General features: G+C 50.6%; 2 protein-coding genes across 3 annotated transcripts; one reads left to right on the top strand and one right to left on the bottom strand.

The window, feature by feature from the left end:
- Positions 1 to 993: 993 nt before the first annotated feature.
- On the top strand, positions 994 to 37650 carry Uvssa (UV stimulated scaffold protein A). 2 transcript variants are annotated; one of them, XM_032916688.1, is made up of 13 exons: positions 994 to 1583; positions 9269 to 9599; positions 10327 to 10447; positions 11276 to 11680; positions 12924 to 13036; positions 13168 to 13296; positions 23201 to 23306; positions 31268 to 31439; positions 31874 to 31996; positions 33394 to 33577; positions 34088 to 34199; positions 36441 to 36615; positions 37356 to 37650. In XM_032916688.1, exons 1-13 carry the CDS (start codon positions 1486 to 1488, stop codon positions 37426 to 37428), a joined length of 2142 nt encoding a protein of 713 aa, XP_032772579.1. In that variant the 5' UTR covers positions 994 to 1485; the 3' UTR covers positions 37429 to 37650. The 2 variants fall into 2 exon arrangements, with proteins under 2 accessions (XP_032772579.1, XP_032772578.1); XM_032916687.1 differs by having other exon boundaries at positions 37351 to 37650.
- Positions 37651 to 53165: 15515 nt separating this feature from the next.
- Positions 53166 to 56516, bottom strand: Nkx1-1 (NK1 homeobox 1). The gene is made up of 2 exons (XM_032917143.1): positions 56045 to 56516; positions 53166 to 54025 (listed from the first exon to the last, which is right to left on the bottom strand). Exons 1-2 carry the CDS (start codon positions 56514 to 56516, stop codon positions 53166 to 53168), a joined length of 1332 nt encoding a protein of 443 aa, XP_032773034.1.
- Positions 56517 to 60948: the final 4432 nt, after the last annotated feature.

Here is a 60948-nt window from a genome sequence, read left to right as displayed (position 1 = left end):
AACAAATTCAAAAGTTGGGCTGTCAGATCCTCACATATTGAACACAAATGAGGAGGGGAAAAGTTCAGTTGACTTTGTTCTCTGGCCCGGATTCAAGGAAGGGTGGGTAAGTGGGTAGGGCAGCTTTTAACAACTGGTCCAGAAAATCAAGACCATACTGCAGGACACACAAACCGGCTGAATGCCCGCTCTGTGGGTGGAGAACTGCGGCCCAAGACGTGGTACACTGGGAGACCAGTGTGTGCCTCTCCTTTGCAAAGCGAAGCAGGAGCTGATAGTGGAAAGGCGGAGCAAGTTGTGAGATGGCTAAGGTGGCAGTGCCCGGGTCTGTGCGTCCAAGAGTTGACCGCTGGGTTGAAGCAGTGTGAGGTCGGCAAGGCCAGAATCCTGAACACTGTGAAACTGTAGGGAAGGGAGCAAGCAGCTCTAGCCGTGGGCCGCCAAATCTTTTACAATCATCCTACGTTGAGACTGACTGAACTGCTTCCCACGATGGTCTGTCCTCGGGGTGGACAGCTGACCGGGTCAGGGAGGCAGGCCGACTCCTCCCAACCGGACTTGCGCCCAGACTCCCTTCTGAGCTTTCTTAGAGATAGACAGGGTTTGTACATAGGCCGCGAGCCTCCTGGTGGCCAAGGAACTGATCCCCAGATCAAAACTTCTTTCTGCACCTCAGTTTCAAATTCCTGACCCCAAAGCCACCTCCCCTTTAAGAACTTGCTGGGCCCTCCCGCCTCCTTTTTCTCGCGCTTAGTTCTTCTTGAACTGCCCCGCCCCCTGATAGCGCGCTGCGTCACCGCGTTGCCGCGTCCTCGCGCCTGCGCCGTGGAGCCACCCGGGCAAATGCGGGAGACTGGTGGTGGCCTAATCTGAAAGGACCAGAGCGGGCGCGCCGCGGTAACTTCCGCTCCTGCGCCGCGGGTCTTCTGGAGTTTGTGCCCGCCGCTCCCTGGGGCCTGTGACAGAGCGCAGCCTACACCGGAAGGGGTGGGTGAGACAAGAGGCTGCATCCGGTGGTCCGTGTCACCGGAACAGCAGAACGCTGGTACTGTCTTCTGAAGCGGAGGGTCAGGCAGCGATTGCGGCGGGCTGAAGGGTCGTGGCCAGTCAGATTCTCGGCCCGCAGGGTCGGATCGGTCGCCTCCGCAGTTATCTAGAGACTGTCGCTTGCAGAGAGCGAGTATCCTGTGCGGCTAGTTGGAGTAAAATTTTGTGACATTTCCCCTTAACCGCGGCAACGTCACCCACACAGCTGACCTAAGACTGCTGGAGTTAGTCTCATCTTTAAAACCTTAGCTAATTATCATCAGAGGGCTTGATGGCCTTCAGTGATGGGAATGTGGTAGCTAGCCTTCTTCGCCTGGGAGACACCCCACAGAGACACCCTAGGAACTTTGCCATTTTACCCCATAAACTTCGTTGCTAAAACCAAGACTATGAAGTATTGATGTTAATCCGGCATCTCCGCGTCCCTTGTTTCTAGATATGGATCAGAAACTTTCACAGTTGATAGAGGAGCTCACAACTTCAGGAGAATCCCAACTGAATGCTCAGAAAATGAAGGAACTGAAGAAAATTTGCAAGTATGTATTTAGGCTAAATGTGCCATAATAACTGATCCACCGAGCACCCACACCGAGGAGATTGTGGGGTTCCCGGGAGGGCCCTTTGTCCTCTTGTACATCTCTGCCACCTCCTGCTTTCGCCCAGAAAGGAATTATCTGATAACCAGTGTGTGGTGGCACTTGCCTGTTGTGAGGTAGAGTCAGGAGGACCATGAGTTCCAGGCAGGGTGGGCTATGTAGTAAGGTCTTGTCTCAGAAGTTCTATAAGGAAGCACTAAAGGAGTTCTGGGGCTGTAACTCTAGTGTACCTGGATCCAGAATGTAGTACAGACTCTGAACTTGATACCTCTGACCATTTCTGTATGTTAGAAAGCAATCACATGTCAGTAAAAGTATATCATCTTCTTTCCTGTTGGAGTAAAGAGTTCAGGATTGTGTCAGTGACTTTGGCCTCCCCACCCCCACCTCTAGGGATGAGCTCAGGAGCCTCAAGCGTGCTAGGTAAACTGTGGCACTGAGCTACCTCTATTTTTACTCACCCTTCTTCCCTCCCTCCCTCCCTTCCTTTGAGACAGATTCTCATGTAGCCCAGGTTGACCTCTCACTATGTAGCTATGGCTGGCTGTGCAGTTCTGATCTTCCTGCTTCCACTTACCAAGTGTTCCTTTGGGGTCATAGGCATGTGCCATCGTAGAACCTTATCTTTTTTTTTTTTTTTTTTTTTTTTTTTTTTTTTTTGGAGCTGGGGACCGAACCCAGGGCCTTGCATTTGCTAGGCAAGCGCTCTACCACTGAGCTAAATCCCCAGCCCCGTAGAACCTTATCTTTAAGTTAGTCATTCTCACCCCTATTCATCCTTCTGGAGAAAGCACGGCGATTCATTACCTTAGCCACTAATGATCCTTTGTTTACAAGATGAGAGAACTTAAGTGATTCTTTCTGGAGTGGTAGAATATTTACATTGCAATAAAAACTCTACTCCAGACATGGTTTAACTGTGCACCCCAGAAAACCCCCCAAGTATAATTTACACAGGTATTGTAATGGGGGTAGAGAACTTTGAGAACCTTTTGCTCCATTTCCTGTAGAGAAGGCTGGTCTGTACACCCAGGCCTGTTCTGGGGTTCAGAGGGCACCTCAGAAGGGGTTCTAGACTTTTTATGTGGATAGTAGCAGACAAAGCAAGAAAATTTATTAAGAGTAAGTATCCTTCCAAGAGAGAAAGCTGGCTCAAGCAGGGAAAAAGTTTAACATCTCAAATGTCTCTGCTATACCAAGAGCTGGGCTTATTGTATATTACTGTGAGCTTTTGCTGTTCTCCCTGTTGTATTTCTACATTACTACCACCTGCTTTCCATGTCTGATGGTTTGAATGAGAATGGCTCATGTGTTTGAGTGCCTGACTCCCAGATGGTGGAATGGTTTGGGAAGGATTAGAAGGTATGACACACCTTGTTGGAGGAGGTATGTCATTCATGGTGGGCTTTGAGGGTTTAAAAGCCTACTCTGTTCCTAGTTAGCTTTCTGCTTCCTGTTGTCCCAGGATTTGAGCTCTCAGCTATTGCTCCAGCACTGTGCCCATCTGTCTGCTGCCATGTATCCCACCATGATGTTCATGGACTCACCCTCTGAAACCGTAAGCCCCAATAAACTCTTTCTTCTGTAAGTCGCTTGGCTGTCGTGTCTTATCACAGAAACAGAAAAGTATCTAAGGAAGTGCCTCATTAGCATCTTAAATCCCCCCAGGGATGTACATTTTTTAGTATCCTATTGAGCTATAAATTATTCTATAGATAATTTATTATTATTCTATAGATTACCCGAGTGCCTGTGTTAGTGATTCCAGGTCTTAGCTGGGAGGATTCCAGTCTTCCTCTTTGCCAACTTTTATTTTTGTTCTAATTATGTAGGCTTTGTACAAGGCCTTTGGACCTAACTTTCCACTTGAGATCTATGGTTCTAGGAATCTTTTAGGGAAGCTGAAGGACAGTATGGTGGCTGCCGAGGTGGTAAAGCTGCTTCCTATGTAAGCCTGGCAACTGAGTTTAATCCTAGGAGCCCATGCAAGGGTGGAAGGAAAGGACTGTTCCATAGTCGTCCTATGTTCTCCACACATGTGCTGTGGAGTGCACCCCCACACAGAGTCAAACACAAAAGTTAAAACATTCCCATCTGGCTTCTAGAAGTACTTCTTCTCAGGCCACATAAGAGGGACCACAAACCTGCTATCCAGTGATGGAGAGAAGAGTTCGGATTCTCCAGCTGAAAGTGTTATATCTTAGACCCACAGTGAGTCGGGTCTTCTCACATGACTTGCCTATGGGTCAGTCTACTGGAGGCATCTTCTTAATTGAGGTTCCCTTTTCCCAGATTAACTTAGCTTGTGTCAAGTTGACAAAAAAACTGACCCACACAGGCCTCCAAAGGACAATAATCAGGAAAACCATGGCTGTGTTTGCCCAGGAGAGCCATCTTTGTGAAGCTTGCTCCCAGTATATTGTACATACTGTTTTGACTTGTCTTAACCTGTTGACCCCAAACCAGCATTTATTTCTCTCTGGACATTAGGTAGGCTTACCTCTGGGCCTGTGTTAGCATATCAAGAGCCATCAAGCCTTGTAGGACAGCTGACCTCACCCTAACTTTTGAGTTTAGGAGTAAGATATATCTCTTAGGCTTGGAAAAGAAAAAAACTAATGATTATATGTTGAGAATTTGCAAGATACAAAAGAATAATTTCAAGGAGGAATCTACCATTGGAATAGAGTAAAGGGAAAATAGTGTGAGGTTAGAATCGTTGAGTTTATATTGTACCAACAGTATAAAAAGCATAATGAAGGGCAAGAGAGATGCCTTAGGTGGTGAGGCTGAATAAACATGAGAACCTGAGTTTGATCTCGGTCATGCATGCAGAAAGCTGGGGGTGTGGGGGCATACATTGTAACGGCAGTGCTGGGAAGACAGAGACATGAGGATCCGTGGCATTCGCTGGCCACCCAGCCTAGCTTAATCATTGAACTCCAGATCCCAGTGAGAGACTGTGTCAAAAAACAACATATACAGCATCTGAGGCACCTGATGTTGATCTCTGGCCTTCACATGCACACACATTCATGCATACACACACATATGTGTACACATGTGCATGCACCTACACACACATGAACAAGGATACCCACCTGCATATATCCCCACCAGTAATTAAGAAAAGCATAAGGTTGGGGTTGGGGATTTAGCTCAGTGGTAGAGCGCTTGCCTAGGAAGCGCAAGGCCCTGGGTTAGGTCCCCAGCTCGAAAAAAAAGAACAAAAAAAAAAAAAAAAAAAGAAAAGCATAAGGTTACAATTATTGATAGATTTGTAAATAGGACTTACCTGTATATTTAGGAAGTTAAGACACTTTATTTGAAGAGAATTTTTAAATTAAAAAAAAGTTTGCCTATGTAAACAAAATTGTCTTTAAGGCATTCTTAATTATTTAAAGATTGATTTATTTACTTTGTATGAATACTTTGCTCACATGCATGTATGTGCACCATGTGTGTGCCTGTTGGATTCCCTAGAATTGGGGTTACAGATGGTTGTAAGCCATTTCGTAGGTTCTGAGAATTGAACTCAGGTCCTTTGCAAGTGCTCTTAACACTGAGCCATCTCTCCGGTCCTTCTTTAAGGTATTCAGGAGACCGTGAAGACTCAAAACAGGTTTTATTCTAGAGACTAACTTCTTTCATTAGTTGTTAGACATCAAGAATAAATTCTTAAGTTCTTTTAGTCTGGATGGAGAAGGCCTCCGTCTACCCTGAGAAGTTATCGCAAACAATGAAAGGGATTTACATCTCTAACAGGCTCATGGCTGTGGCTGGTATAGCTTGCAAGTACCCGGGATAGCCACATGCAGTAGCCGTAGAAGTGGTCTGTGAATGAGAGAAGGCTCCTAACCTTTAGGTGAGGATCCCTAGAGGTCCAGTGCGTGCTCTTGGACCATGTTTTGGGCGACTACAAGGGTTGTAGTTGAAAACAGTACCTCCTGTGGCTTTTGAGCATTCCTCTCAACGCCGGCTATGCCCAAGTTTATTTAGTAAGGGATCCCAGATTATTGCCTAAGGATGTGTTTGAGTTTTCTTTTGCTGTCATAAAAACACCGTGACCAAAAGCACCTTGCAGGGGAAAGGGTTCATTTCATCTTAAAGCTCTCGGGTCACATTTCCCACGGAGGAAAGCAGGGCAGGAACTGGAAGGAGGAAGGAACTGAAGCAGAAGCCAAGTAGGGGTGCTGCTTACCGGCTTGCTCCCCATGGCTTCCTCAGACTGCTTGCTTATACAACTCAGGACTACCTGCCTAGGGGTGGGACACCAGCATCGGGCTGGGCTCTTCCACAGCAGTATTAATAAGAAAATACCCCACAGACTTAACTACAGGGAATTGGATGGAGACCTTGTCTCAACCTAGGCTTTTCCTAGGTAACTCTAGCTTGTGTCTACTGACCAGAAAACAAACAAACAGACACACACAACAATCAGGACAGAAAGAAAACAAAGCAATACTGGGAATAAAATTAACATTTCCCATCCACCTTAGTAATTTCCTGAGGCACCTCAGCAGATGCTTACTGTTCGATGAGGTCACCACCCAGCAGGCTTTGAGGCTGCAGTGTCTCCTGGCACCCAGTGCTCTCGGCCTCCTGCTTGAGGTTTACAATGTGCGTGCTCAGCAAACACTACCATTGTGGACTCGCCCTAACTCTGACTCTGACCTTAAGTCACCTTTGTCGTGGTGTCTTATCACCACCAGAACACTGACTAAAACATGGAGCAACTTCTCTGGTCTGTCATAGTTAACGGGTTTCCTAAGTTTTCATCCCTACGAGGAGGCTTTCTGTCACCAGCCTACATCCCACCAGCCAGCCTATATTGAGACCAGAAGATGTTATAGTAAAATATTAGCCTCTTTAGGTTCTCAGAATCAAATATATGTCTTATTACATTTTTAACATTTATGATTTGTATATGTATGCACGTGTACACACAAAAGCGTGTGTCTATGCATACAGGTGCATGCAGATATCAGTGCGCACTTGTGGAGGTCAGAGGACAACTTTGTGGAGTTGGTTCTCTCTTTCCACCTTTATGTGGATTCCAGGGATCAAACTCAGACCTCCAGACATACCCAGCAAGCATACCTGCTAAGCCATTCAACAGCGTATGATCAAACGTAATTTCAGTTCTTGACGATGTACTGTAGCTATGCATTCAAAGTAACATAGGGTGCATCCTAAGAGGAGAGACAAGAAGCAGTCTCTGGGGGTAGGAAGTACCTCCCTCTTTATTGTGAGGAATCCTCTCAGAGGCTTGCCAGAGTGGGATGTGCCCAGTCTATCACACTCTCGGGGTTCCGGTGAATTGAGTGTTGCTTACCCAAGGGTTAGAAACACTGCTTTGAACCCCTAGCTTTCTGTGTTTCTCATTCTCAGCTAGAGTCGGAGCCAGCTTGTACTGTCTCTTCAGGGACCTTGTCCTGCTTTACCTTTGCTGGGAATGGAATGCAAGTCACCATTACAGGCACATTTTTTTGTACCTCAGTGGAAAAGGGCATCTCGTGAGAGCTTCTAAAACGCCCCAGGCAGCGAGGTTTTTCAGAGAAGAGGTTTGCCTGCATGGGTAGCTCTGTGTTTTTCCAGATTGTCATCCAGGTTAAAAGTAGAAACAGGCAATTTTTTTCTTTGTCTTTGGGCCTCATGTGTAAGGGAGTAAAGATATCTCAGAAGCTCGATCAGTGGCCTTAGAGATGGATTATCTACTAGAAATGATCAGGGAGGACAAAACCAAAGGGGGTAGAATATGGGCGGCACAGGAAGCGATACAGAAGCCCAGAGCCGTGGGACATTCTGTAACGAAGGCTGAGACTGGAGGGAAGCAAACAGAGCTTCCATGCTGCAGGGACTCACCAGGAGATAGCAGAATGCACCAGAGCTGGTGACCAGAAGTGCTCCAGACGGGAGCCACGGCACCATTGCCACTGCCCGGAGCCCACTGCACAGAGGCTGCAGAATTGAGTCTGAGCATCCCGCCAGCACCCGCTCTACCCTACGCCTGTCATCACCTAAGCCTCAGGGCAAGTGAAAAAGGGAGACACAGGAAAGTGGTTGCTAGATATGTGTGGGTGTGGCTTGATGGGCTCCTGTGAATTTGTCCTTTCCAGGGAGTTACCACAGGACAAGGTTGTATGTGACTTTTTATTTTTATTTTTAGGGGTGTGTGTGTGTGTGTGTGTGTGTGTGTGTGTGTGTGTGTGTGTGTGTGTGTGTATTCAGAGTCTCACTATGTAGCTTTGGTTGGCTTGGAACTCACTGTATAGACCAGGCTAGCCTCAAACTCTTAGAGTGCTGAGATTAAAGGTATGTACCACCAGACCCACCCCCTGAAGTGTGACTTTTACAGCACACCTTGATTCATGAAGGGCTGTCTTCTACCCTCTGCCCATGACCAACCAGATCATCTTGTAATAGGCATCATCAAGTGTCTGCGTCTGACATGCGAGTGGTGCAGTGGGTAAGAGAGCTTACCTTACAAGCTTGACAGCCTAAGACGGCCTGGGAGTGAGAGAACTGACTCCTGAAAGTTGCCTTCTAGCTGCCACATGCATGCCATGGCATGTGTGTTCTGTGCATGTGTCCTGCTACATATAGTTCTGCATACATCCTCACGTATTACATGACTCACTAGCATCTTAAACTTCTACCCAGGGGTGTGTATTTCAGTGTATTAATGAACCTTTGGTTACTCTCAGGCATTGGGGAGTGCTTCTTAGCATCAGCATGTTCCCGTTGATCTTAGCTGAACTTGTGTTTTCATAGGCTAATCTTGTGAGGCCCTGTACAAGGCCTTATGCACCTTACTCTGCCCTATTCTCCTGGCTTACTGCTATCCTGTGAAGGATCTGTGCATACTGTGGGTGTCAGCTGACAAAAGTAGCTGGGGACCATCCAGGGATAGATGTGTTTCAACAAAAGTCACTGGCGTTTGCTTTTGTAAATTTATGTGTACAAGTGTTTTGCCTATATGTATGTTTGTGTACCATATTCATGCCAGCTGCCCTGGGAAGCCTGAAGAGTATGTCAGAGCCATCCCTCCAGCCCCTGACATTTGGTTTGGTTTTGTTAAGATTTATTTATTTATTTAATATATATATAAGTACACTGTAGCTGTCTTCAGACACACCAGAAGAGGGCATCAGATCTCATTACAGATGGTTGTGAGCCACCATGTGATGGCTGGGAATTGAACTCAGGACCTCTGGAAGAGCAGTCAGTTCACTTAACCACTGAGCCATTTCCAGCCCCTACATTTGATTATTAATGTAGCATTTGAATTCTTTTGTGTGTTTTAACCATGTTTATCTTTGCAGTGCTGGAGGTTCAGCCGAGGACTTCACACAAGCTAGTCAGGTGCTTTACCACTGTGCCATGTCAACATCTGCTTTAGCCATTTCAAAATGTAGAAACGCTCTTGGCCCATGGGCAATATAGAAACAGGCCAGGAGTGGGCCACACTTGGTGCTTAGACACTGGGAAGGGAAGAATGAAGATTGGATACTGAGCATAGCCCCACCCCCACCCCCCACGCACTTGTAAATGTAGTGTTCCCACACAAAATGTGACACTGATTTGTCTTTGCTGAGTAAGCTCTTAGGCTGGCTTGTCCCCAGGTCTTCAGAGGAGCAGCTGAGCCATTCCTACCGCCTGCTGATGACACAGCTGACCCAGGACCATGCTGAGATCCGCCTCTCAGCCTTCCAGATCGTGGATGAGCTCTTCACCCGGTCCCATCAGTTCAGAGTGCTGCTTGTTTCTGACTTCCAGGAATTCCTGGAGCTCACACTGGGCACAGACAGTGACCATCCCTTACCACCCCCTCGGGAGGCAGCTCAGAGGCTAAGGCAGGCAGCCATGCAAGCTGTGGAAGGTTGGAATGAGAAGTTTGGGGAGGCCTATAAGAAGCTAGCCTTGGGCTACCACTTCCTAAAACACACCAAAAAGGTAGGTGGGTCTCGGACAGTAAAGTTCACTTCCCTGGGGTGGTTGAGACAGGCCAGCCAGTGAGTGAGAGAGCTCTTTTCATTGAGAATTTGACCATTGCACAGGCTGGGTAGGCAAGGCAGCTGGATCAGCGTGTGGTAGAATGGAGGATGTTCCTCAAGGTCAGAGCAAACTTGGGGAAGAGAACCATACCTGCCACCCGCCTGAGGGTGGAGCTGAGCCTGTAGTCATAATCCTAGATGGCCTCTGCTTTCCTGACAGGAAGCAATGTTCAGTTCTCGCTGTGGGCTCGAACTGGTGCTGCGCTTAGTAAGACACCAAGCTCTGCTATTTCTTTCAGCCCTCCTGTCACTGTCCATATGTGGCCCTGCCCCTGTCAGCAGCACAGGCAAATGGCTGGACCATTCTGATGGTTGTGGTCCCTATATGGTGTCCCCTATTCTCTGGGGTTCACTTCTGGGTGGCCCCTGGGTCTAGCTGGTAACCCCTGACCTGCAGTGGGAGGAGCATGTTGTTTCCTAACACGATACCCTTGGCACTGGATCTTTCGTCTTCTGTCTGGTGGAAGATGTGGCAAGATGAGGCAGCCTTGTTTGAAGTGCTGTAGACACCAACCATTGCGATCCTGGCCTTGCGTTGATGGCGATGTGTCTTTTTTTTTTTTTTTTCTTAACTTTGGGTTTGTGTTCGTTGTAGGCAATTCTAAACTTCCTTCTCAATTTCTCAGGTGGATTTTCGGGATATAAATGTTAGGACTCTGGCAGAAAGGAAGCGAGAAGAGGAGAAGCAGAAGCACTTGGATAAGATCCACAGAGAAAGTGCTGACCGGGCTAAGAGGGAGATGGAAGGTTAGTTCCCAGACTAAGCCCTGAACTGCCCCATGGCCCTCATGTTTGTTTCCTACTTCTTCTCTACTCTAGTCTGAGACCCATGCAGGCAGGTTTGCAAGGCAACAATGGTTCAGGGTGGGGTTGAGCCTTCACAGGCTGCCCATAGCCCTTGTGTCTCCTGGTGATTTGGTCCATCTGTAACTATTTGGCCTAAGACTCCCTGAGGAGAGAGTCTGAATCTAGGTGTGAATCTAGAAGAAGTCTGCCCTAGCTGGAGGCCATCTTGCTATTCTTCTCATGTCCAGCATCCGTTCTTGCTAGTTCTCTTCCCCAGATCCTCATCCTTCCTGGGAGCTAATCCTTGTGAGATGGGCCAGCTGCTCTCTGTTCTCAGATACAGGTCTTGGGTTCTTTCTGTGTCCAGAGCCTCCGTCACACATCTGCCCTGGTTGTCAGCCTTGAAAGCCTAGGCCTTGGAGAAGGCTGCAAGCAGACAGCTGTGCTGCGGATGACTTAAAGGACTCTAGAAGGGGGAACCCTGTAAAGTGTGTGGTGCTGATGGTGGAAATGGGGCCTCTCTGGGACTACCATGATGAGTGGAAGGCTGGCCTTTGGTAGTGGTCACACAGGCTTCCGTAACACCACCATAACGAGAGGCCTACTTCAAAGGCTGAGTTTCTGTGCTAGACAGTTTATTAAAGAGTTAAAAGTATTGTGATGTATGTGCCAGGCCGTTGGCTGTTTTTGGAAATATCATGACCCTTTGGTGTCCTGGGGAGCAGTCTTGGCCATCTGTTGCTCTTTGGCTCAAGATGACAGAGTAAGTAGATCTCTCAATGTCTGCAGAAATGTCTGATGAAATTGGATGCTGCCTGACAGAAGTGGAGAACTGCTTTAGGCTGCTGGTGCCCTTGGATTTGGGCCCGTACCGAGAGGATAAGTTCTTTGGTGAGGCATCTGGCATAGCAGAGGACCATGCTCCTTGCACCTGGAGCCCAGACCTGGCAACTCCCCGAGGGTCTGGTCTCTCTGGACCCCAGGATGAAGAGCAGCCATGCTGTAGCAAGGACCTGGTTGCCTCTGCACACCATGCAGGATCTGCAGTTGGTCTGAAGGCACCAGCCCCAGCAGCCACGGAAGACCCCTGCAGGGATGAAGACGAACACAGCGACCACGGCGACCCAGAGGATTTCCTGCGGAGCCATGGGCTGGGCTCCCACAAGTACACGCTGGATGTGGAACTCCCCTCAGGTAACTGGCTGCTGGGGCCGTGCAGTGCCTCCACACTCTGCTCTAGCCCGGTGTGTAGCTCCCTCACTGGCAGTAGGTTATCCTGTGGTAGAATTGAGATTAGGGACAGCAGTTCCTTGGGTTGGACCATGAGGGAGGGGTAGAGGGACTTCCCTCTGGTTAGTCTTCCTGCTCTGGGTTTCTGCCACCGTGAATCAGCTTTGGGGATTCTCTGCCATTGTAGCCCTGTCCCTGGGAGGCTAGGATCAGGGCAGAGTCCCTGGCAGGCTGTATGGGTGTCCACCTGGAGGTCCACCAGGGCCACCTTCTTAGGAGGAAAATGTGGGCAAAGCATGATTTCATGCTGTGTTTAGAATGACGGGGGTGTGACAGCATTGTGTGTGGCCCTGGCAGTCCAGCCTTAGGGTACAGAGGGGCTTTCTTGCTCATCCATCCCTCGTAGCTGGGCCCGGCGTCCTCACAGTGCACGTGTTCACCATGTGGATCTGGGTGGAGAGCCTGGGCTCTGCGGGACCCACGGCTTCAGGTTGATATCTCAGAAGCACCGCACCTCGCCTTACTCATCCAGGTGCCCGAGAGATCCTTTCCGGAGGCCCTGCCTAGCAGGGGTTGTCAAGGAAATGAAGGGCCTGTCGAGGACAGGCAGAATCGCAGGGTCACTGAGACCCTGGCACTAAAGGGGAGGACAGTCCTAGGTGAAGAGGCAAATGAGGATGGCTCTGAGAGATCTAGCCCTCGGGTGGGAAGCCATGTCTGCATGGAGCCAGGATGAATGATGTTGTCCTAGATTTTTCCAAGACTGCTTTTCTCTCAGGGTTGACAAGTGTCTGAGACCAGCTGGGAGTCACGTTTCCAGTGGGTTTAATGGCCTCTGCTACATGGCCAGCCTCAGCACCCCTCTGTGACCTACTGTCTTGGTTTGGGTTTTACTGCTGTGAACAGACACCATGACCGAGGCAACGCTTACAAAGGACCACATTTAGTTAGGGCGGCTTACAGGGTCAGAGGTTCAGTCCAGTACCATTGAGGCAGCATCCAGGCAGGCATGGCAGTAGAGGAGCTTAGAGTTCTACATCTTCATACAAAGGCAAACAGGAGAAGCCTGGCTTCCAGGCAGCTGGGAGGAGGGTCTTCAAGCCCCTCCCACAGTAACACACTTCCTCCAACAAGGCCGCTCCTCCTGATTGTGCCACTCCCTGGGCCAAGCATATGCAAACCAGCACACTGACTTTGCCTGTTTTAGACGGTCTGAAGGTACAGGAGAATGAAGACAACCTGGCCGTGCTCCACGCTGCTCGAGATGCGCTCAAACTCATCCAGAATAAGTTTTTGCCAGCGGTGTGCTCCTGGGTCCAGGTGAGCGGCGTTTCCAGCCTTCAGCAGTGAACGTGGGCTGTGGGGCCAGAGCCCTGACCTGGGTGGGGATGAGCATTCTCCCTCTCGGGGACTGTGGAACCTTCGTGAGTGAGCCACCCTTTGTTTTACAGCGGTTTACCCGTGCAGGGATCTACAGTGGACATTTAAAGCAGGCCATCGACCTGAAAATGGAACTGGAACTTGCTCTGAAGAAATACGAAGAACTGAACATTGAGCCTGGGAGAGGACAGAGGAGCAGGGTGAGTTCATGGAGCTGAGGCTAAAAGGTCCCAGGAGCCTCCACTCGGCCATCTGAACAGGCAGGCACCATCAGATTCAGAGGGTTCTGGCCTTCCCTTATTACGTTCTTGTGGTGGGAGTCTCAGATCAGCCTCTCCCAAGAGAGGACCCATCTGCTCTTCTTGGCATGGGGTTCGGTCCTGTCCCTCAGCAAGTCTTCCCATGAAGTCACTCGCGCCACTCATGCCATGGTGGCTACATTCCTGCTGTTGGTGTCTGTTCATCCTGTGTTATAGCCAAGGATACTTTCAAAGTACTGAAAACCCCCATGTCAAGGGCTCCTCCCGAGAGCCCAAAGAAACAGGCTGTGTTAAGTAGGTGGGACTTGTGGAGAGAGGCTAGCAAACAAGGAGTCGTGTCTTGGGCAGGTCAGACAAGATGCAGCCTACAGAGCACTCAGGCGCCGTCAGAGGTGAGCACTGTGCCCTTTGGGGTGGAGACCTGAACACCGCCTGTCTGTTAGGGGGATGACAAGGCACTGTATCTCCCTGAGTGGGGATCTGGTGTTAAGATAGAGCAGGGATACATGGGTCCCCTAGATGAGGCTAGAGAAATGGGAGTCCAGGCAAGGCCAGAGAGAAGTGTAGGCATGTGTTCTGGGTGCCCGGTAGTGAGCGAAGATGCAGGCCCGTGGTGACCTGGGAGCCATAGAGGCCATCCATGCCAGGTACCCTGGAGCTGGCTGGAAGGCAGAGTACGTTGCTGTGCCTGGAGGAGGTGCTGCCCTTGGGGTAGGAATGGAGCGCCTGTGCCTGGGCTACATGGAACTAGAATTCTGCATAGATGACCACAGAGCTGAGGGGATGGCTGGTCTTAGGGGAGATGGGCCTTGGGAGTTTTGACTGAAAGACACAAAACTGCCACAGTCCAGGCTCTCTATGTCACCCAATTCTTTTCACATCTCTCAGCTGACAGTCATCACCATCCCATTTCTCTCAGCTAGTTTTAATTTTAAAAATTTTGCATTTGTGCCTGTGTGTGTGTTTGTATGTATGTATGTATGTATGTATGTATGTATGTATGTATGTGTCTCTGTGTGTGTCTGTGTCTGTGTTCTCTCCTTCTATCACGTAGGTCCAGGGACAAGACTCAGGTCCTTGGCAAGTGCCTTTTCCTGCTAGACATCTCAATGGCTTCTCTCAGCTAGTTTATAGAGGAAACAGACATCAGAGCTGCCACCTCCCCATGGAGGCCTGTTCTTAACCCAAATCCTAAACCTGGACCGTGAGCTCAGTCCCTGCACTAGCCTTAGTGCAGAGATTTTCAACAAGTGGGTCATGGCCATTTTGGGGGTCAAATAGTCCTTTCACAGGGGTCACATATCAGATATCCTACATACCAGATATTTACATTACTGTTCACAACACTAGCAAAATTACAGATATGAAGTAGTAACAAAATAATTTTATGGTTGGGGGTCACCACAACATAACGGACTTATTAAAGGGTCATACCATTAGGAAGGTTGAGAAGTATTGCCTTAGAGGTTAGTAGGTCAGCTGACCTGGGCAGTCTGACTTATAAATTCTATTTTGGAAGGTAGCTTTAAGGTGGACTTAGCCTTTTCCTTATTAAAGGAGAGCTCAGATTTGAAACCACCCACTATTCCAGCCTAAAACCAAGAGCACTCCATGTCTAGCACTTGGAGACCCTGCTGACCAGTCTGTGGCAGCGGGTAGGTACACTGAAGACACAGGTCAGGTGCTGGAGCCAGAGGACATAGGAGGGAGCTCCCGACTGTTTCTGCAGCTGCTTGATGGTCCCAGCTTTGCAGAGCGCGTGTGTGATGTGGGCCAGCAGAGGGCGACCTCGCTTCTCTTTCAGTCAGCCTAGGCTTGAGCTTAAGGCAGTCATGGGAATAGAGTGCTGTAGTTGAGGTTTGGCTGTGTGGTATGTGTCGTTAACGTCTGATGAGAGTTGCATTTTGTTGTGTCGCATAGCTAAGTCAGCTTTATGAATTTTGAACACTATATTTACAGTGGAGAACATTTCTGTAGCCATGAGGAAAGTGACAGCTCCCGCCCTCATTGCAGCTGTCAGGAAGAGTTTGTTTTAACTCTACACTCAGTGTCCACAGTCATCAGTGATCAGTTGGCCAAGACTGTGCCACATGAGGCTACCTTTCAGCGTGACCTATCAACCAGCCTGTGAAGTGAGGGCACCTCACTATTATGCTGTGTACCCCAATTCCTTTCTGAAGAACTCAGTCAAACCAGTCCTACATTCTGTGGGACAGTCACCTTGCTAGTGGGCCTTGGCAGTGTAGGGACATCCTTAGATAGCTAGTACTCCATGGAATGGCCACAGAGCCTTGAATGCTCTCGGGTAGCACAGAGGGTTTTGCGAGGCCTAGGTATTGCTAGCCTGCATTTCCTTACTGGGACCAACAGCAGTCTTGGGGCTGGCAGGACTCCAAGCCTAAAGCTCTAGCAGCCTGCCGTTCTCCTTGTCTTGCAGCTTTGTCAGGTGGATAATAGTGGGGGTTGCTGTGTGCTGTTGGCTTACTCCCATCTCTTATCTCCATATTTCCTGACTGCTGAGTGGTTGACTGCGGAGGAGGCCCGGGCAGTCTTCTTCTGGCCTACAGGACACGCACGAGCCTTTATGGGTGATGGTGAAGACAGGCAGCCTCCTGGGTCAAGGTTCAGCATTTAGTTCAGCCAGCTTCATGGGCAGCGACTTGCATCCCCAGAGCCCAGGTGAAGAGGCTCCGTTTTTCTATATTGTGGCTTGTACCTGTATGGTAACAGCCATGCATTCAAGGCAGCTGAGTGGAAGCTGGACCTGGAGGTAAAAGCTTGCCTTTCTAATTATTTGAAAGGCTGAGGAGAAGGACCATTACTTCAAGACCAGCCTTAGTTATAGTGATTTCAAGGGCTGCCTAAGCAATTTAGTGAGCCCTTGTTTCAAAATACAAAGGGGCCTGGGAATTTAGCTCAGTGGTGGAGTGCAGCTTAGCATCTTTGAGCCCGTAGGTTTAACCCCTAGAATTACACCAAACAGACTAAGGAGCTCGCCCGGACTCCTGCTCGCTGTCCTAACCCAGCTGCAGTCCTAGATTTCTCTTGTGGTGTAAGGGTATTAGGCTCATGGTAAGCCATCACTGTCGTAGCATGACTATGTCAGTACTTTGGCTGCCCTTTCCTAACTCCTGTGAGACACAGACATGGGAGTTGAGGCCCAGCACTCTGTAACACTGTAAACACCGTCTTTCTGTGGTATACAGTGGGCAGTCGGGTTGATGTGATGCCCAGGGTCTGCCCTGTTTCCGCTGCTCCTTGTTGCACCCAGTGGCTACTAGCCAGATTAGCACATGCACCCCTCATGCATCTCAGCAGACACATGGCAGCCCTCACGGCTGAACCCTGGATCACCCACTCCCTCTGTGCCTGCAGGACCTGCTGATAAGACAGGCCCTCATGGTGGTCACATAGGTCAGCACACTAGCCAGGCCATCCTTGGGTATGTAGGGCTGCCCAGGCCTAACAAGGTGGTAGCCCTGGACTGATGATGCCTACCTTCAGTAGGAAGGCAGGTATTTCTCAGCTCTGCTGTCAGCAGAATGGACACTTCCTAGACCTGTCTCTACAAACTGATTTTTAACGAAAGGCACTGCTCTGAAGTCCTTGGAGATTTTGCTTGCCGCAGCTGGAGAACGAGTGAGTCGCTGTCTGTAGATGAAGTGATTGGCGGCTCCGGGACTGTGAGTGGCAGCGCCCAGGCTCAGGTGAGCAGTGCTTCCCAGAATAGATACAGCAACTGCCTATCTGCACATCGCCCGCCCTTCCTGCAGCTGGTGGGCAGCTCCTTGCAAGGCTGCTGCACCACGGTGTCTTGTGGGGGAAGGGCAGGGAGAGGGCTAATGAATGTCTATGTTAATTAGAGCTGTTTTAATTAGAAATCATGATGAGGTGTTCACTAATTTCCAAATAAAATTTACGGGGGGTTTAAATCATTTCCTAGTGTTTCCCCATTTAGCACCGGATGGGCATCGTTAACTCCTCATGTAGAACAGGCTGAGCAAGGAACACTAATTCAATAATGCATGATTTAAACATTTCAGAACTTCTAGCAAACGTGTGAGATTGAAACAAATACAACGCTACCAGCCATAAACAGCCGCTAGGACTGGGTGGGTGCAGGCTGTCTGTGGAGGGTTGGGCTGTGCAGGCCGTGCTGGTCGGACATCTGAGTCCAGCCCCGGTTCTCTTTGAATGTTGCTATTTGTTTCTGTACAGTATTGCTTTCCTTTTGACACAGACGGTCTGTCTTCAGAAATACTTAAACCAGTTTAAACATGTCTAAGCATTTGCTTTACAGAGTGTGCGCACTTCAGCTCAGTCTGGAGCAGGCTGGGGATAAATCTTGACCCGATCAATGTGCAGGGCCATTTGGTAGAGTTAGTTTCCACCTGCTCTGTTACAGAAGAGCTGTAATAATCCGTGGCGGCCTCATTATTTAAACTGATAAAAATCCTTTGAAAACTTTTAAATTGCCTGCCTTTTCATTATGTGGCTCTGGTCCTGGTTGGTTTGTATTGTGTAATTAACAAAATACGAATTCCCACCAAGTGGTGGTCAGAGCAGTGATTTCAGACATCGGCATGTCTGACTTGTCAGCAGCTATTCTTTCCTTCCTGGACTGTGGGCCTACTTGTTCATGTGGTTATAAATGCATCTTGGTGCAAGCCAGGCTCATGGGCCGTGTGGCAGCCACCCTGATGGCACCATGGGCTCATCCTCACCCTTGCACAGCAGTGGAAATCAATCTGTTTGGTGCAGCTTTGCTTGTGTTCTGTGTTGGGTGCTCCCAGCCTGCCTTTCAGTCTCACTACCAGGCCCGTGGGTGCTCTACTGGGAGCTCGCCTGGGCCCAGCTCCTCTCCTGCAGGATGTTAGGAAAGCTCCCTGGGCCCTGCAGGCTTTGCTTCTTGTAGGTGAAAAGGACAGAAGCAGAAAACCCAGGAATGAAATGTTGAACCGTCAGGCACAGCCGGGGAAGGCAGGGAAACTAAATCAGCCTGCGGACCTTGTGCAGCAGCAGGGCCCGTAAACAGCCTCCTCAGGGCTGTGCTCCCTCCATCACACTGAAGGCCAAGCACGCACCCACCAGCAGAGTTGGGAGGGGGTTGAGCACAAGTTCTTATGAGGTCAGCTTACAAGGAGGCAGAAAACAGCTCAGCAGCCTCTGCACCAGCCCATACCCTCCTACCCCCACTGTGTGGATCTAGTCTTGGTTTCCCCTGGCTCCTGGGTCCAGCCCAATCACTTGTCTTCCAGAATGAGCTAGCTCTCAACACCTTCTCACGTGTTACCTCTTTACTCTCGGGGTGCCCCATCTGATGACTTCCTCCATTTTGCAGTTGAGAAAGCGGGCCAGAGGAACTTACGTGGGTCCTGGCCCCTCCTGAAGCCCCAGACGCCCAGTGGGAAGGCTGCAAGAGGAACCGGCCACACAGCATAGCATGGCCTCAGAGGCTGCCCACCTGCTCTCGCCTGAGATGGCAACAAGGCCCAGGGACGGACCTGTTCTAATCCCTAGGAGGAAACTGTTAGTTGTAGGCCCGAGCAAGTGAGAACACACTTCTCTCCTATGTGGTTGGCTTTCTCTGCACACTCTTGGGAGTAATGATTAGTGGTTCCACATTTCATCGGATGTTCATGTGTGGAGTGCACATAACCTCATCCATGATAACTCCCTGCCTCTGACCACTCACACAGCCTTGTCATTAGAGCGTGTAGATATGGTTCCCAGAACAGGCTGGTTTGAGTGTGTACGTTATAAGCACCAGAAACCCAGAGGACCTGGCTTGTGGCCACCTAGGCTACCAGCCCTCAATTTGATTGACAGCAGGCGACTCCCTTGGCCAACTTGCTAGCTGCTTGTTTGGATCTAGCCTCGAATTTAGCCTTAACCTTGCCCTGGAAATGGACTTCTAGGCACATGTCACCAGGTTTCTTGCCTCATACTTGGTAGTAGGCTAGCCTCAGCTCTCGGGCCCCACTTCGAGGAAGTTCTCTGACATTGGGGTTCGTGGTCAGACCGAATTCCCAAGGGCAGATTTTTGTGGGCTGTTTTAGGAGGAGGTTCGGAGAGAGGGAGGAGGAGAAATGCCTGCCCCTGAGTGTCCTGCAGTGCTGTTTGTTGTGAGATCTCTCTGTGAATGTGGTCTCTATAGAGATGGCCACTCCTGAAAATGGTATTTTGCTCCAGCATAGCTTTTTGGACTTAAGTGTATGCTCTGGTGCCCTGCTTGCATCTGGGCAGGTTTGACGCGGTGCTGGCCCTTCTGGCCACCAGGTGCCTGTCCTGTGTTATCACGTGGTCAGCACCACAACGCCCTCTGTCCTCTGAAGGTGCGTCCCTGGCAGCCGAGATGCACATGAGATATTGGCCTGGCCGGGCAATTTGCACGGCCTTCCAGGGAGGGCATTAGCATATAAATAGCAGCTGCAATGACGGCCATCACAGCTGAGCACGTTTAATTTTTAGTTTATAAGATAGAATGGGTTTTTAAATGCATAGCCATCAAGCCGCTGAAAGACAAATGCAGTTTGGAACTCACTTGTCTGACGAGGCCTTACATCATTTTTTTTTAAAAGGGAAATAGACACACATAAAACTGAACAAAAGTGATTTCTTGGGTGAAAAGTAATTGAGATTGCGCACCAAGTTAATTAGATCGCACAAAATTTATTTAATGGTTCCAGCTGTATCTCTAGGCTGTGGGCTTGGCGGCCATGGGTTTTCTGGATGTCGAGATGCTCTTCCCATTCCTTCGCAAATAATTAGCACTCACCACCCCACTTCTGTAAGCTGATTGCGTTGTATATTTTAGCCGTTTTATTGCTTGTTTAATTATGATCATGACGACTCATTTTTCTAAATCCTTTTAACTGTGGGTGAGAATCAATTTGTATAAAACCAGCAGTACCCCTACCACACAACAGCAGTGGGCGAAAGCTTGCTTCTGTCTTGTGAGTGGACGAGTTGGCCCTCCGTAGGGGTCTGTAGCTCCCACTTGGGGGCCAGCTTAGGAGAAGTCTTCTGATTGGCTGGAAGGGTTTCTGACCACCTGCCATAGCCCTGGAAGGCACCCAAGGATTTCACCCATCAGAGAAGGTCTGGGTGAGGAAGGCGGCCTGCGCTGGTGTGTGGTCCCTGTGCAGGGTTCATTAGGGCTGCCCTTCCTGCCGGGTTCCTCACAGCTCATTCTGTGCGGTTTCACCACAGTAGGAAACCTGGCCCTCACCCGAGGTAAAAGTAAGTCATTCTTGAGAACATTTCAAAAGTCTGGCCTCATTTTGAAGACATCACTAATCCTGATGCCTTTTAGCCAGATGTGAGCGCTTTCCCAGGACTCGGCATCTAGGTACTTCATGGGGACCCCTCTGGATGCTGGCGTCTGTCCGACCTTCCCTGTGACCTTAAAGACAAGTTCTTCCACAGTGGGCACAACCTCTTAGTTATTTAGATTCCAAAGTAAGTGAGTGGAGGCTAGCTAACTGTGATTCAAGACCATTCCACGAAAGCCTTCTCTCTAGGCCGTGTTACCTTCCCAGGGACTGCCCCTTGTGACCACAATATTCCTGGTCAGGCTCCTGAGCAGGCCACAGCTAGTCCCAACAGCTAGGGCTCAGAACTTCTCCACAGCAGAGTAATTTCCCGGCCCTCAGGTGTAGCTCATCTGTCGGCTGTCCTTGGTAACTTCGGCACCAGGGATTTGCAATCTCAGTATTTACCAAATGTGAATTAAAACTTGAGTGTAGTTTCACTTGAGTTCTAACAGTGGCATCTCTACATTGTAGCTGCTGCAGCTTGAACAGTTGCTAAGCGAGGGATAGGAGTGTCTGGCGGCTCCCTCTGTGGCCCCAGAGAGCCTGGGTCTTTTTCGAAGCTAACACATGTGATAGAAGAGCAGACTCCAGAGGCCTTTATCAGTGCTAATTTAAGAACAAGGAAGAACCTGGAGCCTCAAATTTAGTCTAAAAAGAAATGATTATAGCTGGGGAGGAAGAAGATAAAATTATAATAGTTACCTAAGCAGTTGAGTACTTTTAGGGAATGAAATTTTGATAAAAAGTCCGCAGCAAAACTCAAGGGTGTGGGCAATAAGCATAATATTTTATGAAAATGACCCCCATATTTAAAACCTGGCACTATATGTTATGCATTGTAGCACCCAGCCCACATCTACCTTTTAGAAAATTAAAACACATAAATTCTGTTTAGTGTTTGATACGCACTGCACTAGCTGAGCCTGTAATGCCCTAAAACCTTGGGCTGCTTTCCACCTTTCATAAATTCCTGGGTAGATTCTATACAAAAATAATTTTCAGGTCCGTGGCTCATTGTTATTCAAACGTGATTGATCGTCGTCATTTGCTCAGCTCGGGAGTTAAGTGCCCCTGTCATTTCCAAAGAGTATAATTGGGACGTTTCACAGGTCAGCGGTGGAGACAGGCTTCCCTTTTGATCAGTGTTAGACTGATAACAAAAATTACAGTTTCCGATGATTAATGTCTCCTGTGCTTCCCAGATGCACGACTGTGGGCTGCACCAAAACAGAGTGCATTTGCATCTGATTATGCTCACTCCGGGCAGCAGACTCCCAGGCTGGGGCACGGGGCCAGCAGGCACAGCCAGATGTGGCTGCTGATGCTTCCAGCAGCCCATAAGGGAGCCCGGCTCTCCCTGGGCGGGCAGCATGCTGAGCGAGGGCATAGGTAGGTGATGCACTGTGGTCCCTCCTCGTGACGACTTCCATTTGCTTGGCCTGGCTCCCGATGCGCTCGAGCGCCTGTCCTGAGACTAGAAGCTGCCCCTTAGATGTCCTTTCCCCCTTCAGGGAGGTCAGGACAATGCGGAACATCTGTAAATTCAAGTTGCTGTTGGGAATGGTTTTAAAATTTAATGCTTAAGTTTTTCAAAGTTTTTCTTATAATCCTATGAAGGTTCCATAAGTTAGTACTCACTTGACAGGGTCCTTCCTTGTCTCAATTCTACCCTGAAGCCACATCTGTCTGTCTGTCTGTCTGTCTATTCTATCTATCTATTCTGTCTGTCTGCCTGTCTATTGGCTTTTTGAAACAGGGTCTCTCTATTATCTCTAATACGAAACTGTCAGGAACTTGCTACATACACCAAGCTGGCCTCCTCGAACTCACAGAGATCCACCTGCCTCTGCCTCCCAACAGCCGAGCGCACTGTCAGACATTGATGGATACTCAGTACAGAGCTCCTGCTGGTTAACCAGGGCTATGTGGATTGTTATTGTGACAGAATCTTCCCTTTATCTCTTCCCTTTATTTCATATTTGGACATGCACTGAGATTAAAGGTGTATACCACCATGCCCAGCTTTGGAAGCTGCAAGAATATTGAAACCTGCAGAGGGCACCAAAATTCAAGGGATGTTACAACTCAAAGGGCCACCACAATCTAAGGGGCACCACATACCTACTTCCTTACCTGGGTTGAGCTGAGGCAAACGTTAGGACCTATGAACTTGGCCTACTTGGGCATGGAAGAGCTGTGGGTAAGATGGCAGCACCATTAATTCAAGCTCTGCTGCCTGCTTAGTGGGGCTGAGCCAGCTCTGCAGGTCCTTGGTGGTGCCCACTGCAGCAGGCACAGGAGGGTCGGTGGTAGTCAGGGAATGGCTCCAGGTGGGAGCTAAGCAAAGGAACCGTGACTTAAGAGTAAGAACAGCCTTAGAGACCCTGTAATTAAAGACTATCAACGTGTGTTGCTGAAGTCCTAAACTGGAGACAGCCCTGTAGGAAGTGACACCAGTGCACAGTTCATGGACAGCTGCCGTTGGAGAGAGCTGGTGACCTTATATGTACCTGGGAATGTTTCCACAGACAGAAGCACTGGAGGACAGTGAGGAGGAGGACCAGGACTTCGTGGAGGTCCCAGAGAAGGAGGGTTACGAGCCTCGAATCCCCGACCATCTACGAGCTGAGTATGGTGAGTTGTGGGCCCACAAAGGCGGGACTGGGCATCAAGGGTCCTGGAAGGACAGGCTCCACTCTGGCAATGCCTCTAGGTGGTGACATTGACCCAGGGAGGTTAGCCGCCATCTTCCCTTGTACAGCTGTTGTGTCAGTATTTGTTGCTTGTATTTAACTTGCACAGTTTCTCTTTGTGCCCTGAGTCACCCTGTGGCCAGGACATGGCAGGACATCACACAGGGCCTTCTGGGCCATTTGATGCTCTGGCTGGGGGTCGGGGATGCATGCAGTCTGCTGGGGATGCCTTTGCCCACACGGAGCCCACACCAGGGTGGAGAAGAGGCAGATAGCGTGACAAAGGAATCCCGGCTTCGTGTCTGCGAGGTGGCAGACATGGCCTCTGACACAGGATTGTCTGGGCCCCAAGCAAGAGGCAGTTGTCACACATAGAGCACTACTGTGACAGACAGGCGCTTCCCATCGAGGAGCCTCCTCTTTGCCAAGAAGGCTCTAAGAGCCACACTCTGTACCCTAGGCTTGTGCCCTCCAGAGAAAAAGTGTAGACTTAGAGGGGATCCAGGACCCAGGTCACAGCCTCAGGTGACCTGAGGCACCACTTACGCCACGAAGATGCAAGGAAAAACAAGTCATCTAGCGTCTGTGGGGAGTACACAGTGGATTTGCACTGGCATTATGGGGTGTAATTTGAATCTGTTAAGAGCATTTAGATGATAAGATGACTTGTGTGTAAAGCTATGACCCATTAGGGAGAGGTGTCAAGCCAAATTAGCCTAGGCAGACCCACCCTTAGTCCTCAGTCCTTTGCCTAGTGCTGCCTCCTGGGGAACCAATGAGTGTGTGATTGTCAGGAGGAATCTCCCACACTCAAGGGCTACTGGTGGCCCCTTGTCTGAGCACAGTGGCCTGGTCTGGCCTACTCTTCAGAAGCACCAATATTCTGATGCCCCAGGGACGAGCTCCCTGCCTAGTAGAGCTGGCCTCTTATGCCCGATCACCTCACCTGCTGCTTGTGGGCAAGCCTGCCGTGCTGCGTTGCCTGCCGTGCTGCGTTTTGAAACTGGTAGAGTTTCTCTAGGCCCCCGCCTCATGATGCTCTCTTCAGCCTGCAAACCCCACGACCTTCCAAACCTCTACTCACATGCTTCTCACCCCACGACCCTCCAAACCTCTACTCACATGCTTCTCACCCCACGACCCTCCAAACCTCTACTCACATGCTTCTCACCCCACGACCTTCCAGACCTCTACTCACATGCTTCTCACCCCACGACCCTCCAAACCTCTACTCACATGCTTCTCCAAGCACCAGTCTCCACCCGAGGTGGATTTTATTGTCGCCCAGCTTACCTTTCTACCTGGTAGGAGATACGTCATGGCCAACACCAGCAAGTGCTTCAGGTATACATGGGGTGACATGGCCGTCCTCCTGTGCCCAGGATGGTCTTTGCCTCCTATGTCTTTACCCTTGCCTGGATGAGGTCCTTGTCTAGCAAGGTGCTGGTGTGGCTGTGGTGGTATCTGAGGCCACCATACTGAAATAAGGGCAGTGAGGGCAGGTGAGGCAGGGATACTTCTCAGGGTCCAGGCAGTGTGGCTAGCACCTACCTGTGTACCTGGGTTCTTCCTTTTGCCCTCCTTGGAAGCCACACTTTTGGTTTTAAGCTGGGGACTGACTTTGGCTCTTGGAGTCTCCAGGGCATCCTGGGAGCCAGCACTGATTCAGGGATCATGATTGCACCAGAATTTTCTAGCTTGGGCCTTTGCACCCTGTTCTGATGTTCCATTTCCTTCCAGAAGACATGGTAAGTCTGACTCTGCACAGGTTTTGAGCAGCTACAAGTTCTATCAGGCAGCGACAAGCCAACACCAGGGATTATCCTCAAAGAACAAAGCAGATTCCTTTCATCCTAGGATGCCTTTGGCCCATGGCTTGGGAATGGCTAGTGACAGTGCCAGTGAGGACAGTGTTCACAGATGCTTGCTTAATGTCACCTGGAAGATAGGAACACACAGTGAAACCCTTTCCAGCCACCAGTGGAAATAGAGATGGCTAGAGCAAATCCCTCCTCTCCTCATCAGAGATAGCCCTATGTCTGCCCGTGTCTAGACGGCTTCTGCCTGTTGGCCTTTTGAGTCCAGCAAAAGAAACTGAGCCATAAAAGCACTGTGAAGCGTCTCCCTCCACACTTGCTGGGACACTCTCTGGGACACCCCATGAGCAACCTGCTGTAAGGCTACACAGGGAAGTCACAAGTGGCTCTGGTTTGGCAGTTACAACTCACATCTACTTGTGGTCATCCCAGCCTGCGTCAGGCCCCACCACAGAGCCGTGCTGCCCTGCTACCTGTTCCTCATGTAGACTAGTCCATGCTTTTCAATAGAAGGCTGCAGGTCCCACTACTGCATGTCGGGCCGTTTATTACACAGGAGCAATAACTACGTAGTCCATAACTCCTGCACCAGTGCCCATCATCCTGTGTCACTGTCTTCAGAGCCTTCCACATACACTAAGCTGCTAAGGGGCCTCATCTCAGCCTAACAGAGAGCGGAGACATTGCTGGCTTGCTCCATTGTCTGGAGTGTAGCCCTCTCTTGGAGGGCTCTAGGCATCTGTTTTAAACCTAGAAGGCAGTGGGGGCCGGTATGGACTGAACCAGCTGCTCTTTGGTATTTTCCAAATGGCATCAAATAGAGAACCTAGCAGTCTGGGAGGGTTGGCAGGGCGTACAGGGAGACCCCACATTAAGTACATACAATCTGGCTGTTGGTGCCACCACTGGGCTGAGGGCCACAGGAACCAAGGAGGGTTTGGTGAGCCCTTGAGGCCAGCAACATATCAACACCTAGAATTCCTGGAGTGTTCACAGGAGGGGCTGGGGCAGGAGGGACACTGGCCCATGGGCAGGACCTGTGGCGCGGATAGAAAGAAGGTGGGAATCCTTCATCATTATACCAAATGGAGACTCCCTTGAGAGCAGCAGTCGAGGCTGGAGGCTCCGGGCGGGCAGGCAGACAGACAGACGACAGACAGACAGACAGACAGACAGACAGACAGACAGACAGCGTGCAGTGAGTTCAGTTCATAATGCTAGTTTATAGTCCATCACTGTTTTTCCAATTAAACACAGGCGAATCTGAAGTGTTAGACTCAGTCTAAATCCACACGGCTGAGGAAATCAGGCTCTTTTTTCTTTCTCATTTCTTTCTCTGAATTTTCACTGAGGGACTTTTATCTTCCCCTTAATCCTACCATTTCTGTCAGGACATAATCTCTTTCTCAAATTTACATTTTAATTACAAGGCCAGCTGAACTAGGTAAAATCAATAGTGTCAGCGCGCGGCCGCCTAACTTTGTGCGGAGCCCCAGCCTCTCCATTTCCTCCTATCGATCCATCTCTCCCGCACTGTCTGCTTTAGTGCTTCAGGCAAATAGGTGCCACTTGGCCAATTTAAACAAAAAAAGGAGCTTTGGACATTTTTATGACTCTTTCTAAAAGCAACCGTGGGAGTAAATTTTGGCCAGGGGACTACTAGAGTCAGGCCCTGCAAGGCAGCAGGGCCATGGTGGTCATCAGGGTAATGTCTCATTCTTTCAGGGTCATGCACCCTCCGGCCTGAGGAGTGTGCTCTGCTTTTTGGGTTTTAACTTTGAAAATATGTCAGTGAGATTGATTTTCTATGACGGTGTGAAAACAGTGGTGTGTTCAGTGCCCTGAGTGTTTACCCTGCTCTAACACGCTTACCCATCTTCTTAATGGTTTAAAACAACAAATCAATGAAAAATATATTTCATTCTTGTAACTCTTAGGAATTCTCATATTGATCTTTTGGCTGCGATTGTATCTATCTAAATGTCACATTGTTCACTTACCAGCCTTGCCTCCCTGCTGTGTATGCATGTATGCAGGGCTCGGCTAACCTGCTGGCTTCCATATTGCCAGTAACATAGACACTGGGGGTCATATGTTTGCCACCGAAACCTGGGACACTGGTTTTTGTTGTTGATTGTTGTTTGTTTGTTTGTTTGTTTGTTGTTGTCTTTGTTTCTTCAAGGCAGGGTTTCTCTGTGTATCTATCCGTGGCTGTCCTGGAACTAACTCTGTAGCCCAGGCTAGCCTAGAACTCAGAGATCCACCTGCCTCTGCTGCCAAGTACTAGGACTAAAGTTATGAGCCACCACTGCCTAACATGGGACACTGTTTTTACACTTAGACCAGAGGAGGGGCAGCCTGGTATCTTCTGATACACAGTGTGGCCAAACCTTAGGACTACAGAACTCCAGAGCCTGGAGGTAGCTGTCTGTGACTCCACTACCCTCTCAAAGTGGCCCTGCTATCATCCTCTGTTCCCCACCCATGAGGATCCAAAAGTCAGGGGCCGTTACTTATGCTCAGGGTGATTGAAAGCAGAGACAAGTGTTCCATATAGACTACAGAACAATAAATATTTTGGCTTTCTGGGCTGCATCAGGTGTCTCATAGCCACCCTGAAAGTAACACCAGTAAAGCACAGATAAATGGCTATGTCTAGGACCAGTAAGACTTGTAGAAAAGCAAGCAGCCAAGCAGATTTGTCCCATTGCCTTCAGGGCCCCGGAAGCCTCAAAGAGCAGCTGGTCCTTTCTGTGCCATGTCAGGCTGACCTTGGCTACAGCGAGTCCATGATGAGCCTAGAACTCCTAATGACTTAGGCTGTGGCCTTTCAGAGCTGTAGGCTTTGCCATCCCAAGGCCTCAGGTAGAGTGCATTGGCCTTCCTTGATGGGTGTCTCTTTGTTGCACAGACTTCAACTTGAAATCCTCCTTCCTCAGGCCTTCTGGGTACTAGACTCACGTAACTATATCACATGCCTAAAACACTCATTGATCTTGAGTCTAAATAGTAATGCACAAACTTAGCTTAGCATTTTAAAGCTTGATTTAGGATCTTACTTTGTAACCCAGACTGGCCTTGGCCTCGAGAATCTCCTGCCTGAGTGCCCCAAGTGTCCTCCTGGACGACAAGTGAGGTCCACCTTGTACTTTGACTATTAGGCGAGGTTCCGTCCACATTTGTCACACCCTCCTGTATTCTTTATACTATTTTTAAACTTACCTACTTTCCTGGTATTAACCTGTTTCTTCAGATGTCTTTTGATTGTTTCTTAACTTTTTTATTTTAGCCTCTCAATAGATGTTTATTTGCTAAACATATCTGACTTTCTCAGTCCATCTGCTCATAGATTTATTAGTTTGTTTGACAAAAGACAGGTGATCAGGACTCTCTTATCCTACCTCCATGGCAGTGGACCACCCTCACACCCACTGAGTTAATGTTCTAATGTCAAACGTCATTTACTCGTTGTTGTCCTGTGCACTGTGGTTTAGATTTTCTTTTTCTTGATGGATCACCTGTGCTAAGGATAGAACTGCAAGGGGTGGTTCTTGTGAGGTCTCTTGTCCATAAGACTCCCTCTGTACCTGTGGTGGGCACGACAGCTCAGCTGGGTGTTCAGCTGTGAGCTCGGTGCATCTTCCTATCGCTCTCTTTTTTTTTTTTTTTTTTTTTTTTTTGGAGCTGGGACCGAACCCAGGGCCTTGCGCTTCCCTAGGCAAGCGCTCTACCACTGAGCTAAATCCCCAACCCTTCTCTTTTTCCTTTTCTCCTTTGTGGTACTGAGGCGAGGACACACAGCCTTACACACACTAGGTACATCCCCAGCCCTTCCCTGTGCCTTTCTAGATGGCTTTGCCTCTAGGCCCTGAACCTGCTTCTTGGTTAGAAGTGCGGCTGCCACTGGGATGCTCACCTCTGCGCCTTCCTCTTTGTTATTGTTATTGTTAATGTTATCTGACCTCCTCTTTCCAACATATCTGCCCCTTCTTCACCTCCTCTGGCAGGCAGGAGCACTGAAGAGTTTTTTCAACTGTCTCCTATGTTCCGTTTGCATTTTCTTTTCTCTGGAATTCCAGACAGAAGAACCCCAGGACCTGTGTCTGCCCTGCACATCGCTGCGCTGTGCAGTCTCGCTCGTATGCCCTACACTGGTCCCTCTGCCCTGCAGGCACCCAGCAAGTAACTGTTCCTCTGCAGCGTTTCCTGATCTCACCTTTTCTTTAATTTTTATTTTATGTGACGGGTGTTTTGCCAGCTTGTATGTTTGTCCACCATGTGTGTGCCTAGTGCCTGAGGAGGCCAGAAGAAGGGCCTGGAATCAGGCAGTTGTAAGCTACCAGGAAGTACTGGGAACTGAACCTGGGTCCTCTGAAAGAGCAGCTATCGCTCTTAAGTGCTGGACCATCTCTCCAGCACCCCTGCTCCTCAACTCTGATAGAAGATGTCTTTCACAGCCTTTTCCCTTCTGACTGCCAGAATGGTGCTGTGCAGTGTATTCACAGCACTGCTGTGCTCTCCTCCCCGCTGGTTTCCCCTCTTGCCCTATCTCAGCTGTGGAGTCTACCCAGTCTCAGAGAAGCCGGGTAACAAGTGGACGGTGCCTCTGGAGTCCCAGTTCTGACAGTGGCCCTGTATACAACAAGCCAGACCCAGAAGTGGGCAGGAGCAAAGTGGCAGGATTCTGCCTTTGGAATGTGAGAGTGAACGCTGGGCTAAGATTGGTGTCATCTGCCATGTCCCATAGAAATCCTGGTGTCAGCATCATAACCTCCTCTAGCTGGTAGGAAGAGGGGTAGATATTTCAGGATGGCATCCTATGGTCAGGGGCCTGACGTCTGCCCCACAGTCACAGAAAACATACTGCAGCCACATGACCCAGGCCTAGCTGTAGCCACCCTTGTGGCTTTTGAAGTTTTGGGCAGCAGTTGGGGACTGTCATGGTGGGTGTTTCTTCTGAGGACAGCACAGGGGAGAAGAACCACTCAACTTGAATTGTCACCTTCATATAAAGGCTGGGTTGCTTTGTTCCCTGCTCAGTGAGGAAAGGGCCCCTGTCAAGGGGAAGATAGCCTCTCTTTGGCATGGCAGGTATTACACAGACATCCAGCCTCTCACTGTGGGAAACTATGGGCAGAGATGATAGTGTCATCAGCCTGTACTGTGAACAACTTTGGGTAGGCTCTTGGTAACAGTCCCTGTAGACTAGGGCCACCGCAGTCCTTGCCCTGTGCCTTACTTAAGAATGTTCCCTCTATCTGACAAGCTGCAATGACAGGCGTCTCTTGTGCTATTGCAGGAGTAAGTGCTTTCATGCATGGATGCCTCTGAGACCTGACCACATGCTGCTCCCCCAGTCTTCCCTGGGTTACAGAGCGATGTTAGAGCTGAGACCTGACCACATGGTGCTCCCCCAGCCTTCCCTGGGTTAACAGAGCGATGTTAGAGCTGAGACCTGACCACATGGTGCTCCCCCAGCCTTCCCTGGGTTACAGAGCGATGTTAGAGCTGAGACCTGACCACATGGTGCTCCCCCAGGCTTCCCTGGGTTAACCCCCAGCGATGTTAGAGCCCTGACCACATGGTGCTCCCCCAGCCTTCCCTGGGTTAACAGAGCGATGTTAGAGCTGAGACCTGACCACATGGTGCTCCCCCAGCCTTCCCTGGGTTACAGAGCGATGTTAGAGCTGAGACCTGACCACATGCTGCTCCCCCAGTCTTCCCTGGGTTACAGAGCGATGTTAGAGCTGAGGCCTGACCAGAGCGATGTTAGAGCTGAGACCTGACCACATGGTGCTCCCCCAGCCTTCCCTGGGTTACAGAGCGATGTTAGAGCTGAGACCTGACCACATGCTGCTCCCCCAGTCTTCCCTGGGTTACAGAGCGATGTTAGAGCTGAGGCCTGACCACATGGTGCTCCCCCAGCCTTCCCTGGGTTACAGAGCGATGTTAGAGCTGAGACCTGACCACATGGTGCTCCCCCAGCCTTCCCTGGGTTACAGAGCGATGTTAGAGCTGAGGCCTGACCACATGGTGCTCACCAAGTCCTGATTTACAGAATGATGTTAGACATGTGTTGTTTCAGGGCTGGAGCCAAAGGCCCCCCTGAAGACTCTGGAGAAACGTACAGCTGTATGTAGCGTACAGGAGAGGACCAGGAGGAGAAGGGAAGAGGAGGCCTCAGACCCCACCTCTGCAGCTGCCCAGATGTTGCGGCTCCAGGACTGCTTGTCATCTCCCTCCTCCTCCCCTACCAGGTGATTCTAGATGTCCCATGTTACTGGGCCCACAGCCTATACTGCCACCACCTGTCTGAAGCACTGGCTGGGCTGAACAGGTTGCCCAGGAACGCTCCTTTGAGAGGTATCCTGGAATGTGTGTGGCCTAGCCAGCTAGCACCTGCCAATGTGGGGCATGGTGCTCAGCTGGACCTGTAGCAGTCCTCTGGAGGCCCTGCGGCCATGCCATATTCTCACAGGAAATTCCAGGTGACTTCAAGCAGGTTCACATCACAGATCAGAGCCAGTGCTCGCAGGGCCAGCTCGTTTGCTGGACAGCAGCAGCCAGCCCGTCAGCTCAGGCCCAACAGGACATTAATGCTGACCCAGGCTTCTGGCCTGCACTGGGATGTGGGAGGGAAAGGCAAATAGCCACAGGGGTGGGCGGCCCACATGTGCTGCTCTGTTTTCAGGGGACCTCTGGGGCCAGAGGAAGCCCAGAAGCAAGCGGAGCGAGCCCGAGCACCCATGGTGCCCTTCGGAGTGGACCTGTGCTACTGGGGCCAGGAGCAGCTAACAGCTGGGAAGATTCTTAAGTGAGTCTCAGGTATCTGGTCCTAGGGCTCAAAGCACAGCCTGGCCTTATTCTGTGGCCTGTAGGACGCTGGGACTTGAGCCTTACTATCGCTTCTTCAGGAATACCCACGGAGGTTATCTGTGACTCAGGTGAGGGAGTAGCTGTAGGAGCAAGCTCAGTTCCGAGACCCTCCTGACAAGTGTGGCTCCTCAAGATGCTGGAGGCAGATGGGCTCAGGGTGAACTGGGTCAGAAGCTGGATTCTTGTTCCCCAAGAGCCTTCTGAGTGGGACTACCCCAGCACAGATAGCCAGGCTGCAGATAGCTAGCGGAAGGTAGAGGGAGAAAGACACATCTAGGCGTACAGGTGAGAACTTACCTACAAGGAGGAGGGAGGTGGGTGGCTGGAAGAGCCCAGGCTGCATTTGCTGGCACTGCACTTAGGAGCCAGCATTGGAGTCTGAGAGCAGTGGAGCTAATGACGTGTGACCCTCGGGCTAAGCTTATAAGGCAGGGATTGGGACCTCGAGAAGCCTAAGGACGGGAGCCAGGCCTCCATGTGAGAGTCCTGGTTCAGGGCTTTGCCCTGAGGCTCCGTGCTGTTAACTCTTGGTGCAGCTAGGCTGGTTCTGAGAGACTTCCCTGAGTTCACGCCATAGCCAGCCTGTATTGTTGATGCCGTTTCAGTTCCCTGGCCTGTGCTGTTTCACCCAGCTACAGCCAAGACTAGTCAGGATCCTCGCAGCCCTGCCAGCTCGTGAGGCAGCGGCACCATGCGCAGAGCCCAAAGAACCTGCTGTGTGCTGTTGGGTCAGAAGGTCGAGCCTTTGCCACAGAGTGGCATTCAGGGAAAAGTGGCCCTCATAAGGTCTGGTGATGGACTGACTGGCTGGAGCTCACTGGTATAGGGCATACACGAGGGCCTAAGTTCAGTCCCGAGCACTGTCAGGAAAAAAAGAGGAAACAAGGTTTGGTGGTGGCCAAAACTCCATCCTTTGGTGCCCTTAACACTGAGTGAAGACTGGGTTTGAATTTACACATGCTTCTTCCTCTGCTGCATTGGTACCTTGTCCACGTCAGAGCCTGTATTCACCCACTCAGGGGCAAAGAGACCCTTGACATGGACTCACATTACTTCAAAGCCATGGCCTCCAGACCCTGGAGCTGCTGCCCTGCTTTGTGACAGGAATCTAGCCTTAGGCTAGCAGTTATACCCACTATCTTTGGCTGGTTCGTGAGCATCAGGATTTGAACCCAGTTGTAGTGGTCATGTTCTCTAGTCTAGGAAGGCCTCAAGGCCACCAGGGGCAAGTACTCTCCCTAGGATTGAGAGTTAATTGGGGTGCACTGGGATTGGGTCAGCCCCCTTCTTCTGGTCTGGAGTAGCTGCCTTGAGGATCTCTGGTGCTCCTTGCAGATCCGACTCTCAACACCGCTTCTGGAAACCCCATGAGGTAGAGGAAGAGGTGGACAGTGCCCATGTTTCTGAGATGCTCCATAGCCGACACATTACCTTTTCTGGGAAATTCGAGCCTGTGCAGCACAAGTGCCGGGCCCTCAGGCCTAATGGCAGGCTCTGCGAGCGCCAGGATCGGCTGAAGGTAAGGCCGGTAGGCAAGGGCATGGACATAAAGCTGTGCCTACCCGGGGAGAGGCTGGACCACAACTAGTGGCCTGGGAAATGCTGGCCCTCTTTGCCTCCATTCTAGCCCAGGGACGTTTGTGTTCTGAAGAGCCCTGTAGAGGAAGGTTTATAAGCAGTGTCATAAGTGCTTAGCCAGTGACCATCAGGGGACTGTGTGGAGTTGTTTGTCCTGAGCCCTGACACTGACTGAGAGACCATCTACAGTAGCCAGACCACTCTTCTGCAGCTAGAGCAGAAGGGCTGACACACAAGGTTGGGGAAGTACATGCGTGCATACCAAAGGTAGCAGAACAGAGAGAGACTGCTTTGGATACACAGACCAGTTCTTAGACTCCTGATGCTGTCTCTCCCCAGATCTCCCCCTCTGTGGGGAGGGCACATGATTAGGGGACTTGGCTGTACCACCCTCCCCTAGAGCTATTTGTGCGATCTCCTGGCCATCAGCTGCTCTGTGCTTTTTGTATAGTGCCCGTTCCATGGGAAGGTCATCCCCAGAGATGACAAGGGGCAGCCTCTCAACCCAGAAGACAGAGCCCGTGAACAGAGGCAGCAGCTTCAGCAGCAACGGGCTCATCCAGGTAGGTGTGTGGGAGCAGGAGAGGGACTGCAGGCATCGCCCTGGTCACCGAGTTGCCAGTTCTGTTTGTAACTGAGAAGCAAGTTGGAGGCTCCGTGGGCAAGGTTGGGTACACGTGGCTCGTGAGGTATTTGAGGCTCACCACAGGAATGTGGATACTCCTGACTCCATACACTACCATGTCAACATCCGCACTAAGGGACTAACCCAGAGCCTTCCCTATGGTAGGTAGCACTCAGCCGCTGAGGTTCTGGTCTTACCCCTGCTTCCCGAGCAGATGATGGGATTGCAGCAGGCTGTCTCTCCTGACCCAGCTCTCGTGCTTAGCGCCTAGGTGGTCTCGCCTGCCGACTCGACTCACCCTGCCCCCGCTCCCCCCAACACCTCCATGGGGGCTCAGACTCAGTCTGGTTTTACACCCATCCTGGGGGCTGTTGTCAGCCCGTAGAGGGCCCTTCTGTGAAGGGGACACGTCTGCAGGCCCCTTCACAGCTTCTTGCCCTGTGGTTATACGGCACAAATACCTGATTCAGCTGTGTCCAGATACTTGTCTGGGTCGTAGAGCGGTGGGGAGGGCCTGACCTGTTCATCTGCGGGAGAAGCCTTCCCTGGTGGCTCACACTCATGAGCAAATTAAGTGCCTATTTTTGTGTCAACCCTGCAGAGTATCTAGTTTTCCAGCCCTCGGTGGCTTGTTAACAAACAGGTATCAGGCCACGGGCCAAGCCCGGTGCTGGCCAGTCAGATGTGAAATAGCATCTCTTTACTAACTGCAGTATTGATCCCGCCTCCCTCGCACACAGGGCAATTTTCTTTTCCCTGGTGCTAACCTCGGTGACAATGCACACGGTGCTCCAGGGCCCTTCAGCGCCCAGGAAGGCCGCACAGCCCCAGCATCTATTGATTTTCTTCAAAGGCTTTTAAATTGCTCCTTCATTTTCCTGAGGTGCTCATTCCATCTCCACTGGATGCCAGCATTTTTTCGTTGTGTTTAAACAATTGCTCCATTCACCAGGTTCCTAAACTGTGACGCCTTCTTATTACTGGGAGATAAACTGTTTAGACAGTTTTCCTTAATCTTGGATTAATCGTCCCTGTATCTGAATCGTGCAGTCCTGAGTTCCTTCACTTCAAAAAAAATCAGCTTGGAGAGGCCATGCCATCTGTCTGTCTGGTGTGCTTGCTTCTCCCTCAGTGGACATGCCCCTCTCACAGTCTGGCTTTGCTGCCACCCCGTTTCCAGGCACCATTCCCTGTCCACTCTGCCCCAGCCCATGGGACCTCTTTGGCATGTGGATGCCCTTGTAGTAAGGAATGCCAGGCTAGGCCTGCTAGGCTCACCCATAGGCCTGAAGAGTTAGGTTTACTTTGCCTTTATCTGATTCACTAGACTGACTTTCCCAAGCCAGGCTGGACCAGTGTCACGCCTAATGGAGCTTAGGGGAGCCTGTGGAGGTGAGCCAGCAGAGACTAAGGAGGGAACTCAGGAGTCCTGGACGCTGACTCCCAGAAGGGCCTGGTGCTTATTTACAATCCCAGCAGCCCTACACGTGAGCAGTGATCACGCCCTGATCAGATGAGGCTGCTCAGTGGGTCAGGTACTGTTCAGGTCCCCTCTTTCCACAGACCCTTGTGGCTACAACAGGCAGTGACCAGCTTACAGGTGCACTAGGAGGCCCATAATCACACTTCCTATGAACCAGAGAACCCATCTGTAGCCTGCCATGCATCTCACCTCTGGATACCCTTGCTTCACATGCCAGTTAGCTTCCAGTTATGTCTGAAGGCAGCACAGTTGGCCTGACTGATAGGGAAGTGGCCTGTAGACACTGACTCCATGGCCAAAGGCCTGAGTACTGCCTACCTGAATGGTCAGGAATGTAGGAGTAGTGGCTGTGGGGTAGGCCTGCCCGGATCCTTCCAGCCTGTTCAAGTGGAGGGCACCCTTGGGATACTGGGGGAGTCAGTGACAGAAGGATTCCTCCTGGCTCACCCATAGGCCTGGGAGAGGGGCATGTCCACTGAGGGAGAAGCAAGCACACCAGACAGAACAGGGAATAAGGGAAGAGATGTCTCTGGGGGGATCGCGTCCCAAGGTGGCCATGGCACTCAGCACAGACCCTCTCAGACAATGGCGCCAGGGCCTGCAGCAGCAGGCTCCAGCCCTACATCCAGAAGAAACCCACAAGGGGCACCCCTGGCTCATGCCAGACATATTTTGAAATTCTGAAGTTGTGCTCAGATTGGCAGGACCCTGAGTTTATGAAGGACGTGGAGGCAGCCACAGGGGTGGACCTCGGTTCATCCAAGTATAGCAAGAAGGGCAAAGGTAAAAAGAAGAAGCACCCCAACCTCACCGACCTTCGAGAACGTGCCAACACTGCCCGGGCCCGCCTTGAGAAGAAGGTCTTTGCCAAGTAAGAGCTACTCACTGGCCCAAGGCCTCAGGCTTTGGTCTAGGATGTGTTGGGGAAGAGCCGTTGAGTTGCTGGGAGCTTCTGGTGACTGTATTAGTCAAAGTAATAACCAAGATCAGCTGTCGCAAGTGACCCCAAGCCCTGAGCAGTGACAGGCCATGCCAAGAGCTGAATGGGAACAGAGCTGCAGCTGAGTCGGAGTCCACAGCCACCTCTCTGTACGTAGAGCTGGTTACAGTAAAGTGGCCCTCAGAGGCCAAGTGCTGGCTTTGCTGTGCCATGCTGGGTTAGTGCTATGCCGTCTGTAGGAGTGACTCAGAAAAGGCAGGCGTGGTGTTGGGCACGGCTGGGGCCAGATACTTTATCGTAGCACTGGTTAGTAAGCTCCTTGGTGGTCAGCCTTGGGTTGGGGTGGAGGCTAGTCCACATGGGCCTCCTGCGATTTCCTACAGCCCTTTCTGGAGGCCTTTACCTCTGTACCTGCAACCCATGTTCAATTGTGCCTTCGCCCTAGCGTGCAGCCTGGGATTAGCAAGCATGGGTTCTTGGAACTGCCTTCAGCTGCAAGGAGACGTAGCCAAGACTTGTGGTGGGTAGCAGACTGGTGACCCCTGCTGTCTGAACACTACCTTACAGAAGTCCCACCAAGCTTTATGAGGTCCAGAGGCAGCAAGCCAGCCTAGGACCCCAGAGTCCTGTCAGGTCCTTAGTCACATCACTGTGCTCTCTCCACAGGGGAGCCGTGCAGAGAGTAGTTGCTGCCATGAACCAGATGGACCAGAAGAAGCACGAGAAGTTTGCAAACCAATTTAATTATGCACTGAAGTAAAAGGGTGTGGGTGTGCCGAATGCGCATGGTCCCCTCTGGCCATCAGCTCCTTCCTTCCCTTTCAGAGCTCACTGGGATAGGAAGAAGGGCAGGCTTAAGTCTGAGTAGAATTAGAGCTTTTTTATCTGTGTGTAACAAGGGAAGGATGCATTAAATACTCTGCAGGAGGCCAGGGGAGGCCAGGGTTTGAGTCCCAACTATTTTAACCACACATGTGGTACCGCACCTATAATTCCAGCACTTGGAAGACATAAACAGGACTGAGTCCTAGGCCAGTATGAATTACAGAGCAAGACTGCTTGAAAAACAAGAACAAAAAGCCAGATGAGGAGATGCACACCTGTAATCCTCACTCCTAGGAGGCAGCACAGGAAGAGCAACACGAGCTGAAAGCTAACCTAGTTGCCAGGCATGGCGGTGGCTTCTTAATGCCAGCACTCAGAAGGCAAGGCAGGCGGGTCTCTGTGAGTTTGAGGCCAGCCTGGTCTACAGAGTGAGTTCCAGGACAGCCAGGGCTACACAGAGAAACCCTGTCTCAAACAAACAAACAAACAAACAAACAAACAAACAGCTAACCTAGTCCAAGTTGTAAGTTCTTTCTGGGGGTGGGAGGAACCCCTTCGGGATGGTGAACCCGCATTGGAGTCAGATAGGGGCGGCCACTCATCTGGTTGCAGGTCAGCGCTCGAGCAGTGTGTGTGTCCCTAGTGGTGCTATGTACTTTGTAATGCCTTCAGGAATCTGCTCTTTCATGCATACGCTATTTAATACAAATGTCCACCTCCTGATAAAACTCTGGACTGGCTCTGTTGGACCCTAACTCACATGTTATGCAGTCCCCCTACTTTATGCACAGAGCTTGACCAATGACACCATCTGCTTCCAGGGCTTTATTATCCTCAGACAAACTGCCCAGCCACCTCTAAGTCCACTTTCTATCTCCATGTTTGTGTTTTTTGGAATAATTGGGTCTGTGGTTTTTGTTTTTGTTTTGTTTTGTTGAGATGTGGCAATGCCAGCTGGTCTCCAACTCACAGAGATCCTCTTGCCTCTGCCTCTTCAGTACTGAGATTAAGGCCATGTGCCACCACTCCTGGCTGAATGTGGCCTTTTGTTGCTGGCTTCTTTGCCTCTGTTTTAAGATTCTTCCGTATTGTAATACCAATGCTTCATTCCTGTGTATTGCACATAAAAATCACAGCAGAGGACGAGGGGACCCGCTCCGCAGATAAAGCACTTGCCATGCAGTTATGAGGACTGATTGGCTCCACACCACCCATAAAAAACCAAGTGGTTGGTTGGGGATTTAGCTCAGTGGTAGAGCGCTTGCCTACCAAGCGCAAGGCCCTGAGTTCGGTCCCCAGCTCCGAAAAAAAAGAAAAAAAAAAAAAAAAAAACAAAAAACAAAAAACGAAAAACCAAGTGATTGTGCACAGGTTGCCTCTGCCTCCCGAGTCCTGGGACTAAAGGCGCCACCAAGGCCTGTGTCCATGGGTCCATTATTGATGTTTGGTCTGTTCCTACCTTAGGGCTGCTGTGAATACCTGTGCTTGAGTTTTTGTGCCGATTACTGGTTTTGCTAATCACTGATGCATATAGTAACTTCTCTCTATGAACTAAACTGTCGAATGGTGGCACCATTTACACTCACCAGTGGTTCCTGAGGGCTCTGTGCCGTCACTGGCTGTCTTCGTTTCTTTTGCTTTTTTGAGACGTCTGCATGAGAGTACTGTGTTCACATCATTCCTACCCCCCCTGCCCTCTCCAGAGGTCACTTCCTCATCATCATATGAAGATAGCTGTTGTCATCTTCAGCAGGAAGGTCTTACCTTCAGGTTCTGTTAAGCAGCTAAGGGCAGCAGCATTAGCCTGTATTATTTTGGTGGTCTCTTAACGCCCTGGCCTCAACCTCGGAGGTTTCTGTTCATGCACATGAAGTTTTGTTAGTGTCTACTTAAAGACAAAAAAAATCACATGATTATCTCAATAGATGCAGAAAACACCTTTGACAAAATCCAATATGGCTTCATAATAAAACTCTTAGAGAGACTAGGAGTGGAAGGAACATGTAAAGGGGAAAAAAAACTATCAAAACGACAACTAATTTCTCAATGGAAATTGTAAAGGCAGAAGAGTCCGGACCAGGGTACTTCAAGGTCTAAAAGACCATGGATACTCAGCAAATTTTTCTGCCATAGTTGAAGGAGAAAGAAAAATGTTCCGTATTATAAACAAGCCAGAAGAATTCACGTCCACCAAATTGCCCTACAGAGAATACCTAAAGCAATCAATACTTGAGACTGGAGAAGGCCGAGGATAATGGGAAGCAAGTGAAACTGTGATTACGGAAGCACAAAAGGCTGAATGCAGAGAACCAACCACTGGAGCCAGCGCTCACCTTTGACCTCAGCTCCCATGCTTGACAGTGGGTAGCTGGATGGACTGAGAACTCCGCTTTATAGACTGGGGCCACCTTAAAGCTTAAGGATGGAGAAAAGGATCCCAGCAAATGCAAACAGGAAGGGAGGGGCGCCACTGCCTTTTCATGTTGTCTTATTTTTGAGACTGTCTTCTGTGCAGTCCTAGCCTGCTATGTGAACCAGGTGGGCCTTGAACTCAGAGATCTGCCTGCTTCTGCCTTCCAAGTGGTGGAATTAAAGACAAAGGCTCTTCATCCTAATCAAGAGAACAGTCGGCCACCAATACATTACAGTTCTGCACGCGCCAAACTCTAATACACCCAATTTCATAAGAAACAGCCATTAACTTAAAGACACAGATTCACCAGTTCCTTATTAGTGGGGGATTTCTGTACCCTGCTTTCTCCAGAAGACGGGTCATCTTCACTAAAGAATATACATTCTACACAGCAGGCCAAATACCTAAAATAGATCTTATTGGCCAGGAGGTGGTAGTCCACACTTTTACTCCAACCCTGTCTCAAAAATAAAAAATAAAAATAATAAAATAGATCATAATTTGACACAAAATATATCTTAACAAGTTCAGAAAAATTGAAAAAAGTTAATGTAATCTAACCACAGTGCAATAAGGCTTCAGCTCAATAACAAACATATCCCAGGAGATCACACAAATTGGTGAAGGGTAAACAGCACATTACTAAGTAATACATGTGCCTAAAGGATCAGCAAAAGGTTTTAATCCTGAAGTCAAAACTGAAAATGAGGTCTCTGGATACATTGAATGGAGTCCTATGAGGGACTAACTCTACCTATTAAAAATCTGAAGAAAAAAGACCCACAAATAAATGACTTAATGATGTAATTCCATGATTTGTAAAAACAAGGACAAACCAAAATTGAGTAGAGAGAAATACATAGGAAAAAAAACAACATAAATTAATGAAATTGAAAGAAAAAAAATCAATGAATCTAAGAGCTGGTTCTTTGACAAGCCATTGGCAGATCCAGCTAACCAATTAACCAAAACCAAAACTAACAAAAATAAAGATGTGATTCAAATTAATAGAGTTGAATGGAACCATCACAACACCAATGAAATTTAGAGTACTGTAAAGGAATATTTAAAAACCTCTTCCCCATTAAGTTAGAAACTCTAAAGAAGTGCACAGGGCACACGTGTGGTGCACATACGTGCAAGCAAAATGCTCATATGAATAGTTTTTAATTTAAAAAAGGAATGGAGGGGGTTGGGGATTTAGCTCAGAGGTAGAGCGCTTGCCTAGCAAGCACAAGGCCCTGGGTTCGGTCCTCAGCTCCGAAAAAAAAAAAAAAATTACAAAAAAAAAAAAAAAAAAGGAATGAATGGATTTCTACATTAGCCCAAACTACCAAAGGTAAACTGAGAGCGACAACTTGAACAGACCTGTAACATTGTGCTACCAAACCCTCCCAAAAAGACACATAGCAAATAAGGAGATTGGAACAGTGGGAAAAAGAAATCTTAAACAAAGGAAAAGGGCCTAGGCCCAGATGGATTCACAAGAAAATTCCACTAGACTTTCACAGACCTACAGCCAATACTTAAATTTAAAAAATAAAAACAGCTTCTTTCTATGAAGCCAGTATTACTTTAATACCAAAAACCATGTCAGCAACAACAATATCTCTTATATAGGCAAATATCTTTGATGGGTGTAGATGAAAAAAATCCAATAAAATACTGCAAACTGAATGCAGGACTGAATGTAGGTAATGAACCCTTGAGTCATGAAAGAGGATATAAAGTTAATTCTTTTTCTAGTTCATTCTCTCTCTCTCTCTCTCTCTCTCTCTCTCTCTCTCTCTCTCTCTCTCTCTCTCTCTCTCTCGGTAGTTAAGTGCATAAAAACATGGTAAGGAAAGTGTAAGATCTACCGTGAAGCTTCACAGCTGTTCACTGAGATGGGTAAGCTTTGGGTCTGGTTAACTTCACTGTGTGATTTTTTTTATAAGTTTTTCGTAATAAACTTTTTCCTTTTGTTGTTGCTGTTGTTGGTTTGGTTTTTTTGAAGATTTCTCTGTGTAGCCCCGGCTGGCCTGGAACTCACTCTGTAGACCAGCCTGGTCTTAAACTCAGACATTTGCTTGCCTGTCTCCCAGGTGCTCAGATTAAGGCACGCGCCACCACCCACCTGGCTTTGTAATAAAGTTTTAATAATAATAAAAAGATCTGTTATGATCATAATAAAAGTATATGATAAGCCCACAGCTAACATCATCCTAGATGAAAAATATGAAGAAATCCCGCATTCCAAGCTGTCTTACAGAGATATAGCAATGGAAATAGTCTTGTACTGGTAGAGAAACAGATGTGCCTCCACGGAACTAAACAGACTCAAACGTGAGTGCACAGAGCTACAGCCAGCTATATCTGACAGAGATCCCAGACATACACACTGGAGAAAAGACAGCATCCTCAACAGACGGGGCTCGGAGAACCAGATGCCCACGTGGACAAGAGTAAAATTAGACGCATATCTATCACGCGCTCATGTAGGGAAGTCAGAAGATAAGCCTTCAAGAATCCATTCGCTCCCTCCACTGTCCAGGTCCTGGGATTGAACTCAGATGGGAAGTTTTAGCAGCAGATGCCTTTGCCCACTGAACCATCTCACCAGCCCCAAAGTTTTTCATCTTAATAAAGTCCAGTTACATGTTTATTTTGTTTCTTGTGCTGTTGGTATCATTCCTAATATACTACTTATATATGTGTATATATGCATATAAACACACACATACTGCTTAATTTAAGGCACAGATATTTACTCAAAGATTTCTGAGAATTTTTTTCTTTTTTTCTTTTTTTTTTTTTTTTTTCGGAGCTGGGGACCGAACCCAGGGCCTTGTGTTTGCTAGGCAAGCGCTCTACCACTGAGCTAAATCCCCAACCCTATTTTTTTTTTTTTTTTTTGAAACAGAGTCTCTATGTAGTCCTAACTGCCCTGGAACTCACTATGTAGACCAGGCTGGCCTCCAACTAACGGATATCCACCAGCCTCTGCTCTCCAAGTGATTAAAAGCGTGTGTCACTACACTCAGCTTTCTTCTGAGCATTGTAGAATTTTAGCTCTTCCGTGTAAAGCTTTGATCCATTTGGAATCAAGTGTGTGTGTGCTGTGAGGTAGGGCCGGCTTCGTTGTTGGCATTTGGGACTTTCATTGTCCTTGCATTTTTGATCGTTAGCCATTGCGATCCTTGGCCACTGTTGTAGTAGGTTTTACCATAACTGTGGTAAAATACCATGACCAAAGCGCTTGGGGAGGAAAGGATTTATTTGGTTTACACTTCCAGATCACAGTTCATCATTAAAGGAAGTCAGGACAGGAACTCAATTCAAGCAGGGCAGGAGGAACCTGAAGGCAGGTTAAGATTCATGAACTTCTGATATCGTTCTATTTAATCAAGCTGTCACTTATTTTTAGTGTTTTACAGTTTTTATAGGTCACTTATATAAAAAGTATATCCCTACGTGCTTTAATGCTTTTATAAATGTTACTGTTCTCAGAGTTCCATATTTAGATTATTTTTGCTAACTTATAGAAATACAGTTAATTTTTATTTTGATCTTGTATCCTGCAGCTCTGTGAAACTTGTCTGTTAGTTAATACTTTATGTGTTTGTGTATGTTAGAATTTTTTCTGTGAGCAATACTGGTATCCTTAAACAGACACGTTTCCTTTCTCCTTTCTGGATATGGTGTTCGCTTGTTTCTCTACATGCAGGAACGTAGGCACCCACGCACAAAAGCACCACACGCACACCTTGATTGCTCTGGTTAGCATCTCCAGTCTAGTGTTGAATCTCCTGTCCTGACCTCCCACATAGACACAGTGTGATAACAACTGGGAGTTTTGTAGATGTCCTTTATCATGTTTCTTTTTCATTTTAATGAAGTCGTTTTATTTTTTCTTTTGTTGCTTGTAATTTTGTGTCATTTCAAAGAAACCATTGCCTAATTTCAAGCCACAAAGATTTGCTTTGGTTTTGTTGTTGTTGTTGTTGTAGTTGGGTTTTTTGTTTGGTTTTGTTTTTGAGAGTTGATTTTTTTTTTGTCAGTGTTTCTTTTTGGTTTTGTTTTGAAACAGGGTTTCACTATGTAGCCCTGGCTGGCCGGAAACTCAAGAAGTTTACCTGCCTCTCTGCCCCAAGTGCTAAGATTAATTAATGACATAGACACTACTCCTGGCTTTGGGAGAGCTGCACAGTTTTAGACTGTATGTGTAAAGTTCTTTATCCATTTTAAGTCACCTTTTATGTATGCTGTTGAGTGTTTTGTCTTAAAAGGTTCAATTTTGTAAAATGATTTTCTCCCACTGCTAAACGCTTTTTCTGTGTCCTTTACTGAGGTGGTCATGTGATTGTTCTGAGAGATGTGCTGTATTACATACTGGCCATGTGTTGCACTAACCTCGCAGTCCTGGGCTAAACTGCCTTTGCTCCTGAAGTCTAATCCTTTCATTACGCCCATCCCTTGTCCATTTTTTCTTGGTCGCCTGTAGTTTGTTTCGTTTTGTTTGGGGGTGGGGTTGTTGTTATTTTTGTTGTTGTTTTGTTTGCTTGTTTGTTTTGAGACAAGGTTTCTCTCTCCTGAAACTTGATCTGTAAACCAGAGTGGCCTCAAAGTTAGAGATCCACCTGCCTCTGCCTCCCAAATGCTGGGATCAAAGGTGTGTACCACCACCGCCTGGCTAGCTTTTTTTAATTATAGTGATTTACTTGTATTAACTAATCTATGTTATTTTTTCCATTTTTTATTCTATAGACTTTAATTATTTCTTTTGGGTTACTTTGGATATGATGTTTCTCTTTTCCTAGTTTTTTTTTTTTTTTTAAAGATTTATTTATTATGTACACTGTCGCTGTCTTCAGACACACCAGAAGAGGGCATCAGATCTCTTTACAGATGGTTGTGAGCCACCATGTGGTTGCTGGGAATTGAACTCAGGACCTCTGGAAGAGCAGTCGGGTGCTCTTAACCGCTGAGCCATCTCTCCAGCCCCTCTTTTCCTAGTTCTTAAGATAGAAACACTTAGCTTATTGATTTAAAATCTTTATTTTTTTTAGTAGAGTATTTATAGCTGCAAGTTTGGTCTAAACATTATTTTACATTCATCCTTTAAGTTTTTTCATATTGTATTTTTGTCTTTTAAATTTTTGATTTGTTTTTGAGACAGGGTCTTATGTTACCCAGGCTGTTAAACCCTGCTCCTTCTGCCTTTATCGCTCAAGTACTGAGACGCCAGGCACGTGTCCCCCACACCCAGGACTTTTTTTAACTTCAAGGATTTTTCTAGTTTTTCAGTTATCATCTTCTCAATTGATTGGGAGTTTGTTGTTTGATTTCCATAAACATGTGCACCCCTTATGTTAGTGATTTCTTCATTCATCCTAAACACACTGAGCTGTGTCAGGGAACCAGCCACTATCCAGTTCTGTCCTGTTGCTTCTGGGGAGGCTCTGTGATATCTGCCCGGCTGTCCTGTCAGTCCACTGAAGTGGGGTGATGAGGGCTTCAGCGGTTGTGTCACCCCTCATTCTGTTAGTTTCAGCTTCATGTATTTGCGGACCTGTGTTTAGCTCTTTTCTTGCATACTTGCCCTTTCTTCGTAATGGATGGTGCCGGTCTTTGGTCCTAAGTCTCCCTCCTGTGGTAACAGTGGAGCCACTCTGCTCTCTCTGGAAGACTGCTCACAGAGTATCTTTTCCCACCCTTTCTTCTTCCTTGTACTGTGATAGGTGTGGACTTTTACCTACTGTTTTCTGTATTTCTGTGTTGTGTCAAACAAACATTTAATTCCTTCTGACCTCTCTTTTGGTTGTAAACAAAATAGACCTTTGTTTATCTCCCAAGCCCAAAGCTCCGGCCTCGGCAAGATCCTGGGGCTCAGAACCCCAGCCAAGCACTTGGTACCACAGTCTCCAACCACAAGCTATTGTTCTAGAGTTACAACTTGTCTTGGAGGAGTTGCTTTGACCTTGACACTTTCTAATGTTTCTCATCTAAAACAGGCTGGTGATTGACAGCTGGCTTTGTTTAGGCAGCTGTGTTCTGAGTAACATAATGGAGATTTTCAGTACCAAACATGCCTGGACCACCTGCCCCTGCCGCTCTGCTGCAGGTTAGAGATCTAAGGAAGGCAATGGAAGGAGCATGGAAGCCAAAGAGGACTAAGCTCTCACGGAAGTCAGACAGAACTGGGCTGGGGCTTGCTTTTGCTTTCTGGGCCTTGGTCTTTTGAATCAAGGTCTTGGTACATATACTTCAGGTTGACCTAGAACTTGAGGGATCTCCTGCCTCTGCTTCTTGAACGCTAGGATCACAGATGTGTGCTACCAGACACGTGTGTGTGTGTGTGTGTGTGTGTGTGTGTGTGTGTGTGTGTGTCTTTTAAATGTTTTGTTTTGCTTTTGAGACAGGGTCTTACATCACCCAGGGTATGTTAAACCCTGCTCCTGCTGCCTTCATCTCAAGTCAAGAGACACCAGGCACACGGCCCCCACACCCAGGACTTTTTTTTTGTTTCAGTTTTTGGTTTTGGTTTTGGTTTTTTGGTTTTTTGTTTTGTTTTGTTTTTTATTTCAAAGGATGTTTTAGTTTTCCAGTTATTATCTTCTCAATTGATTAGGAGTTTGTTGTTTAATTTCCATAAACATGTAGCACCCCTTGTGTTAGTGATTTCTTCATTCATCCTAAACACATTGAGCTGTGTGTCAGGGAACCAGCCATTTTTTGGTTCTGTCCTGAACTGAATTAAACTCAAGGCCCTGCACATGCTCGGTGTGTGTTCTGCCATGAACTGCACCCTGCCTGTCAACCATCCTTCAACAAACATCCAGGTCTTGGGGTGGGCTGGTGGGGGTGGCTATCAGAAACCTTATTAACGTCCAGAGCTTTGAAGTTTGGTTTTGTTGGTTACTCCTGTGCACAGTGGTCCTCACTCTCCCTCCTGCAGGGCACTGGTGAGGATGGATGCGCTGTCCTTCACAAGATCATGGTAAGGCTGTTCCCAGCCGCACACCCACCCACCCTTCCCCATTTCTACGTCAGGTGCACACCAATCTGGAGTAGGAGCTGCTGAGCCCAGGGATTTGTACGATTATTCCTTTTTTTTTCTTCTATTACTTTTGTGCATCCACATTCACCTTTAAGTCACTGACCTAAAAAGTATGAACTAGGAAATACCATTTTTACAATTCAGGCAGCTGGCTGCTACACACACTTTCCCAGGATTGAAAGAGCGCCCGCACTGTGTGTTAACCCCAGTCACAGCGCCTCTGGTCTGGCACGTGAACTATCTCCTGGCGAGACACATGGCGGCCTCTCATTTACACAGCTTTGCGATGCAATTGTAGGTCAGAGATCTCTTGTTTATTTCTGTTTTAGGTGAAGTTGTGGCATCAGGCATGGGGTAGGAGGAGAAAGTGTAAGGTGTGACTCAAGTCTAACTGGTTAGTTACCCTGGCGATTTCTAGATTCTGTTTTTCAGTGGATCTCCATGACTATAAGAAATATTTGCTGGTGTGACTGGCAGATGGGGCTGTCCTGAGTAGGACGAGGGGAAGGAAGGGTCCGTGCAATCCCACTCAGCCGGACCCTATCCAGGGCTTCTAGCCACCCCCCCCAACTCACTACCATTGTGGTTCACAGCCTCTGAGTCAGGAGAAACGGGTCAGAGTATCTGGGTCCAAGGTGTGTGTGCGGGGCGGGGGTTAGAGCTGGAAGAAAGGCAAAGGCTGGCCCTTGGCACTCAACAGCTTCTCCACTCTCTTACGGCTGCAGAGAGGGGAAAAGGCAGGACCAGCAGGCTTTTGGGAACGGTGGAGGGAGCTAGCTGCAGGCTTCCTATATGATATCTATTAGGGTTGTGAGTAGGGTTGGCTAATCCAGCCCTCTAGGGCCAGGCTGAGCTCTGGGCCTTGTCCTAGGAACCATTGTAGGATTGCCATAGGAGAGTCCAGACCTGGAGGTGCCAAGGCTGGTGCCAATCCAACTGGCCAGGCCACAGGCACAGCAAGGCAGACAGTTATAAAAAGTGGGTATCAGAATGAACGTGGAAACTAACTAGTGGGTTGTAAACAGGTTTTAAGATGTTTCTGTCAGAGGTCATACTGGGCTTGAGGAGGCTTCGTGACACCATTAGGATCTTATCTCTTTCCAGACTGTGGGACAGCAGGCGAGCACACGGGCTTCATCTTCCCAACCTACCTCAGCAGCCTAAGGGAGCTGGGCTTCAGTCCTCACATTGTCTACAAAAGGAAAACAGAGCATCTACCGGCTCACTGAGGCTTGCCATGAATCACCTCCTGGTGCCCTATCCAACACCCATCGCTGTGTGGCCAGGATTTAGTTCCTTCTAAGAGGCAAAGCTTAGTTTTGTTTTTGAGGCTGAATCTAATGTATCCTAGGCTGGCTTCAAACTCACGATGTAGCCAAGGATGATCTTGAACTTTACCCTGGCCTGCCTCCACCTGTGAGCCCCACGGTTACAGGTGTGCACCACCATACCCAGGTTAAGCAGTGTTGGAGACTGAACCCATGACCTCATGCTTGCTAGGCAAGCACTGCTCCAACGGGGCTTGACCATCAGCCCCAGAAATTGGTTTTGTTTCAGGATGTGATCAGTTTCCCTGGAAGAGAACAGACCCATCAGTGGCTATAGGTAGGTGGCTGTCTCATGCAGGACTTCCCAGGAGTCTGCGAAATGCAAACATCCCAGGTTTGCACTTGTGGGATGGTGACAAGATCCTGTAGGAAAGGGGACACTATAAGACTGCGTGAGGCCAGGGCACTGTGGAGTGGCCCGCAGTATAGGGGGCAGCAGGACAGGCTCTCCTCTTCCTCACCTCACAGGCTGTTCCTTTCTCTCACGGGCATGGTCTCCCTGGCTGCCCAGTCTGTGCCCTGCTTCTATGCTGTCACCTCCTCAGCCCCATGCCATGTGCTGGGCCCAGCTTCCCCATCTCCAGATATTATCCTTGCTCCTGGTGCCAGGGAAGGTCCCTCTGGTCCACCCCACCCAAGGAGTCCTGGGGAGCTTGCCAGAGGTCCTGTCCACAGCAATCAAATGACCTGCCAGGAATGGGAGGCACGAAGGGGATGCCACCAGGCCACTGAAGCCATAGGCAGCTCTTTTCAGGGTCGTCTGGGTGTTAGGCAGAGCTGGACTCCAAGTGGCATAGTTGGAGGAGGTGCTGGGTCCTGGGCATTTCTGGGTCTAGGGCACAAGGTTCTGGGGTTGTGGCACCAAGTGAACATGAGATGGGCATGTCCTGTCATCACTGTCTCATCCCCCCCTCCCACTCCAGACAGAGTTTTGTTGTGCAGCCTTGGCTGTCCTGGAACTCTCCTTCAACCACTGTAGACCAGACTGGACTTGAACTCACAGCAACATGCCTGCCTCTGACTCCTGAGTGCATGCTAAGTGCATGCAGTTTGCTGCTGCGATGAGGCCATGGTGACTGGAGCTCACCTGGGTTTGTGAGCTGCAGAGGGCTGGGTAGAGCTGAGCTTCACAGGGCTCTGTGTGGGTGGTGCCTGCTCAGGGCTGCCACTGGCCAGAAATCTCTCCTGAGAAATTGTCTCTTCAAATTCTCCTACTCACATGGTAACACACCCAATCTTAATCCATGACCAAGGTGCCGTGGAGCACGGGCAGGGCTAATGGTGTGAGGGGTGTTTGTGTGTGTGTGTGTGTGTGTGTGTGTGTGTGTGTGTGTGTGTGTGTGATCTTCCTCAGTATCTGGTCTCAGTGGGCCTTGCACAAGAGGTTGGGGGTAAAGGGACTTCGTTGTGGGGGAAGGCCCCTCCCTATTCAATGGTACCTGCCTTGTTTAGCTTTGCCTTCAGGCTCACCTTCTGTCACCAGAAATGACCTCATGTTGAAGACAGACAGCTTGGTGTTACAGGGCACACCTATATTCTAGCACTTTCCTAGCTAAGCAGGAATGATGCTTTGAGTTTGAGAACACCCTGGGCTGTACAGTAAGACCAAGTCTGAAGCATAAAGAAATTCCACAGGCACATTCTGGGTAGAAGAGCTGCCCCAGACGGAGCTGGTCCTAAGTCCTAGAAGTGGGAGGACTCCCTGTCCTGGGGTGGGAGCAGCTTCTCAACCACCAACACCAAAAAGGATGTGTTAAAGGCAAGCAAGACCAAAGATGAGGGGCCTCCAATCTAATGGGGAACCCAAGGTCCAAGTTAAAAACTAGACAAACTGATGTGCCTGCACAAAACCCGTCACAGCAGAATTGTAGGACCCTACAACTAGAGGACATCCCAGAAAGAGTAGAATCTGTACCCCAAAACTCACCAGATGTCACATGTGGAGAAAGCCAGCTGAAAGGCCAGAACTGAGCAAGCCTAGCAGACGCCCTCCTAAGCTGGGCACCCAGCACTCTCTTACCCTCTAGACCTAGTCTTCCTTGTCATAGATAGATGCCCACTATTCTGAGCTGTGTAACAGTTTCCTCAGAGATTGAAACATTCCATTCTTCAGGAAGCTATTTAAACAGGAAGGCAAACAACACAAAATAGCTTCAAGAAGTTCCTATAAGGGACCAGAGTCACTAAGCCCCTCCCTACCACAGTAAACAATAAAAGTTGAAGGCCAGCCTCAGAGGAGCTCAGATAAGCCAAGCCACAAATAAGTTCAGCTGCCTGGAAGAAATCTAAACCAGCTAAGCTTCCTGGAAGAGGTTTAGGCCAACTGAGGCACCTGGAAAAAGACACTCTTCAGTCTGTAAAGCTGTCCACAGGCTGTACGATGCGCTCCAGGTTCCTGGTTTTTCAGAGATGCCTCCATGATGGGGTGGGCCTTGGCGATGCAGCTGTCTTTGAGTCATTTCTGCTCTGGTAAACAACTCCTCACCCACAGCCCTGTAAGTAACCCCAGGAAAACTCACTGGCTTGCCAGGCGATGACGGCACATCCAATGAGTGTCCCAACACTTGTGAAGCAGAGGCAGGCAGATCCCCGAGTTTGAGGCCAGCCTGACCTACATAGTGAGTTCCAGGACAGCCAGGCCTACACAGAGAAACACTGTCTTCTCTCCCTCCCTCCCCCCCCTCTCTCACTGGCTCACCAGCTGGACTTTGGTGGTACCTGTACTTTGCTGTCATGGGATCTCTCTCTGCAGAGAGTGGATGTGTGCATCACATCTCTAGCTATGACATCGCCACAGAACATTCTATCACAGGCAAAGGGCTGTACACACAGAGTCCAGCAAGAAAGACTACAGGGGCCCAGGGAATGTCAGGAAGTAGCCACTACTCCGTGTCGTGGCATGTGGCAGTGAACCCAGAGATGGAAGGGAGGTGCTGTGTGTGGTGGGCTCACTGCTTCCCAGCCTCACAGCCCTGACCCACATTCTCTACTCAGTTCCAAAGCCTGGTGTAGATGTCGAAGGGTCCATGAGTATAGGCAGCCATATTTGGGACGGAGCCTCAGCAAAGGAGCTGACCCCCATTTGGAGGTTGAAGAGTTTTGTCCAGCCAAAATTCATTACCACGTGCCAGAGTAGCTAGGCTCCCGGGAAGCACAGCTACCTGCCCTTCCTGGTCATCTTCCTGGAAGAACTCTGGATTATATCAGCATTCCCCACCCACGACTCATGCTCCATGGTATTTTGCTGTGTGGACTAGGGTTGCCCGGTTGCCTGTGTTGGCTTGGGAGAGAAGATCTCCATGCATTTTAGAGGTGAGATGGGGCAAGACTATGGTGTGTCCTCTCCTATCTAGGGAGGGCTTCTGGCTGGGTGGCCCCTGCAAAGACCAAGCCTCCAGTGATTTGATTTGATTCCAAGCAACTTCTGGAATCTTCTGGAGCCTTTCAGGACTTCCCTGTTGGCGATCTACATCTTAGAGGCTCAGCCCTCAGCAGCAAGGTTAGGAATATCCTTCAGCCCATCACCTCTCACAATTAAATGTATCCCACTTCACGCAGGGCTCTCAGTCCCTGACCACAGGAATAGGAGAATTGCACAACCCAAATAGAAGGCTGGACTTGCTGCCCACCTAGGGGCTGGCAAACATCCGGTCAGGACAGGAAACTCTAGGCTCAGAAGATCTGGAAGTGGAGAGTGGGCTGGCTGGAATAGGGCACCAGGTCTCTGCTGGTGAGGGAAGGTAGGGGTACCGGTCTCAGGAATACCTTCAAGGGGCAGGTTGGGTTCCTGCTCCCCTCACCCCCTTCAACTGCCAGATGCGCTGGCTGCTCTTACCTGCCCTTTGGCTTGCGTGGCTATGAAGCCAGTTCTGAGCACTCTGACCAGTGCTTGTCACTGCAGTTCATTCTCAACGTAACCCTCAACAGACCTGAGAACAGTTGCCTCCCCATCCCTCGCCGTGCCAACCCCTTTCCCTTCTCCAGTGTCCACTCCTACTGGGTGTGCAAAATCTTCCAAAGCTGGACGAGGCTTCCACACGTCTCCCTTAGTCAGAGGTGGTTCAGTGTCTGCTTTGGAGCGTGTGCAGCCACGGCTTCGGGCCACTCCTAGGCTCCTTGAACTCAGCGCACAGGGACTACACACACATACACACAATTGTTGCAGAAGAGTGAGGGGCCAGAAAAGGTTACTGGCCTTCCGTTCTGGCTATTAGACTGGCTGGCAAGTGGTTACCCCTCAACCCTCGGAGAGCAACTTCTGGGAAGTGGGATGTTTTTCCTATCCACAAGTAGCCTGCTTGGGGGTGGCAGTGGGGACAGTTGGTGCTACAGAAGACAAAGAGCAACAGTAGCGCTCCCTTTGGAGCTCAGCAGTGCCAGGCTGCAAGAAGAGGGGGAAAGGCCTCACTTCGGAGACAGCGGGAAAGGGACCCATGCTGGTCCAACTCCCGGGGCGATCCCCAAGAGAGAAGGATGTCTTGGTGCAAGCTACCAGAGTGACCATTAGACACTAACACAAATAGGGAACTAGACCTAACGGGGCTCTGGAGTCCCTGCTCAGGGAGACACACAGATGGCTAAGAACTCAAGCGGACAGGAAGGCGGGATCGGCATCCTACGGCGCCAGAGCCTTCGGAAAAACGCCCGCGTGGCTTCCTGTGGTTTATTAAGAGTTCTGCAAAGTGCTTGGAGCAGGCCACGGGAGCCTCCCGTTTGGCCCCTGCGCACACTCGTTTATAAATTTCTCTTCTGTAGGAACCGGCTATATACAGGACCAACGACTGAAACCTTAGAAAAGAGATGGCCGCGCTCGCCTTAGGTCCTCTGGCCACTAGGCCGCGTGGTGCGGTCCCCACCGGGGTCCTGGCACCGAGGTTCAGAGGTGGGGCGCGTAGAAGGCGGGCGCGCCGTACGTCTGCGAGCCCAGCACGAAGGGCGAGAGCACGGCCGGGCTGGACAAGAAGGGCAGCTGCGCGGCGCACACCAGCCCTCCCGGACTGTGCGCCGGGTACCCCGCCGGGCCGTGCAAAGCGAGCGGCGCGCCCATGGGCGGCGAGGGGCTGAGGGGACTGAGGCCGCCGGGCAGCCCCGCGCCGGGCCCCGCTCCCGGGCCCGGGCCCCCGCCGCCGCCGGTCGGCGCGCTGGTGTCAGCGCCAGGGTTTTGCTTCTTCCACTTGGTTCGTCGGTTCTGGAACCAGATCTTCACCTGCGTCTCCGTGAGGCTCAGCGACAGCGCCAGGTTGAGGCGCTCGCACACCGACAGGTAGCGAGTGGCCTTAAACTTGTTCTCCAGCGCCACGAGCTGCTCGTAGGTGAAGGCGGTGCGCGCACGCCGCGGCTTCCCGGACTTCGAGTCCGAGCCCGTGCGCTTCCGCTTGGGTTTGGTGGCCACGGCGGCGCCCTGCGGGGTGCTCCCCGCGCTCCCCGCTCCCGCAGCAGTTACAGGCGGGCCCGGGGCTCCGGGCGAGTTCCCGCGGGGCCCTGGGGCCGCAGCCTCGTCCACGGGGGAAGCCTCGACCTCGGCCGCTCCGGAGCAACCCGACCCGCGGGCCCCGAGACCGCCGCTGCCTCCCCGAGGCTCCTCGGCGCCCTGAACATCCTGCACCTCGGGCGCCTCGTCTTCGTCCTCGTCCTCCTCAGGCGCTTCATCCTCGCTGTCCACGGTCGGGCTGCGACCACTGCCGCTGCTGTAGCCGTTGGCCTCGGCCTCGTCCGCCCTGTAAGAGTCCCCAGTACCTGCGGGTGGTGAAAAGGAAGAGGACAGAGGGTCAGGCCCGCACCCAGCCACCCTGCCCGAATTCCCGGGGAGAGATTATCTTTTAATCGTTGGGTTTCTCCTCTTCTTCGTTTACCCCTTCCCCAAAGATTTTCTTTCCCTCCCTCCTTCCCACAGCTCCTCCTTGGTTGCTTGCATTTCCTCTCTGCCTTCCTTCGGAGGAAATCTCTCTCTCTTTCGAGCTGCTTTTGCTGCCCCATCCGCAGTCCTTGCCTCCGCCTTTAGGGCTGCGGTGCGCGGGCGGCCCTCGAAGTGTAGAGCGGAGAAAGAGCTCGGATCGATTCACGGGGCAGATACAAACTTAATTAAACTCATTTTGTGTAATGTACAAACTAGTTAAAGTCTATTTAATTTATTTCGGCGTATATTACCTTCCAATTACAGCGGGCGCTGGGCCAGCCAATTACCGCACAGTTAATAGCTGGAGGGGCTGGAGGCCTGGGGTGGGGTCGGCCGGCCTTGTGGAGGCCACTTCTGAAGACCGAAATCAGTCGTCTCGGAGCTGTCCCCACCTCAGGCTCCAGGCCCTGAAAACTAGGGCTTCCCTGCCAGCCTCTGGGGCCCATTAGCCAGCTCCCGAGCGACACTGCCTTAAGCGGGCTCTAGCTTCCCCTGAGCTGGTCGAGTTTGGAAGCTGGGCAAGGGCGCTGTGAGGCTGGAAGCAGGACCCTGAGAGGGAATATGAGCACCAGCCCCGCGGCATCCAGAGAGAAGCTGCCGCCATGACTGCATTTTGTCTCTGAAATTTGCGAGGCTGTCTGTCTCCTATGCAGGAATCTGAGGACCGTTCATGCCCCTCACCCACAGGTGGTCTTTAAATGCCAGAGGAGGCCTCCACTCTTTCCAGCCCAGTGCCGGTGCTCAACTCCTTGGTCGAGTTGGCGCCCACATACTGGAGCATAAAGTCACAACTCACGAATACCCCAGCTCAAATGACCCAGGTCGCATGAAGACTGCGGGTGTCCTGTCCTCAACTCCCAGGTCTTAGCAGGGCAACTCTTCCCTCAGGCGACCCGTAGCCAGTCATCCAAGCCCCAGCCCTGCCCTGCCTTCTCCAAATGTGCAGCGCTCGCTCCCTCCCTACACGGCTCCAGCAGGCAGCCGCTGGTTCCGGGTAGGCCAACCAACCAGGGGTACAACTGCAGCCTGCGGGCCTGCTCTTCCTCCCTCTAGGAACGGAGGAAGGTCAATGCAACAGCGCTGGTGGAGCTGGCGGCCCCAGTCCAGTTCTCCCTGAGCATTCCGGTCCGTGAGAGGCTCAGGGGCCAGGAAGTTAGAGGGAGGACGGGGGAGGGGTACAAAAAAGCAATCAGGAGCTGGTCGAATGCAATTCGCGATCAATAGCGGCCCCTAATAAGTGTAATAGGTTTTAATCGAGTAATTATCCGAATTTTGACCCTATAATTTAGATGTTCGGGGGGAGTTTGCAAGGTGCTTGAAAGAGATATGCATGCGCCGTAATGGGATATCGACCGCAAAGGGGGCGCGGGCCGCCCCATTACCGGCCGCTTTCCGCCGCTAAGCACATTTCCCTTTAACTGTAATCGAAGGGATTTAATTGTTTTTCCAGAGATAACCAGCGTTTTGTCACAATTAGTCTGATTTGTCCAAAGGGGGAGGGCTGGGGAGGCCACGGTGGGGGTGGGTAAGTCACCAAGCCAGCCGCCGCATGTCCCTTTGCCTCCGGCACCAACTACCCTCCAACACCAGAGACTGACTAGGCGAATCCTAGACCGTTGTCGCAACCCCAAAGCCCCAGATGTGGCCCAGCAGAATCTTTCCAGAAACGTGCAGCAGTGAGGGCCCTGGAGTCCGGGTCGGGAGGAGGCCACGGATGCTCCAGGCGGACCCCGCGCTCTGCGAACTTTCCACAGAGCCGGGCGGCGCCGGTCAGGCCCAGCTCGCCGCGTGGTCCCGGGAGCATAAACATTCCGGAGCAGTCGGTGTCCTCGCCCCCAGCGCCCACCCCTTATACTCACTTGTAGGCTCAGCTCCCGCGGCCGCGGCGACTCCTGTGGCGGCGGAAAGGGCTCGGCGTTCCAGCTCTGCGCGCGGCGAGCGTCCGGAGGCAGCGGGGACCGGGACGCACGCGGCCGGGGCGCACGGGGCACACGTAGCGGGCACCACGGGGCCCAGGAGCACGCACCGGCGTCTCCTACTGTTGAACTTGTTGGGATCTAGAATGTCCAGCACGGAGAAGGAGGTGGGGCGCGGGGGCGCGGCGGGCCGGGCTGCTCCAGCCCCCTCTGGCACCGCGGGCACAGTGTCGCTAGCCGCGAGCGGTGGGACTCCAGCCCGGGGGAAGATGGGCAGCTCAGCTCGTCCGTCCATAGCGTCCCGAGCTGTAGCCGCAGGAGCTGGTGGTGCGGGCCCCGAGCCGGGCTCGGGCGGTGGCGGTGGCGGTGGCAGCGCGGGGATGTCCCCAGGTGCCGCCGGGCCGCTGGTACTCATGCCGGCCTCGGGCCGCTCAGGCGGCTCGGGCCCCGCTACCTACTGGGATCCCATCCCTGCACCCCGCAAAATCAGCTTCAGCCCAGCAGTTCTCGCCGCTGCGTCCCGCTTGGCTAGTGCTGCCTGGCGTAGCCTCCGCCACCGCTTCAGGCGCCCGCCGCGCCCGGCCAGTGCATTTATGGCGGCCCCGCCGGAGGCGCCCACGCGCCCACACGCCGCACACACGTGCGCCCGCAGGCGGCCGCGGGGTTCCGTTCCCCTCGTTAGCGCTCACGCCTAATTGGCTGCGAACGGTCCCAAGCGGAGTAGGCGGGCCCGGTGCGGGACTCACGGACTGAGCCGCAGAGACGGACAGACAGACGCCCTGCCGGGAGCCAGAGCACAGTCGGCTGGAGGCTGTGGTGGTCAGCACCGTGCCGCTGCGCCTCCGCGGGGCTGGAAACTGCGTGCCCGCCTCCTCGCCGAAGGGGGAGGAGACAGCCCGGCTTTTAAATAATTACGGGATCAGTTGGCGGTGGAGGGCTGCGGAGACCCCAGGACGGTGAACCCGCGAGCCCCGAGTTGGCCTGGACAGGGTCCCACTAGGGCGGGTCTCTCGTGCTGCCGTGGCACGCGGGGTTCTGGGCTACCGAGGCACCCGGGACTCCCGCGCCTACCGCTGCTGGGACGGGGGAGGGAGAGCGGGGGCTCTTGCAGATTCTTCAGCCCCTCGTGGGGCGCGTTCCCAGGGTTTCGGTTTCCGCTGCCCCGGATTGCTATTTTTCGCGTCTGGAGCAATCTGGTCAGGATCTCTGTCCCTCCATCCTCACCAGCTCTGACTCCCGCCCCCTTGGCTGGATCAAATTAGGGACGACACGAAATCCCCGCAAGAGGCGGGGCTGGCGGCCGCGAGTGACGCTCATTAGAAGTGGAATCGAATTGAGCTGGGCTAGGCGGCCGTCCCGGTCCCCGCCCCCCGAAAGGGTGACCGGAAAAAAAAATCGCACAAATAGCAGGTGGCCTACATAAAGATCGATACCCTTCATGTAACGGGAAAATATGTGTTTCTTCCAGAAATAAAACGGAAACTATCCTCTTCCCCTCCCTTAACAAGTCAGAAGGGCCGGTTGAGGCCTGAGCGTTTGTGCGCCGTCTCGTCCACAGTCTGGATATCTACAGGACGGCCTCCGCGACCTCGGAAGGTCGAACCCGGCTTCGGAGGGTGAGGGTCAGGTAGCCGATGCTTTGCTTCCGAGTTTCCCTCCTCCTCTCGCTCAGGCCCGTGAGCTGACCCGACTCTGAAGGACCCAGGTGGGACCCGGCGGTGGAGCTGGCGCGCCCGGGCTGTGAGTGCGTGCGCCGACGTGCGCTCCAGCGGGTGTGCACTCCTCCTCCCACTGCGGTCCCGAGAGCCCGCTCTGCACAAGGACGGTCCTTTGCAATTACCGCGGGCAATGATCCTTCGGAAGCAGAAATTAAAAGTTAGGAGAAATAATGGGGGACCGATCGCCTGTAATTTGGGCCAAGCTCGGACATGCTGAGCCTCTGGGAGGCTGGGACGGGTGGCAGGAGGAGGGGGGCAGGGCTCTCCTCCCCTCTTCCCTGCCCCCTCCCACCCTCACCGCGTGCTGGTCCATCCTGAGATTCTAATCAGACCCACAACACTGTGTCCTTCCTTGCCAGGACTTGATTATTCTTTATCTTTAAATTATAAATCACCTCTGGGGAAGGAGGGTGGGTAATCTCCCATCGCAGTGAGGTAATTATCTTCTTCCCGCCCCCACCTTGGTCTTCACTCCCTCCCTCTTCTCAGCTGAGTTTGAATATAGATGTACACGCCCCGTTCGTTCTCTTTCACACACACACACACACACACACACACACACACACACACACACACACACGCACTCATTCAGAAACGGCCAGCACACAAGCAGGAATTCATTCATGAGCAGCCATACCCAGTCAGAAGGTGGCTCGTAAGGGCAGTGCACTGCACCCCATCACCTCTCCCCCACCCGCTCCTCCAGGCTTCCACTTCCTGTCTCTTTTAAGTCCTTTGGTGAGGACTGCACGCAGGCCCACTGCCAGGTCCCAATCGTCCCTGGGAAGCAGAGACACTGGGTGCAGAAGGGAGCTTCTCTGGGGGAGGGAGGTCATGTGCAGACCTGGCTGTGGGTAGTGGAGACTCTGCGACATCCCTGCAAGCACACTCCCCCCACCCCCACCCCACACAAACACTCATCACCGTCACAAGTCATCAGAGAGGTGAATGTTGGCAAACGTTTAACAGCAGCCACAGCACCCACACCTTACTGGGTGACTGGGAGCTGGCATGGCTGCACCCTCAGCCATCACACACACGAGACGCCTGCCTGTGAGGAAATACAGTGACCTGTGTAGCCCTTTCTGTGCGGCTTTCCTTCAGGATAAGCAAGTGGCGTTTTCTAGAATGTGAGCGTAGACTGCTGCTAGGGCAGAGCAAATATAATACAATGTGTTAATGGGATAAGGAATAAGATAACGTAACATGCTATAGAAAAATATGCAGCCAGATACTGGGTTCTGGTTCTTTATTTTTTTTCCATCCAAACTCACACTTGGCACTGCCAGATACTCTGCCTGCAGATGGGAGGGGACTGGTCAGAAGTGGGTGGGATGCAGAGAAAGAACCTTGACCGGCCAGGAGTTTGTGGGTGCCTGGTTTGCTTCCCCTGCCCTTCCTCTCCTCTCTTCCTGCCCCTCCATATTCTCCTGTGAGCTGTAGCAGAGCAATGAAAGTCAAGCTCACAGCCAATTCTGAGGAGTAAGGTGGCCCGGGGCTCCTCCAGAGCTGCATGGGGGCACCTCTTCTCCTCTTCCTTTGGTCTGGGACAGTGCTGTGTGGACCTCGATCACTGAGAGACTGAGCCGGCTTCTTCCTCTGTTCCCACCCTACCTCTGAGGAACGACCCCAACAGAGGGATGCCTGATGCCCCTCCTCCTCTCCCAGACCTCCAAACAACAGCCCTCTTTCAGCCTCAACAGGACTGTCTAGGGCTATAAGGACGTCCTTTAGCTCCTAATCACAATTGATTGTCAATTAGACCCTCATTTGTGCAATCTCTGCCCATCTGCCATCTCAGGTTATCTCCAGCCCACCAGCTTCACTTGTGGGGCCCCAGGTGGGCACTGACAGGTGAAATCCCAGCCTAGAGTAGAGATGTCTCTGCCTGCTCAGTGGATGGGAAGTATCCCCTTTTCCTGAGGAGCCCCCAGTATGGCGGGTCAGTCAGGGTGATAAGGCATGTGGGACTGAGGTGACGAAGCAGGAACAACTGTGGCAAGGGCGAAAATATGACAAGGGGATGTGACAAGAGGTCTGAGAAGTGGGCCTAGGAAAAGAGGGGACAGGCAGACATTTTTAGCTTCTTTCCCCCTGAATTGTGCATTTTGAAATTCTGAAAGAGGTGAGAGGAGGAACCCCCAGCCTCTGTTGTTAACTTGCTACACTGTATAGTGCTCTTTAAGATGCCATTTACTTCCCTTCAAGGACTCAAGGGCTCCAGTAACAACCACTTCCCCAGAGTAAAAGAATGAACAGTGACTGGTGGAGTATCCCTTATTTCTGCTCCTGGGAGCTCTGTGGACGGGCTGTAAGGGCGGTAGTGTTCAGGGTCTTTATGGTTGGGCACATCCACAGACTGCTCCACTATGACTGCAGTTTGCCTTGTGCACTGTTAACTCCACCCCCACTCTGCCCAGTCCCAGGGCCCCCCAAACCTTTCTGGCAATATGCAGAGGCAGGCACTTTAGTAACCTGGTTCACCGAGTGTGGACTGAGGGGCTGCTGGTATTCTGTAGCCTCTGAGTGGGCTGGCTCTCTGGAAGGACACAATGCAGGAAGTTAGGCACTCCTATGCGCCTTTCTTGACCTCAACCCATACCAATACATGGTACCCTCTGCTGCTCTCCAGTCTGGAAAATGAATGAGCAGCTCTGCTTATTTGCTTTCTTTAAGGTATATTCCCTTTGGGTCTTCTGTCCCCTCAGGAATGGACACAGCACGTTCAGAAACTCAGAAGAAAGAAGGAGCTGGGGCTGCTGACCTCTGGATCGCCCGAGGCCACAGAGGAGGAGCCGCTATCAGCACTGCACACAGAGCTCAACAAGTAGGCTAGAGGTCAGGACCGCGGACAGCTCCCAGAGCCGCGGTGAGATCTGTCGGCTGCCAGGTCAGTACCGCGGACAGCCGCTCTGCCCTCTCCCTCTCCCCCAGCCTCTCTCCTACCCCCTAGCTGACCTCAGTTTCCAGGAGACTACAGGCAGTCACAGGCAGGTTCAGCAACTGGATCCAGCCAGCACATTTCTGCTCTCCACTCGTGCACCGCCCTCACTGTCTATTACAAATCTGCCCATCTCAGAGCTTGCATCTTTTTGGGTACAATGTGGTGTCTGGGCCCCTTGTACATTA

The sequence above is a fragment of the Rattus rattus genome, chromosome 11, assembly GCF_011064425.1.
Source record: "Rattus rattus isolate New Zealand chromosome 11, Rrattus_CSIRO_v1, whole genome shotgun sequence".
Taxonomy (NCBI): Eukaryota; Metazoa; Chordata; class Mammalia; order Rodentia; family Muridae; genus Rattus; species Rattus rattus.
Note: the sequence above shows the minus strand (reverse complement) of the source record. Positions and strands in the feature narration are given on the sequence as shown.

Coding starts and splice junctions, on each gene's coding strand:
- Nkx1-1 (XM_032917143.1), bottom strand. CDS start 56,516: ATGAGTACCAGCGGCCCGGCGGCACCTGGGGACATCCCCGCGCTGCCA. Junction 54,026..56,044: donor CGCGGGAGCTGAGCCTACAA/GTGAGTATAAGG, acceptor CACCACCCGCAG/GTACTGGGGACTCTTACAGG.
- Uvssa (XM_032916687.1), top strand. CDS start 1,486: ATGGATCAGAAACTTTCACAGTTGATAGAGGAGCTCACAACTTCAGGA. Junction 13,297..23,200: donor GGAGAGGACAGAGGAGCAGG/GTGAGTTCATGG, acceptor ATGTTTCCACAG/ACAGAAGCACTGGAGGACAG. Junction 36,616..37,350: donor GAGAAGAAGGTCTTTGCCAA/GTAAGAGCTACT, acceptor CTCTCTCCACAG/GGGAGCCGTGCAGAGAGTAG.